The 72,089-nt window shown below is 33.2% G+C and overlaps 6 pseudogenes; 3 read left to right on the forward strand and 3 right to left on the reverse strand.

Annotated features, from left to right (window-relative positions):
• Positions 1-17,129: 17,129 nt before the first annotated feature.
• Positions 17,130-17,666, forward strand: LOC149155396 (2S seed storage-like protein pseudogene; annotated as a pseudogene).
• Positions 17,667-21,960: 4,294 nt separating this feature from the next.
• Positions 21,961-22,603, reverse strand: LOC149155397 (2S albumin seed storage protein PINP1 pseudogene; annotated as a pseudogene).
• A 14,210-nt stretch (positions 22,604-36,813) lies between these two features.
• LOC149155398 (2S seed storage-like protein pseudogene) lies at positions 36,814-37,350 on the forward strand (annotated as a pseudogene).
• Positions 37,351-41,670: 4,320 nt separating this feature from the next.
• On the reverse strand, positions 41,671-42,313 carry LOC149155399 (2S albumin seed storage protein PINP1 pseudogene; annotated as a pseudogene).
• A 14,229-nt stretch (positions 42,314-56,542) lies between these two features.
• On the forward strand, positions 56,543-57,064 carry LOC149155400 (2S seed storage-like protein pseudogene; annotated as a pseudogene).
• Positions 57,065-61,391: 4,327 nt separating this feature from the next.
• LOC149155401 (2S albumin seed storage protein PINP1 pseudogene) lies at positions 61,392-62,240 on the reverse strand (annotated as a pseudogene).
• Between the last annotated feature and the right edge of the window lie 9,849 nt (positions 62,241-72,089).

Raw genomic sequence — 72,089 nt, forward strand, 5'->3', positions numbered from 1 at the left:
TTTGTAAAATTGACATGGGAATTTTATTTTTATATATAATAATAATAATTTAATATTACACTTTTAGTTTTTTTTTAATTTAATAAATTAAAACTAATAAACATATTGAAAGTGGGCAAAAAAAAAGATTAAGGAGAAATACACAATCAATAAAAATTTCTTCCCTTAGACTTATTACTTTTACCTACCTCTTATTTTGAAATATATATTCAATCAAATATATTTAGAATATAGAAACATTGAAAAAAAAAAAAAAAATTAATTTTAAAAAATAATAACTAGTATAAAAATTTATATTAAAACATAAAAATTAAAAATGAAAAACATGACCAAAAAAATATCCAATATATAAAAAAAATCCAAAAAAAACAAAGATAAAAAAGGAAAAAAACAAAACAAAATAAAAAAATAAAAAAAAAAAACATATTTAAAAAAAAACATAATTTAGCAAAAATAAATAAATAAATAAACAATTACCAAGAAATAAAAGTAAAAATAAATAAGCAATATCATTGGAATAAAAAAAACATTAACAAAAACACAATTAAAAAAAAAGTTTAAGAAAAAAAAACACTTTAAAATAAATAATTAAAAAAAAACTTTAAAAAAAAATTAAGCCTATTAAAAAAAACATCAAAAAATAAATTGAAAAAATAAAAAATAAAAATAAAAATAAATAAAACTTATAAACTTAGGCCCAGGTCGAATCTTGGAATCGACATGGCCACCCAGGGTTCTGGGTAGCACGGGCGATTCTCATAATTGACCTAGTCGTGGAGACTCTGGCTTGGGCAGGGCGACATTGTGCAACGTCGCCCCACCCAACCCCGAGGCACGAGGGCCCTGGGTGACCATGGCCATAATTGGGCATTGCCACCCGCGGCCCCGATGCCTCATGTCTAGGCAGAGCGATGCTGCACAAAGTCAACCTGCCTAGGCCTGAGGCCCTGCAACCAAGGCATGCAAACATCGCCCTACCCAAGCTTGAGGCCCTGCGGTCCTTAACGGCCAAGGTTGTGCATGTATTAGTTGCCCTGGGCCATGGGCCCTTGGGCCTAGGCAAGACGGTGCTATGCAACGCCGCCCCATTGAGGCGCGAGGCTCTGTGACCCTAGGCAGCGAAGGTCAAGCACAACCATGGCCGCGAGGCCTTAACACCTGGGTGGGGCAACGTTGTGCAGCCCCACTCCACCAAGGCCTGAGGCCCCGCGGCCTTGGATGAGCAAGGCCGAGCAGAGCTATAGTCATTAATGGCCATCATTGCCTAGGGTCCCGGGGCTTTGGGCCATGGCAGGGTGTCATTGCACAACGTCACATGCCTAAGACAGAGGCCTCGCATCCCTGGTCAGCGAAGGCATGCAAACGCCACCCCACCAAGGCCTGAGCCCCTGCGATCCTTAGCAACCAAGGTCGTGCACCCATTGGATGCCCAGTGTCACGCCTCTACACCTGCGGTAGTCTTTCAACCGCTTATAGCGAGGTGCGGCACTACCAATCGTTTTCTTTTCACCAATACTTACGATTATAGACTACGACTAACATTCCATACTTAGTTTTATTTTCATTACCAAGTATTATTATGTTTCCTTTATACAAGTGAAAGCCCATAACATTCACATAAACAGCATTATGCGAGAGAAATGCATAACAGTATAAAGGGAGGGGCAACTCCCTGCAATATGAGTCTACCCGAATCAAAATATATAATCTTCTTTTACAAGTACAAGTTAAATCTTTGGAAACCCCAAATTTACACTAAGCCAATTTTCAACTTTGGCAAACTCGGTTTCCCAACTCGTCAACGCCTCCACACGGCCGCCGCATGACTCACCAACCCTTCGTTCACCTCGTCGCACGATCGTGTTGTTTGCCCAACTTGGGTGCGCCTCATCGTAACCAAGTCGCCACACACGGGCGCCTCCGCATGAGTCACACCTCCGTTCACAATCTCAACACTTCACCGTTTCCACCATTTCGTCGTGCACGGCGCGCCCTACCCGGGTCGCCCATCCGCGCGATTCTTCATTTCGGCGTGCACGCCGTGCCCTTGCCCAGCCGCCTGTCCGCACGCCCACCCGTTCACCCAAACTCGTTCACCCGAGTCACCACACAACTTCACCCATGTTGCCACACGACTTCACCCGGTTCACCCGAACAACTTCACCCGGGTCGCTCGAACGACCTCGCTCGAGTTCTGCCCAAATAAATTTTCTGAACAACTTTCTTGAACGACTTTCTCGAACAACTTCTCGAACGACTTTCTTGAACGAATTCTTGAACGACCTTCTCGAACAACTTTCTTGAACGAATTCTCAAACGACTTTTCCGAACGAGTTTTCCACCCGAGTTCCACCCATCGTGCGGGCTCATCCAAGCACTGAAGAACTCCTTGTTCGAACTCGTGCGGGTGGCGGGTTATATACAGGCGGGTGGCGGGTTATGTCACCCGAACGACCCACTCCAAACGCCCAAGCCGACTCGTTCAACATGTGTTGTCTTGCCCAAGAGGAGGGTCGGCCTGCCCAACTCGTGGGACCGCCCCCTCAACTCGCCCAACACCTTATAAACTCATTTCTTGGCTCATTTTGTTTCATATTTCACACGCCCTTCGCACGGTGGAGTCGCCCTGCCCGTCGCACGAACCGTAGGTCCTAACATCCTCCCCCACTGGAATTCATTGTCGTCCTCGACAATATCTCATCCTGGTAACCATCTGTCACCAAGATCACCATACCAAGGTATACACCTCATCCGCATGTCATACATCAGAAATCATCTCAATCCATGATCATCAACCGCTCTGTCACAATCTCCACATGCTACTCCCCATCATGGAAGGCTGGCCCCTCCATCTCAAGCTACATGCTTCCTATAACATCTCGTGTTAACCTCATCATGTGTCGTCCTCATGTGAACTACTGCCATGATACTCCAACATAATGCTAAAACATCTCTGTACATGTCGGCCCCCATGTCTGAACTAGTCAGGTGATCAGTCCAACTGCCACGCTCAAACCATGAGAATGCACATCCTCATGCCACCATCAGTCGTTTCTCAAAACATCCCGTCACATCCTCAACTCGATCAAGAATCCATCTCCATACAAGTGTAATCCATGCTCAGGTCCATGAAGTAGTCCTCATCTCATCTGCAACATGCTATCCATGATGATTGGTACCAATGTGCTGCTTGAAATGAGCCACATCTATTCCAACATCATCATCCATATGTGTGCCTCCTCAATATGAAGAGACCATCTCATCAAACTCCGACTCTCGATGTGCCACATCGAGGTCCATGATGCAACCTCCATCATCTCTACAATGTGCTATCCCTCAAGTCTGCCATAGAAACAAGTATACACATGTCTCATCTCTCCATGTGCTGCTCATGATAATAGATCAATCAGCTCCCATGTGTCAAAAGTGGTTAAGTCTCGGCTCAACCCATGCCCAAGTGTTGCCACCAAGGCATCATCATCGTTGTAACTCCATCACTCCAAAGTGTCTTGTATCAATCCTCCACATCAAGTCACTCTTTCAATCCATTCCCATACATGTACTTGAAAGTATGCACCCCATCCTACATCAAAGTCTCTGACCTCAGGTTCTCAATGCATCAGATCCTCCAAGTCCACCATATATGAAGTCTCCCTGGAAGTCACAACCTCATGTCATCATGAGCTCCATGAGTCATCTCCAACCAATCATCTCAGCAAACATACAAGTCTCGGCCCAAAGGTCTCTGCAAGATGCCTCAGCTCTCCATGTAGTAGGAATGCTCCATAGTCTACTCACAACTCCATCCAAGTGCATGGTCTTGTCGTACAAGAGTGCACAACCTCTCCATCGGCTCATAAGTAAAACACCTCCATGTCACAACAGCAAATCCACTTGCACAACATCCCTACCTTGGCACTCCTCATTGGATGCCCATAAGTGACATCTCTACAAGTGCTCCTGCATAATGTCCCTGCATAAGACTGCCATGATCCATGTTTCCAACCTGATGTCCATGACTAAGTTGCCCATGTAGTCTAACCAAGTAGACCCATCACAATAATCAGTCATCCTCATCCAAGTCTGCAATCTTTGGTCTAGTGAACTCGGTCACCCAACCATATCATCATCATCACGAGTCCCTTCCATCATAGCTCCCCCACTAAAGGTTCCACCAAGACTATCTCTTGGTCTCAGCCATGAGAAGTCCACCCAAGTATCATCATACCCAAGTGTGTGCCCTTCAATCTGTCCATGAGTCATGCTGGGCACTTAGCCAATTCTCCATGTGGCTAAAGCATGACCCAATCCTCCGCAATGATCATCATGTTCCTCCCTTGTCATGGGCCTTTGTACCTTCTACCATAAGGTCACAAACAACCCCAACAAGTCCTGCAACAATCAACAACCCTTGCTTCTCCATACAAGGTCTCATCATAGTCCTCCATGGTGAGATCCTCCCCAGCATCGGCAAACTGATTTTGCCCTTCCCTGCATATGGTACATCTACCAAATGCTCAAGTGAAACACAAGTATCAATAGTACTTACATCATCATCATGAGGCTCCTCCATGTGAGTATCCTCATTCATCCATGTCTGCAAACTCCACGATCCTGGTCAAACTTGATCAATCTCAAGTTCATCCTCCATCGTTGTCACATCTGCAACATCCTTAATCATCACGTCTTCCTCTTCCTTGTTGACACAATCTGGAATTTCATCTTGCTCCATTGTCCAACCAAGTTGAAGAAGTTTGTCTTCAACATTCCTTTCCAAGACTTCAAGCTTATCTCGAATCCGGGGATTCTCTTCTTTCATCCGCTTCAACCTGTATAAAGTAAGCAAGAGCTTCCCTTCGCATTCTTCCAAAATTGCCATGCCTTGTCGTTCAGCTTGGTCCAAGCACGATGCTTCACCTCTGCTAAACCTGTTTCACCATTCACCTGAATCACCCTGATATTCCACCTATTACCTGCAAAACTTGAACTCCCTTTCAAGTCTTTGGTCTTCGTAGAATTTGCTCCTTGATTCAGTTCACCAAGTTTCCTGCAAAACTTGGACCATCTTTGATACCACCTGTCACGACCCTACACCTGCAATAGTCTTTCAACCACTTATAGCGAGGTGCAGCACTACCAATCGTTTTCTTTTCACCAATACTTATGATTGTAGACTATGCCTAACATTCCATACTTAGTTTTATTTTCGTTACCAAGTATTATTATGTTTCCTTTATACAAGTGAAAGCCCATAACATTCACATAAACAACATTATACAAGAGAAATGCACAACAGTATAAAGGGAGGGGCAACTCGCTGCAATATGAGTCTGCCCAAATCAATATATATAATCTTATTTCACAAGTACAAGTTAAATCTTGGGAAACCCCAAATTTACACTTAGCCAATTTTCAACTTCGGCAAACTCGGTTGCCTAGCTCGTTGGCGTATCCACACGGTCACCGCACGACTCACCAACCCTTCGTTCACCTCGTCGCACAATCGTGTTGTTTGCCCAACTTGGGCACGCCTCGTCGTAACCAAGTCGCCACACACGGGCGCTCAACACTTCACCATTTCCACCGTTTCGTCGTGCATGACGCGCCCTACCCAGGTCGCCCGTCCGCACGATTCTTCATTTTGGCGTGCACGGCGTGCCCTTGTCCATCCGCACGCCCACCCATTCACCCAAACTCGTTCACCCAACTTGTTCACCCGAGCTCATTCACCCGAGTCGCCACACGACTTCACCCGGGTCGCCACACGACTTCACCTGATTCGCTCCAACGACTTCACTCGGGTCGCCTGAACGACCTCACCCGAGTTCTGCCCGAACGACTTTTCTAAATGACTTTCTCGAACGACTTCTCGAACGACCTTCTGGAACGAATTATCGAACGACTTTCTCGAATGAATTCTCGAACGAGGTTTCCACCCGAGTTCCGCCCGTCGTGCGGGCTCATCCACACACTGCAGAACTCCTTATTCGAACTCGTGTTGATCGAATGATGGTCGTTTGCCTCCAAACGCCCAAGCCGACTCGTTCAACATGTGTTGTCTCGCCCAAGAGGAGGGTCGGCCCGCCCAACTCGTGGGACCGCCCCCTCAACTTTCCCAACACCTTATAAACTTGTTTCTTGGCTCGTTTCATTTCATATTTCGCACGTCCTTCGCACGATGGAGTCACCCTGCCTATCGCATGGATCGCAGTTCCTAACACCGAGGGCCACGGGGCCTCAAGTCTTGTCATGGTAGCGTTGTGCAACCATGCCCTGCCAAGGCCCAAGGCCCCACAACCTTGGGTAGCCAAGGTCGAGCACCACCATGGCCACCTAAGGCTGCGGAGCCTTAGGCTTGGGTGGGGCGGTGTCGTGTAGCCCCGCTTCACAAAAGCCGGAGGCCCCATCACTAAGGCCGAGCATGACCATGGCCACCCAGGGCCTCCGAGCCTCGGGCCTGAGCAGCGCTGTAATGCCCAAGCCCATGGCCCTGTGACATCTAGGAATTGACCTAGGCCTATTTTTTAATGTTTTTATTTACATTTTTTTCATTATTTTTTTATAATTTAATTTAAATTCAATTTTTTTTTTAATTTAAACTTTTTAAAAAACAATTTTTTTTTTTTTTTAATTTATTTTTTAATTTTTTATTTTTAATAAGTGTAATTTAATGTTTAATTTTATTTTTTTTAACTTTCAAAAAACAAAAAACAAAAAAAATAATTTCAAAATTTATAATTTATAATTTTTACAAGGTCGATTTTCGGAATTGACTTTGGTCGCCCAAGCACTCCAAGGACTCTATTTTTTAAATTTTTTTCATGTTTTTAATAGTGTTTTTCATTTTATTTTTTCAAATTTTTTAATGTTTTACTTTATCTAACTTTTGTAAAAAAAATTGTTTTAATGTTTTTTATTTTAATAGTTTTTTTTTTAATATTTTTTATATTTGTTATGCTTTATTTTTTTTTATTTTTTTATGTTTTAAATTTTTACTTCTTAAGATTTTTTTTATTTTTACAATTGTTTTTCTTATTTTTAATTAAAATTGTATGAATCGATGTTTTTTTGGAAAAAACAAAAAAAACTTTAAATGTTATCATTTTTTGATATAAAATTCATAATAATTTCACAAAATTTGCTATTTTTCCAAAAAAATTACTCAAAATTTTCATAAAAAGCTTTTATTTAACATATCATTTTTAGTGAAAATGTATGGAATACGTGTTTTTTTAATTGTATCTATATGCAAAATGTGGATTTTTTGTAGTGTTTAAAATTATTATTTTTTAATGACAATTATTTTTTATGTGCTGAAGTAATTTTTTTTTGTAAGGTGAAAAGTTTCTATTAATCAAAAAGCATATACAGAGATGTAAAAATGTATGTGGACTCACCTCGACCAGGTTTGTTGACCAATGCGATAATCATACAACCTACAAAAATCAAAATTGGTAGCTGAGAATTCCACGGCCTAAGGGGCCTGACATATCAGAAAACTAGAAAATAAGAAAAACATCAGTGATCATAATTAGTCAACAAAAGTAATAGAAGTAGGATTATCCAATCCTATACTCGGAGGATGAGGAGGGCGATATAAGAAATTGACATGGTGCTCAAAGTGAGCAAGACAAGTTTCGAGTTTTTCAACATTCTCCATCAACAAATTTTGCCAGTGCCAGACAACCACCACGCTTTCATGAACATGGCACTGGAAGTATTGAAGTTGTTCAATTTTGGCCATGGCAACCTCATGTTCCTCCCTTCAGGCTCGATCAAGAGCTTCTAACTGTGTAATGACAAATTGCACCAGCTCCTAGACTGTCGTGGGGGTTCCTGTACTCTTGGAGGGAGTCTGACCTATTGAACCTGACCGTCCCTAACTGTTACAACCCTGAAAATCCATAGCATGACCGTGACCCTGTCCTCAACAACCTCTGCCTACACCACAACCACATTGAATTGACGTACTGTTGCAACTTCCCACCATGAAGTTGTCAATGAACTGTGATGCCCACAGGTTTTGTGACCCCCATGCCCCACACCCCTCGTTGGACCCGCACCTGACCTCGAACTTCCACGATGAACAATTACGGCTCCATCCCGGGAACCTACATGAGTAGGTGAACCTTCTGACTTTCCGAGTCGAGGAGGCATGACGAGCAGGGTCTAGTCTTCATGATGGAGACCAGAAGGAGGATGAAGTCCTAGAGAATTAAGAGCCTCAATGTGCAACCATCTTTCACCAAGGACCAAGCAGACCTCGTCACAGACCAAACAAGAAATATTATCCAATGCATAAATTCCCACCATAGGAAATTCACCAACGAACTAGATCAGAACAGATGAGAGAGACGAAAATGGAAGAGGCTAGAGGGTAAATAACAAACAACACATGAGAGAAAATTGAAAAGAAAGTTCCAAGATTCCAAACTGACGCCAAAGTCGCAGCGGGACGCCAGAGGGAGGTCTGGAGCTAGTGACCCCAAGAAGGAAGAACTAATGGGTAAGAACGCCTAGAGAACAACACCGCCCTTGAGCCAATTGTACAACACAAAAGAAAACAACACCACGAGTAGACCCAAAGCTACTAAAATAAATAGTGGACACCACACACAAACAACCCATGAAAATCCCACCAAAAGACCAAGGTGAGAAACCTAGAGAGTTCAAGGCAATTTAACTCGAAACCAACCAGAGACACATACAACACACCCTTCGATTTAGGAAAAATAGGGAAATTTTCTCAAATTGCAGGAATGAACAAGAGAATGTAGCATTAGGCCCAGAGGAGGATCATAAGATAGACGACTACCACCCTAACCCAGGTATCGAAAGAGATAAGAGTGGAGAGGGGTACGCAATAATAAGTGAGCCATAGAACAACCAAAGTGCTTTACAAACAATGCAATATAATTGAGGGTGATACAACCCCATTGAATCCTAGATCAAAGCAAATCGATTGCATGCAGAGTAGGGCGAATCGTTCACACAAGCGGTCACACGAGCAATTATTGTTGCATGCTGGAGGGGATGATGTCCTACCCTTCCCCACATTAACCAAGGCCCATTTATCATTCGTCATGTGACGGGTGGCTTCCATAGCCCAACACCCCCACACCCCCATTGGGAATTGTGTATTGAAGTATTAATTAAATATAAATAAATATATAAAAAATCCCAACCTCAAAATATTAATGTTATTATTTTTTTTTAACTTTGCAAAAAACTAAAAATACATCTTTGAAAAATCCTTAAAAAACAAACATCTTAGGATGAAAAACAAGTAGAGGAATAAGACAACTTGAAAAATGGTTAAATAATCAACATGTTAAATTTTTTTTTGCATACATAGGACATAAGAAAATTTAAAGTGTTGAAAATATGCCTTATAAAAAAATTGTTGATGCTTTTCAAAATCCACATGAAAATCACCGACATTTAAAAAAAAAATATCCACACTTAATACATTAGAAAATTTAAAGTGTAAAAAATAAGTCCTCTAAACAAAAAAGGTTGACGTTACATTAGCACTTTTCAAAGTGAGCATGAAAATCACAAACATTTAAAAAAAAATCATACTTGATAAAGAAAATTAAAGTGTCAAAAATAAGCTTCTAAAAAAATGGAATGATGCTACATCAACACATTTCAAAATTAGCATGAAAATTGCTAACATATAAAATAAATGTTTATACTTGATACATAAGAAAATTTAAAGTGTCAAAAATATACTCTTAAAAAAAAACGTATTCTGAATAACCATTTTTTAAAATTGAATGATTTTTTTGCTCCCTCAAAAAAAAGAATAAACGGTAAAATTCTCCTTTGATTGGTAACTATGTTTGTATACTAAAATTATGAATATATAGTCTTGTACAATTGATAAAAATGATTATTAAAATTTTAGGTTGCATAGTTGGACTTCTATCAATAAAATTTCTAATACTCACTTTACTAAATCAATACATTTATTCATCAGTGTGATAATTGTCATTAGATATAATGTGATAATTCTGTAATACCTGATATCCTCTGCTACACGAGTTTACTTGGAGTTAACGGAGAAATAAAATATTTTATATGGTGTAGAACTCATGTGAATATTACATATTTTGGATTGTGTAGAACTCGTGTTTTGATTGTTCTAGAATGTGTAGAACTAGAGCTTTGAATGTTCTTGAATATAATAAAATTCATTGTCTTTGGTATGAGTCAACTGCAGTTAAGTAGATGAGTTAGTCACAGTTGAGTACATGTTATTTTCCTTTATAAAGAAACCTGATCATGTATTGTGCAATCAGTTTTGGGCATTGGACTCGATCAATAAAATCTCGTGTGTTTATCAAATTTCTGTTACGGTTCCTTATTTCAGTTGGTATCACAACTTGTGCCGGGAACCTGTGTAAAGAGTGAATCAGATCTTGTGCATATAGTCGGAGGCTGTGTAAAGGGTGAAGAGTGTGCGTTGAGCCAGAGAAGTTTGTCGAGCATGTGAGAATATAGCTACAACGGTTGCTATTGTGCGCAGTCTGTGATCCGTGTGGAAGCTTGCCCCCACCGTTGTGCTTGAGTCTATTTTTTTCAGAGGAAACCACTGCGTTAAGTCACCATCGTTTTTTAGTGTGAGTGTGTCGTCGAGAAGTATGTTTGACCGAACAATTTAATAAAAATAAAAGTTCATGCTTTGCATGTTTATTCCAAAATATTTTATTTGGATTAAGTGGATAAACTGTACAACAAAATTTTGCGAGAGTATTTTTGAATTTGGTAAACCTCTGAATAAAAGAGCATATTTTATTTATTTAAAAAGGGAATATTTATTGACACTTTATGGAGGCATGATTGTGATTGGGTCATTTGTTTAACGCACTTTGGTAATACATCACATTTCTTCTCTCGGTATTTGTGTTTGGTCATAAAAGAAATAGGGTCATATAAGGTTTATTGTGTGGTTGAAATTTTATAGGGAGATGTTATTTATGATGGCTTCATTGATTAAAAAAGGGTTTTAGTGTTTTTGCTATTTAAGTGATTTGGTTGTATTTGAATTAAGTGGTCATAAAAGGTATTTTTTGATATAATTTTTTTCAATAAAGTTGGGTTAAGTTAATTTATTATGTTGAGAATTAAATTACGTTGAAGAGCATATTTATAAATATGTTTTTGGTGAGTGGGGATATTTGGAATTTTTTGTAAATGAAAAATTATTTGTTGATTTTTATGTAATGGAGTGCATAAAGTTAGATGGAGAAAATTATATAAATTGGAAATTTAAGTTGCAGAAGATATTGGAAGGAGCCTATGCTTGGTCAATTGTTACAGGAGATGAAACCAAATTGGTATCACCACCAACTTCAGTTCAATATTTGGAGTGAAGAGAGACCAAGGCCAAGGTACTATTGTGAATGTCTGTAAAAGACAATATTATTCCACATATCAGGGATTGTGCTACATCACAGGAAACCTGGGAAACGCTTAAAAAGTTGTATGAAACTCCCAATAGTAATAGAGTATTATTTTTAAAGAATAATCTTTTCTCAATTAAGATGGAGGTAAATGCAACTATTAATAATTTTCTTTCTAGAATGAAAAAAAATATGATAAGCTCGGTGCTATTTGTGAAAATATTTCAAGCAGTGATCTAGTGAGAATTACATTGAATGGGATGTTAGATGGTTATCATATGTTTATCACTGGAATTTCAGCTCGGGAAAAATCTCCTACTTTTGGTTAATTAATAGGTATTCTCTTGCAAGAAGAAGGGAGAAGGAAGAATATCAATGGCATATCTCAAATTTCAAATTTGGCATTGGTGACAAAAGGGAAGCAGCCATATAGAGGAAATCCATGGGACAAGAACAAATGAGGCAAGTAATATCCAAAACCACGTCAAGGCACAACACCACCAAGGATAAATACCTATATGAAGAGGAAGGATGTATGATTATACTATGATAAGTCTGGACACTTTGCTAAAGATTTCCATAAAAATAAATTTGATGAGTCTAAGCATAGAAATAATTTAGGAAACTTTGTTGATCAAGAAGCCTCAGTTAGTGATAACTTCAATAATCTCAAATTATTCATTTCAGAAGTTGTCATATCAATTTAAACTAGTGATGATAATGTATAGATTATTGAATCTAGTGCTTCAATTCATATGACATGGAAAAAATAATTGTTTGATACCTATCATGAAAATAATAATGGCAGTCACATCTATTTAGGCGATAATCGATCTCATCAAATCAAAGTTTATGGTGATGTATGTGTAACCTTACCAAATGGCCATGTAAGAGAAATACAAAATGTGATGTATGCTCCTAAAGTTAAGAAGAATCCAATCTCTATGTTTACTATTGCAGATCAGAATCTCAAATTTGAATTTCTTAAGTCACATTGTGTTGCCAAGGATATACAACATAACTACAACATAATAGAAAGAGGAGTGTGAATGGGAGGCTTATACAAGCTTGATGTGACCAACAAAATTCATCATGCATTCGCATACACTATAATGAACACAAAAACTCTTCGGTATCAAAGGTATGCCCACCTTAACTATCATGACTTGTTACTACTACACAAAAAAAGAATAGTAGACGGACTTCCATTTTTAAAGAATGCATATTCGACATGTGAAGGGTTTTCTTTACGGACGATGCATAGGGAAGATTTCCCTACTCATACAGATAGAAGAAAAAGGGATATTCTTGAACTTATGCATACAAATATGTGTGGGCTTATATAGACTAGATCATTAGGAGGAATATATTATTTCTTGATATTTGTTGATGATTGCACAAAATATATTTGGTTTTATTTCATGAGAAAGAAGAGTGATGTATTTGAATATTTAAAAGATTCTAAAAACTTGGTTGAGAAGAAAACCCACGAATACATCAAGATACTACGATCTGATCAAGGGGGAGAGTATACATTATAAGAATTTGTCAAATACTGCAAAGCCCATGGAATTGTAAAACAATACATAGTGCCACATACTCCACAACAAAATGGAGTAGTCGGAAGGAAGAACAGAGCCTTAGTAGAATGTGCAAGAAGCATGATGAAAGGTACAAATCTTACTAGTGATTTTAGGCAGAAGCTATTAGTACTACTATTTATTTAAAAAATAGAAGTCCAACAAAATGTTTGAATAATAAGACTCCATTTGAATCACTTTATGGTTATAAGCCAACAATAAGTCATTTAACAATATTTGGAAGTAAAGCATTTTCTCATTTTCCAAAAGAATATAGGAGAAAACTTGATGTGAAAGCTATCACGTGTATTTTAATTGGTTATTGTTTAGATCATAAAGCATAGAAGATGTTTGGTCCTTCTACTCATAAAGTTTTTGCAAGTAGAGATGTTTTTTTCATGAACATGCAGATGAAGGCCATAAGGAGGACAATTAAGATACATCGCATATTTCTCATGATTGTGATGATGTTACAGAAAATGTTGATGACAAACAGGAGAAGAAAAAAGTGGAAGAATCTAGTGATATGCACATCTCAAACAATGAGAGCAAACCTAGAGGAGGAAAAGAATCACCACAAAGAAAAAGAAAGGATGAAAGCAATGAACAACCAAGAAGATCCTCACGCATAAAGACTATTCCTTGATGACTAAAGTAATGAATTTACTAGAGCCTTTGAACTTTAAAGAAGCTAATGAACATGCAAAATGGAGAAATGAAATGAAGGAAGAATATGATTTTATTATAAAAAATGATACATGGAAATTGACGTAATTACCTAAAGATAAAGTTCCCATAGGATCAAAATGGTTGTTCAAAACTAAATTTAATGTTTTTTGGAACTATTGATAAATATAAAGCTAAACATGTAGCAAAGGGTTATTCACAAAAAGAAGTGATATATTATGAATAAACATTTTCACCTATAGCTAAAATGAACACCATTATAATGATGATTGAATTAGAAACTAAACATAATTGGAAGTTGAATCAGTTATGTCAAATCAACATTTCTGAATGGAGAATTGAAAGGAGAAGTCTATCTTGTTCAACCAGAAGGTTTTGTAAAACATCGAGAAGACCATCTTGTTTGTAGGTTAAAGAAATAATTATATGGACTCAAATAGGCACCCAGGTCAAGGTATGTGAAGATTGATCAATTCTTCTCTCAACAAGGTTTTATTCAAAGAAAATGAGATCCAAAGCTCTATATCCAGAGGGATGAAAAAGGTCATATTGTCTTGATTTCTCTATATGTTAAGGCTATTATCATAACAAGAAGTGCTACTATGGTAATTGAAAAGATAAAAAGCAGTCATAGGAATTTGAAATGAAGGATCTTGGAGAGATGAATTATTGTTTACACCTTGAAGTTTGGAGAGATAATGGTAGAACCTTTGTTACACAAAGCAAATAAACACATGAATTAATCAACAGATTCAATATTAATGGATGTAAAGCAATATATACACCATTGGAACAAAATTTTTAACTCAATAGTGATGATAAAATGAAGTGGATGGAACATTGTATAGACAATTGGTGGGAAATCTAAATTACTTAACTACAACGAGACTAGATCTTGTATATTCAGTCAGTTATTTAGTCAGTTTATGGCTAATCCACATGAAAGTCACTCGAAAGTAGCAAAGAGAGTCCTTCGATATTTGAAGGAGACTAAAAACTTTGGTATTGAATATACTAATGATTTGAATGTTGAGTTGACATGTTATTCAGATTCTGATTGGGCAGGAGATCCAGATGATAGGAATTCCACTTCGAGCTATGCATTCAGTATTGGATCCGGTATTATTTCATGGAGCATCAAGAAACAACTAATTATTTTTTTGTCTTCCACTGTATAAGGTCATATGCAATGGAACCTATGAAGCAATTTGGCTAAGAAGATTTCTTGAAGATATAATAGAAAAACATGAAGGACCAATAGTTATCAAGTGTAACAATCAAAGCTCTATCAAATTGGAAGACAACCCAATATATCATGAAATATCAAAGCATGTTTAGACGCAACATCGTTTTGTATGAGAAAATATACAATCAAAGGAAATTAATTTGATCTATTGTAATACAAATGATAATGTGGCAAACATCTTTACTAAGCCCTTAGGAAAATACAAGTTCTTGTTATGTAGAGACAAGTTAGGTGTGATAAGTAATTCATTTCTCCATTAAAGGGGAGACTTGAAGTTAATGGATACATAGAACGTTCTCGATGATGTAGAATTCGTGTGAATATTCCATATTGTGTAGCACTCATGTCTTGATTGTTCTATAGTGTGTGGAACTAGAGACTTAAATGTTTGAGAGTATAATAAACATATTTTGTTCACTATGAGTCAGTTGAAGTTAAGTAGATGAATTAGTTACATTTAAATACATGTTATTTTCTTTTATAAGCAAACTTGGTCATGTATTGTAAAATCAGTTTTGGGCATTGGCCTAGATAAAAAAAATATCTTGTGTATTTCATCATATTTATGTTCTGATTCTTTATTTAAATAATTTTACATTAAGTGTATTTAAAGTAAAATCCTTGAGACTTAGTCATATTAAAAAATTTATAACAAATGTGGTGATTCTCTACTACTTAATCTTACATCCTCTACTACAAGAGTTTTACATTGGGTGTACATGGAGGTAAATGTATTGTCTTAATGCTTAATCATATTCAAAATTATATAACTACAAAATTTGTATTGTATTGATGTATTATATTGATGTTATTTATTATTTTCTCTATACTAAAATTGATATTATTTATTATTTTCTGTATACTAAAATTATGAATGTAGTTTTGTACAACCGATAAGAATAGTTATTGAAATTTGAGGTGGCATGGGTTGAGCCTTTTGTCAATAAAATTTCGAATACTCACTTTACTAAGTCAATATATTTATTGATTAGCATGATAAGTAATCAATATTCTCTACTACTTGATCTTACATCATTTTCTACACTAGTTTTACATCATGTGTACATGGAGGTAAACGTAATATCTTAATCCTGAATGCTTAGTCATATTCACAATTAACTGCACAATTTGTACAGATCATTCTTACGAAAATTTTATTTATCCTTGAGTTATGGTCATCCAACATTACGGGCTTGTAATAGGAGAACTTACAGCCGCGTAAAGTAACTCATTCATATAATAGTTACGCTAATGGTTATCTTCTGATGTAGTGATTTTCTTTACATCAATCATACATCACGATATTTCATAAGTAGTAGGTCAGTACATTATTAAAAATTTCTTTACATCAAGATATTTCATAAATAGTTAGTAGGTTAGTACATTATTAGAAAATGTAAGGATTGGTTTCCTCAATGATTTCATTGAGATAAAACATGGAGTGTGAGCCAATGTAACAACTTATTTAGTTTAGTGTCGGGTAGAGTAGAGTTTGATTTTATTTATTTTTTAATAATTATGTTTTTACCATTTTTAATAATTATCTTTTTATAATATTAGTAGTGGTTTTAAAATAATGGGTTTTAATATCATAAAGAGTTTATAATTTTGATATAAGTTTATTTATATGGTTGTGTATTATTAGTCCCTACCTGGGACTAATAGCGATCGATCGATCGTTGACCATACATTAACCGGTCTTTTGACCAAAAAAATTTGTGCACTATCAAAGTTTAACCAAAGTTTATCTCTGCAAATATCGGTGTAAGAAATTTATAACCAAAGTTGTGAATTGGAGGTCTTATTGCACGCTTCACGTGCCCCGATGTTAAAATGATATCCGGTATAATAGCTTTATCCAAAGTTTCCAAGCATGAGGTTTTTCAAACTTTGGTTAAAAGTTTTTTTCCAATCCAGAATGTTTGCAACCATTTAATAAATGCGCATGAGGGTTTTCAAACTTTGGATACAGGTGAAATACGCGGCGATTGGAAACGGAGGCAGGCGTTCCATCTTTCTATGGCTTCAGTTGGGACGTGGAGTGTGAGATAAGGCATGCGCTACATGTGTTCGTCTCGACTCTCGATCTCTTCTTCGTGTTGTTTTGTTCTGCACTTCTATTAGGATCCACGCCTCCATAAATACAGTATTAGGATCCACTTCGTCTTCCCACCTTGTCACTGCCGCTCCATATAACTGTCTATCCTTCAAGGTAAAGAAGAAAGAAAAGTAATGGGCGTCTTCTCCCCTCCGATCACTACGAGACTGGCTCTTAAATGGGTGAGCTTAGGCGTAACCCTTCTCTTCCTCCTTCAATGGGGCGCCCCAACTGTTGATGCATGTGAAGGCATGATGTATGGAGAGGGCTTGCAACAACAACGGTCCTGTGATCCGGGGTGACTATCTCAGTGCTGCGACTATTCGCAAAGACGGAGTGAGCAGCCATCGGAGAGATGTTGCGAGGAATTGGAAAGAATGTCTCCACAATGCTGATGCCGAGCCATACAACAAGTTCTCCATCAATCTCAATCGTATGATTCAACCATGGAGGACCTCTTCATGGATTCTGAGGCTGCACATAATCAGCGCCGCCACCGCCGCGAATCGCGTGGAAGAGAAGAGGAGGAGGTGGAGGAGAGAGCCGCATACCTTCCAGAAACTTGCAACGTCCGCCAGCCTCCCCGCCGCTGCGACGTTCAGCGCCGTTCTCGTAAGTCTTTCTATCGATTGATGAACGCTATTTAATATTAAACTCTAGTAATTAATTCCTGTAGCTGTATGTAGGATGCTGCTGTCATTATTCTGTGGACTAACACATTCTTTCATTTATTCACGATGTCATTTGTTATTGATGTTGATCCAACATCTAGTCTGCCACCTTCGCTGCTGTAAATTATATATATTTCTTCTTAAAACGGGCTAATCCATACTGACTGATGAATCTAATCCATGTGCTAATGGTGTGTGGATAGGCTATTTCGCAACGAGCAGCAGCTTTTAAGTGCGCAATGACCAGAAAATATAGATACTCTGTCTACGTAACTAAATAAACAAGGGAGTAACTTAAGCCGCCATTAAATTGTAGTTTTCCTGTTTGGAAGAGTCATCTCATTTCATTTAATGCCCACCATTTATATGGTAGCCGGATGTGTTCCCTTTACTTAATAAAGGACTAATAAGCAACCAAATTCCAAATTCATTTTGTTTCCTTTCATGGTCACCATCAAAGCAGGTTCTCTCTTTTTTTTGACTACACGCTTAATGCACTCAAATACAATAATACAATATATGCTTTGAAGCAAAAAAGCGGAATTAGACTAATAGAATATCTAGTCTCCAACTTCACGTATCTCTCTTTCTTGATTATTCACTGCCAAGTAAAGTGTAAATCTTTTCATTAGAAAAATTGAAACCTGTTAAAATATCTTAATTACAATCATAAAATACAAACATAACGAAATGCCTATGTAACACGAGTTGCGAATGACTCTCGTTAAGACCTCGGAACAGCATCAAAAGGTGGATGCTGGGTTTTTGCGCAGTGTTTGCTTCTGGCTATACATAAAAAAAAAATGTACCGCGTGAACATAACCTATCGAGATTAGTGAGCATATAGGAAAGGAATAGACGAGACCTGGAATTTCAAATCCTTATTTCCAGTCAAAATCTTTGACTGATCGTTATAAATATTTTTTCTTTTCAATTTTCTTTACGATAGTTATAAATAAATTTAGATAATCTTTTTGTAATATAAATGTTCCCTTCCTTTTCTCTCTAATGCAAATTTGTGAAATATTCGTCGTCTTCTTTTCCTTCTGCCTACTGATGATGTTACAATGTATTAATTTCATAAAGGCTAACACAAATTTGTAAAATATTCGTTGTATTCTTTTCCTTAAGCCTGCTGATGTTACAATGTATTAATTTCATAAAGGCTAACATGATGATTGAATTATTCTCCATGCTTATTTATTTTTCTCCCGCATTGTCAACTTTCTCACTTTTCTTCATTGAGTCATCAATATCAATGATCCTCCCTTTAATTTTCTTCTCTTGAAAAAATATTAAAAACATCCTCCGCAAATATTTCAATTTTGAAATCTTTTTTCAATTTTTTTTTCTCTCTTTTCTTCATTGAGTCATCAATATCAATGATCCTCCCTTTAATTTTCTTCTTTTGAAAAATATTAAAAACATCCTCCGCAAATATTTCGATTTTGAAATCTTTTTTCAATTTTTTCTTTTCAATTATATCTAATTGGTTCTTCAAGTCTGTATTTGAAGTTCTCAATTTCCTATTTCAAGTTCTCAAATTTTCAATTTTCAGTTTTTAATCTGTATTCAATATTTATTTTTTCTTGAAATTTGGGTGTAATGTAACTATTCAAATTTTGTAATGTAACCATACAATTTTTACATTTCAAATTATTTTATGGTATTGGTATTTCAAGTCTGTATGCATAATTAAACTATACAATTTTTCAATTTTTGGTATTGGTATTTCAAGATCTCAGATTTTTATTTGAATCTGTATTTCAATATTTAATTTTTCATTGACACTAAACTTTCTGAAATACATGATATAGTTAAAAGTTTTGTTGTTCATTCTGAAATAAAAGTTAATGAATTCGTTGTTCATTCTAAAATACAAGAATTTGATATTCATAATGCAAAATTGATTTTTTAATTTTGTAACTTATTCCAAAAGTCTAAGTTTCGTTGTTCATTCTGAAATAAAAGTTAATGAATTCGTTGTTCATTCTAAAATACAAGAATTTGATATTCATAATGCAGAATTGATTTTTTAATTTTGTAACTTATTCCAAAAGTCTATTGAAAGCTCTTGAAAAAGAAAGGGCAGCATTGATTTCTTTCGTTGTCTTCATTTAAGCCTATAGCATAGACATAATATCTAATTCTTTTAACTTCTTTGCATCACAGTCTCCAGTGTTTCTGAATAAAGACCTCGCGGGAAAGAGTTGTAGTTTCTCTGCGCTTTCTTCCAAGGACAGAATCAATAGTTCCCAAATTCTCCAGAGAACAACTGAAGTTGTTTTATCCTAGAAAGCGTGACTGTTATGTGAATGAGCAAAGTTGGTTTAGATCTGAAACATGAGTGCTTAAAAGATTAAGTTTATGAAACGATCAATACCCCAAACATTCAACTTCTATAACATATTAAATTGATACAACAATATATGGAATAACTGGATTATTAAACTACATTTATTAAGATTTGTAATAGAATAACTGGATTATTAAACTACATTTATTAAGATTTGTAATATAAAGATTTAAAATATTCAGTCTACATAAATAAAAACTACTTATTAAAAAATAACAAAAAAATTATATATCACAAATATTATATAAAATTTCCAAAATAAAAAAATATATATCTAATTCGCCATAATTACACTTACATAAAAATAAAAGTTCATCACTCTTTCTATTTCATTTGAAGAGTACACCCATGTTCATTTTGAAATATTAAATTATATAATTTGTATTTAATAATTAAACTTGTCCAACACACTGGGCGTTGTTTTATTACACATTCAAGTGAATTATGCGATTGTTTTCTCTCTTCTGGAATAAGATGCCTTTGTGATAGCCTTCTATGAACGCATTAAATTAATATGAAAATTGTATTTCCTTTGAAATTCGATTAAGTGAATTATGCGATTGTGTGATGCAGACAGCAAGATCTTTCAACGCCATGCACACAGCAAGATCTTTCAGGTAAGGTAGCAAGTTTGTTCGACGAAGGCAGGTTTTTAGCGAAACAGAAAGTTTAGACATGTTGCACAAAAGGTTTGTATTGTGTTGTTGTGGCAGACCCCGGCAGGGACTACTGGCTGCATGCAGCACTTGTTTATTAATGTGATTGTGTATGTGTTTGATATAAGCTTATATTTAATAATAAATGTGGTTGTGCTAATATACAAATCAATTTAAATTTAAATTTATTGAAATATACCATACACATTATAAGAGTTGTTTAAACATGATTAGTTTTAGAGTTTTTGGTCAAAATCTAAAATTATTTTTTAATCAAATCTTATTTTTGGGGCATAGGCACTCATAATGTGGAGAATTAACAACTCAAACTTGGGATTTGAACAAATCTTTGCCAAACAAATTAGAAAGCTTATAATATACTCTTTAGATAATAATATTGGTTTAAATATAGATTAAAAATACTAACTCAGAGTCTTAGGAAGACCTTATTGATCAACCCGAAAATATGCACGAGAAAAAGTCTATAATATACTCTTTAGATAATAATATTGGTTTAAATATAAATTAAATATACGAACTTAGAGTCGTAGGGGAGTACCTTAATTATTGATCGAAATAATGTAAAATCTATCCTAACTAAGAAATCCAAGGAAAATCCAAGGAGAAAACAGACCATAGACCCCAAAGGTTTATTTGCTACAGGGAAAGACCCTTAAACTCCCAAGGAAGACAAGCTATCTTAAACTCCAAAGGAAGACAAGCTATAAACCCTAAAAAATTACTAGTAGCTATATTACTATATTTAAATTTAAAACTACTAATACAGTAAACTTATTATTGTATATTTGAGTATACTCGGTTGATTATAATATAAAAATAATGCTTATATTCTATCTATTAATACCTCAAAATAATGTCCAATTTATATTAATTAATACATTGTGCTGGCGTAACTATTTAATGCTTCTATCTCGCGTTGTAAATATGAGTATTGCAGGTCTGACGTCAATTAATGGACTGTATGATCCACGTAATCATGACATTGAGAAAATTGTTAGGTTAATCCCCATTCGATAATTAATTAATAAAAAAAATTTAAAAAAACAATCCATTTATCGACAACATTTCTTTAACTGCGTAATTTAGTTATAATGCATTTGTTCATTGATTCACTCGTTTATTACATGCTAGAGACAGCCGGCTATGTTGTAGAACCTATATAAGCTCCTACAAAACCCACTACATACGTAGCTGGAGTGCGAACAACATCTTTATTTACGTGGTAGCTGTTAGTCGCTCAGGAGCTACCGCCGATAATGGAATAACCTGCGCACACACCAATCAAAACAAAAATAAATCATTGTGTATAGCATGTAAGAACTTACAGAAAGAAATGCAGATAAAGTATGACAATTAATTATTGTTCGTCCATAATTGGTAACGCTCTTGGTTTGGAGTGACTTACGAGAGTGGCGTCGAATATCGCAGCGGCGGGGTGACTGGCGGACGTTGCATCTATCGGGAAGTTCTTCGGCTCTCTCCATCGCCTCTTCTTCTTCTTCTTGCCTTCCGCGCCCTTCGCCGCGACGTCCGCGTCGTTGATTAAATGGTGCGCCATCCTGAGAGTCGGATCCCTGATATTGATCTAGTGCTTGCTCTATGGCTCGGCATCGGCAGTGTGGAGACATTCTTTGCAATTCCTCGCAACATCTCTCCGACGGCTGTTCTCTCCGGCGCTGCAAGTAGTCCCGGCAAGCAGACAATCTCTGCGGGTCGCACGACCGTCCTTGCTGTTGCACCACCTCTCCATCCATGACGATGTCTTCATGCGCAGTGCCCCACTGAAGGAGAAGCAGAAGGGCGGCGAATAAAGTCACCCATTTCAGCGTCGACATTGCAGAGGAGAAACACCCAATTCCTCTTCTTTCTGTTCTTCTTTGTTAATTTCACTGATGGAATACAACTGAGAACGTATGAAGAGTTCGTGGGTATTAACTTTGTATTTATGGAAGGTGAGGGAAGGGAGGAGAGCGACCAGCGCAGCACGAAGAGGAGGAAGAGAGGAACAGATGCAGTGCATGCAGATTCTCAGTCTGCGCGTCCCACTGCAACGCCACCCGAAGAAGGAACGCCTGGCTGCCTCCATTTCCAATGGCCGCGCCTTTCAAAGACGAAAGGAATCTTGCAGGCGGAGTACAGGTCAGACTGCAGCGGACAGGTCACGGCAGTGCAGGGAAACGTCCCAGCGACGCGACTTACTTAAGAGTATCGCATTTTTCAGAAATCAGCCGAGTTACGAGAAATTGCATTGCCCTTGTCCTTGTGATTACTCTTCGTAACCCACGAAACAATACATACAACACCAGAATGTAACGCGTTAGCAGAACTCTTTGTATTCACAACTTGCTTTTTAACCGCAAATCATCATTGCTCAGAATCATGGGAGCAAGCTCGGCAACATATCATAGTCTCGACTAATCCACGATATACCATTCAAACACACTTGCGGTGCTCCAAAATTTGAACATTCATGCATCCACAAGATTGTAACAATGTACTTTTAATGACCTCTTCCAGTAAAAGCATTCATCTTCAACGTAAATTAAAATTCTGGTAAATGATAGGATTCATTTTAGTATTTTTATGTGTATACGTATGCGTCATAAAATTTAAATATTTAACTAAGTAATATTATTCATGAATAACAATATTTCTATCTATATATAAATAAATATTTCCATCTATAGTTAATTCAATTTATATGTATAAAGTTAATTTCAATTAATTAACTTCTAATAATATATCTCGTTAATAAAAACCAAAAAAAACTATAAATTTAGATTTAAATTTTTGTAGTTAGTTTTTGTTGACTTAAATTTGTGGTTTGTTTTTGTTGATCGATATTTTAGCTTTTTATGATGTCAAAATTATAGTGAGCTCGGGAGGCTTCTCTCCAAGCGTTTTGAGTATAGGAATAAATCTTAAATCAAACTAAATAATTAGTTTCATTAGATCCGATAGACCAAATTTTGGTCTCAATGGACGTTAACCATAATGATGATGATCATCATCATTTTGTCAACTAAATATAATTATTAATATAGATATTCCAAAATTTAACTCAACAAACTATAAATTTACTAATTATTATTTTATTGTAACTAAATACTATTACATATTTAACAAACTATAAATTTACTAATTATTATTTTATTGTAACTAACTATTACATATTTAACACTAAAACTTTAACTTTTGTTGTATTGATACACCTTTTGTAAATCAAAATATTATTGACATTTATAATATTAATGTTGCCCTTCATGTTCTCGCTTTGTCATTTATATTAATATTCTTGAAGTTTAAGTATTAATATATTCATGTATGGATATTAATGTATTTATGCTTTAAAATTCATTGATGGTTTATAATGTATTGAAATGTTATTATTATTGAAGTTTAAGTATTAATATATTCATGTATGGATATTAATGTATTTATGCTTTAAAATTCATTGATGGTTTATAATGTATTGAAATGTTATTATTAATGCGTTAATGGTTTATCATATTTATTATTATTATATATTTATTATTATTATAGTATTAATATTAATATTTCGTATTAATGTTTTTATGGTTTGTAGTGTGGTTCTTATATTGATCGTGATTATGTTTATTATTGTTGTTTTGTATAATTATTTATAATTATAATATTGATGTTAGGATTTTAGGACTTAAATTACTTATAATATTTATTATGATATAGATTTTCTTATTCTAAAAACTAATTATATGAAAACCATAATTAACTATGGTAAATTATTTGTTAATTATGGTTCAACATTGCATTGTAGCAAAGATTGTCTCAATATGAAAAGCAACCACGGTTAAGCATGGTTGACCATATTTGTTTATGGGTTTATAATATTTTTCTTGGGGTTTAAACAACTTGGGCTTATATTATTAATCTGTTGTGGTTAGTATTATTCCCTTGGGTTTACAATCATTTGAGTTTTTAGTATTTATTCGTTGGGTTTATTACTGCATTGGGTTTATAATATTAATCCCTTGTGTTTATTAATCCAACGGTTCATATTGCTAGGGTTTATAATATTAATCTTTGGGTGCAATATTAATTTTTTGTGTTTATTAATCTAAGGATTCATATTCCTAGGGTATAAAATTATTCATAGGCTTTATAATATTAATCTTTGGGTTTAATATGAATCCCTTGTGTTTGTAATCATGGTCAACCATGGTCCAACGTCACCTTATGACAAAGATTTTGTCAATATGAAAATCAACCATGGTGGAACGTCGCACTGCGACAAAGGTTGTCTCAATATGAAAATGGACCATGGTCAACCCTGCTTATTTTAGGGTTTATATACATTGGGTTTATAATATTATTCCCTTAGGTTTAATAATATTCACGTGGGTTTATAATACATTGGGGTTTATGACATTAATCCCTTGAGTTTTCTAATTCTTTGGGTTGGTAATATTAATCCCTTGGGCTTATAATATTAATAATCCCTTGGGTTTATTAGACCCTATTATAATGGGTTAAATATTAGTCCTAGGGTTTAATATTAGTTCGAGGGTTTAATATTAATCCCTTAGATTTTTTATGTTTATTGCTTCAGTTTATTGATTCATTGGGTTTATAATATTAACAATCTCTGGGATTTATTGATCCATTGGGTTTATAATATTAATAATCATGTGGGTTTATCAATACCTTGGGTTTAAAATATTAATTCCTAGGCTTTATTAATCCCTTTTCTTTTCAATATTGATCCCTTGGCTTGTTGATCCGTTAGGTTTATAATATTTATCCCTTGGGTTTACTAATTCCTTGGGTTTATAATATTAAACCCTTTCATATTAATAATTCCTTGGGTTTATAATATTAATAATTTCTTGGATTTATTAATCCCTTGAGTTTAAAATATTAATCCCTTGGGTTTTTAATATTGATCCCTTAGGTTTGTTCATCCCTTAGATTTATAATATTTATCCCTTGGATTTACTAATCCATTGGGTTTATAATATTAATAATCTAATGGGTTTATTAATCCCCTGGGTTTAAAATGTTAATTCCTACAGTTTATTAATCTGGTGTGTTTTTAATATCGGTTCATTAGGTTTGTTAACCCTTTATGTTTATAATATTTATCCCTTGGATTTACTACTTGATTAGGTTTATAATATTAAACTTTTGGGTTTATTAGTCGCTTCAGTTTATAATATTAATAGTCACATGCATTTATTAATTTCTTGCATTTAATTAATTCCTAAGGTTTATTAATCATTCTATTTTTAATATTGATACCTTTAGTTTATAATTTGGGTTTAATTAATTCCTAGGGTTTATTAATCCTTCTATTTTTTATATTGATGCCTTGAGTTTATAATTTTAGTCCCTTGCATTTACTAATTTCTTTGGTTTATTATATTAGACCCTTGGGTTTATAATTTTTATTCTTTGGTTTTATTAATCTTTTGGGTTTAAATATTAATTCCTATAGTTTATTAATCCTTTCGATTTATAGTATTAGTTTGTTGGATTTTTTTAATCCTTTGATTTTATAATATTAATAATCCATTTACTTGATTATATTATACTAATATTATTGGTAAGTAATATCATCATATTTTTTAAATTTAATATATAATCAATATATAATTTATTTTGGTTTATGTAAATATGTAAAAAATATTAACATTTATTTATAAATATATAATAATTATTTATCATATTCGTGAGAGATAAACATGTATAGTAAATAATAAAAAAATACTATAATTATATTATACATGAATTATATTATAATTTAAGTTATAACTATTTATATATTAACCTTTTATAATATTTTATTATTAAATTAATTAATTATATATATATATATATATATATTATATTGTATTGTAGTTTTGAATATAACTATTAAAATATTAACAAATTTTTATGTAATAATTAATATTATCTATATATATATGGGGTTATTATTATTTATATAGTTACTAATAACCATAAATAATTAGCTTTTTAAAAAATACATCTAACAATTATTAGTGTGGTTGGCCATTGATGTAAGTTTATTGGTGTATATCAACAACATTGGTAAATGTGGTTGTAGATGTACATGTTGTTGTAGATATAATTCATATACGATTATCCGTGTATATCAATTACATTGGTAAATGTGGTTGTGTTAGTTAATAAAAAACCAAAAAACTATACATTTAATAAGTTTACTAATTATTATTTTATTATGAATAAGCATTATTACATATTTAACAATAAAACAAAACAACTTATTATGATGTAGAAAAGGGTATCTCTTTTACCCTATAAAATTACATAGAAAAATGATATAAAATATTCAACATTAAAAATCACTTTGTGAACACTTTGTTTTGAATCCATTAATATAGAATTCCTAAGAACTTTACTTAAAATAGAAAAGACCATGTCATTCGTAATTCTCTTTTTCTTTCTTTTCATTTTGCATAAAACATTATTCTTCATAACTCAAAATCTATTTATCATCTCCTCATTCATTCCATTCAAAAATATTATAATTATTATTTTTTCATCATAAATTACCTTCATAAAAATATTTTTCTTTTTTTCTAATAGATTCGTCATCTTTCTAACTATCCTACATGTCACCATTGTATATAGCTTGAGTGGGCCTAATGGTTAAGAGCATGTGTTTCCTCCTAAGAGGTCACAGGTTCAAAACCAGAGAGGGGTAAAGTATGTATGCCTTCGATCAAGAGCTTCTAACTGTGTAATGACAAATTGCACCAGCTCCTAGACTATCATGGGGGTTCCTGTACTCCTAGAGGGAGTCTAACCTATTGAACCTGACCGTCCCTAACTGTTACAACCTCGAAAATCCATAGCATGACCATGACCCTGTCCTCAGCAACCTCTGCCTACGCCACGGCCACATTGAATTGACGTACTGCTGCGACTTCCCACCATGAAGTTGTTAATGAACTGTGATGCCTGCAGGTTTTGTGACCCCCATGCCCCACACCCCTCGTTGGACCCGCACCTGACCTCGAACTTCCACCATGAACAATTATGGCTCCATCCCGAGAACCTACATGAGTAGGTGAACCTTCTAACTTTCCGAGTCCAGGAGGCACGACGAGCGGGGTCTAGTCTTCATGATGGAGACCAGAAGGAGGATGAAGTCCTAGAGAATTAAGAGCCTCAATGTGCAACCATCTTCCACCAGGGACCAAGCAGACCTCGTCACAGACCAAACAAGAAAGATTATCCAATGCATAAATTCCCACCATAGGAAATTCACCACCAAACTAGATCAGAACAGATGAGAGAGACGAAAATGGAAGAGGCCAGAGGGTAAATAACAAACAACACATGAGAGAAAATTGAAAAGAAAGTTCCAAGATTCCAAACTGACACCAAAGTCGCAGCGGGACGCCAGAGGGAGGTCTGGAGCTAGTGACCCCAAGAAGGAAGAACTAATAGGTAAGAACACCTAGAGAACAACACCGCCTTTCAACCAATTCTACAACACAAAAGAAAACAACACCACAAGTAGACCCAAAGCTACTAAAATAAATAGTGGACACCACACACAAACAACCCATGAAAATCCCACCAAAAGACCAAGGTGAGAAACCTAGAGAGTTCAAGGCAATTTAACTCGAAACCAACCAGAGACACAGACAACACACCCTTCGGTTTAGGAAAAATAGGGAAATTTTCTCAAATTGCAGGAATGAACAAGAAAATGTAGCATTAGGCCCACAGGAGGATCATAAGATAGACGACTACCACCCTAACCCAGGTATCAAAAGAGATAAGAGTGGAGAGGGGTACGCAATAATAAGTGAGCCATAGAACAACCAAAGTCCTTCACGAACAATGCAATATAATTGAGGGTGATACAACCCCATTGAATCCTAGATCAAAGCAAATTGATTGCATGCAAAGTAGGGCGAATCGTTCACACGAGCGGTCACACGAGCAATTATTGTTGCATGCTGGAGGGGCTGATGTCCTACCCTTTCCCACATTAACCAAGGCCCATCTATCATTCGTCATGTGATAGGTGGCTTCCGTAGCCCAACACCCCCACAGCCCCATTGGGGATTGTGTATTGAAGTATTAATTAAATATAAATAAATATATAAAAAATCCCAACCTAAAAATATTAATGTTATTATTTTTTTTTTAACTTTGCAAAAAACTAAAAATACATGTTTGAAAAATCCTTAAAAAACAAACATCTTAGGATGAAAAACAAGTATAGGAATAAGACAACTTGAAAAATGGTTAAATAATCAACATTTTAAAAAAAATTGTGCATACATAGGACATAAGAAAATTTAAAGTGTTGAAAATATGCCTTATAAAAAAATTGTTGATGCTTTTCAAAATCCACATGAAAACCACCGACACTTTAAAAAAATATCCACACTTAATACATTAGAAAATTTAAAGTGTAAAAAATAAGCCCTCTAAACAAAAAAGGTTGATGTTGCATTAGCGCTTTTCAAAGTGAGCATGAAAATCACAAACATTTAAAAAAAAAATTATACTTGATATATAAAAAAAATTAAAGTGTCAAAAATAAGCCTCTAAAAAAATGGATTGATGCTACATCAACACATTTGAAAATCAGCATGAAAATTGCTAACATATAAAATAAATGTTCATACTTGATACATAAGAAAATTTAAAGTGTCAAAAATATACTCTAAAAAAAAAAAACGTATTCTGAATAACCATTTTTCAAAATTGAATGATTTTTTTGCTACCTCAAAAAAAAGAGTAAACGGTAGATAGAGTTCTCCTTTGATTGGTAACTATGTTTGTATACTAAAATTATAAATATATAGTCTTGTACAATTGATAAGAATAATTATTGAAATTTTAGGTTGCATAGTTGGGCTTCTATCAATAAAATTTCTAATACTCACTTTACTAAATCAATACATTTATTCATCAGTGTGATAATTGTCATTAGATATAATGTGATAATTCTGTAATACCTGATATCCTCTGCTACACGAGTTTACTTGGAGTTAACGGAGAAATAAAATATTTTATATGGTGTAGAACTCATGTGAATATTACATATTTTGGATTGTGTAGAACTCGTGTTTTGATTGTTCTAGAATGTGTAGAACTAGAGCTTTGAATGTTCTTGAATATAATAAAATTCATTGTGTTTGGTATGAGTCAACTGCAGTTAAGTAGATGAGTTAGTCACAGTTGAGTACATGTTATTTTCTTTTATAAAGAAACCTGATTATGTATTGTGCAATCAGTTTTGGGCATTGGACTAGATCAATAAAATCTCGTGTGTTTATCAAATTTCTGTTACGGTTCCTTATTTCAGTTGGTATCACAACTTGTGCCGGGAACCTGTGTAAAGAGTGAATCAGATCTTGTGCATATAGTCGGAGGCTGTGTAAAGGGTGAAGAGTGTGCGTTGAGGAAGAGAAGTTTGTCGACCATGTGAGAATATAGCTACAACGGTTGCTATTGTGCGGAGTCTGTGATCCGTGTGGAAGCTTGCCCCCACCGTTGTGCATGAGTCTATTTTTTTTCAGAGGAAACCACTGCGTTAAGTCACCATCGTTTTTTAGTGTGAGTGTGTCGTCGAGAAGTATGTTTGACCGAACAATTTAATAAAAATAAAAGTTCATGTTTTGCACGTTTATTCCAAAATATTTTATTTGGATTAAGTGGATAAACTGTACAACAAAATTTTGCGAGAGTATTTTTGAATTTGGTAAACCTCTGAATAAAAGAGCATATTTTATTTATTTAAAAAGGGATTATTTATTGACACTTTATGGAGGCATGATTGTGATTGGGTCATTTGTTTAAAGCACTTTGGGAATACATCACACTTCTTCTCTCGGTATTTGTGTTTGCTCATAAAAGAAATAGGGTGATATAAGGTTTATTGTGTGGTTGAAATTTTATAGGGAGATGTTATTTATGATGGCTTCATTGATTAAAAAAGGGTTTTAGTGTTTTTGCTATTTAAGTGATTTGGTTGTATTTGAATTAAGAGGTCATAAAAGGTATTTTTTTGATATTATTTTTTTCATTAAAGTTGGGTTAAGTTAATTTATTATGTTGAGAATTAAATTACGTTGAAGAGCATATTTATAAATATGTTTTTGGTGAGTGGGGATATTTGGAATTTTTTGTAAATGAAAAATTATTTGTTGATTTTTATGTAATGGAGTGCATAAAGTTAGATGGAGAAAATTATATAAATTGGAAATTTAAGCTGCAGAAGATATTGGAAGGAGCCTATGCTTGGTCAATTGTTACAGGAGATGAAACCAAATTGGTATCACCACCAACTTCAGTTCAATATTTGGAGTGAAGAGAGACCAAGGCCAAGGTACTATTGTGAATGTCTGTAAAAGACAATATTATTCCACATATCAGGGATTGTGCTACATCACAGGAAACCTGGGAAACGCTTAAAAAGTTGTATGAAACTCCCAATAGTAATAGAGTATTATTTTTAAAGAATAATCTTTTCTCAATTAAGATGGAGGTAAATGCAACTATTAATAATTTTCTTTCTAGAATGAAAAAAAATATGATAAGCTCGGTGCTATTGGTGAAAATATTTCAAGCAGTGATCTAGTGAGAATTACATTGAATGGGATGTTAGATGGTTATCATATGTTTATCGCTGGAATTTCAGCTCGGGAAAAATCTCCTACTTTTGGTTAATTAATAGGTATTCTCTTGCAAGAAGAAGGGAGAAGGAAGAATATCAATGGCATATCTCAAATTTCAAATTTGGCATTGGTGACAAAAGGGAAGCAGCCATATAGAGGAAATCCATGGGACAAGAACAAATGAGGCAAGTAATATCCAAAACCACGTCAAGGCACAACACCACCAAGGATAAATACCTATATGAAGAGGAAGGATGTATGATTATACTATGATAAGTCTGGACACTTTGCTAAAGATTTCCATAAAAATAAATTTGATGAGTCTAAGCATAGAAATAATTTAGGAAACTTTGTTGATCAAGAAGCCTCAGTTAGTGATAACTTCAATAATCTCAAATTATTCATTTCAGAAGTTGTCATATCAATTTAAACTAGTGATGATAATGTATAGATTATTGAATCTAGTGCTTCAATTCATATGACATGGAAAAAATAATTGTTTGATACCTATCATGAAAATAATAATGGCAGTCACATCTATTTAGGCGATAATCGATCTCATCAAATCAAAGTTTATGGTGATGTATGTGTAACCTTACCAAATGGCCATGTAAGAGAAATACAAAATGTGATGTATGCTCCTAAAGTTAAGAAGAATCCAATCTCTGTGTTTACTATTGCAGATCAGAATCTCAAATTTGAATTTCTTAAGTCACATTGTGTTGCCAAGGATATACAACATAACTACAACATAATAGAAAGAGGAGTGTGAATGGGAGGCTTATACAAGCTTGATGTGACCAACAAAATTCATCATGCATTCGCATACACTATAATGAACACAAAAACTCTTCGGCATCAAAGGTATGCCCACCTTAACTATCATGACTTGTTACTACTACACAAAAAAAGAATAGTAGACGGACTTCCATTTTTAAAGAATGCATATTCGACATGTGAAGGGTTTTCTTTACGGACGATGCATAGGGAAGAGTTCCCTACTCATACAGATAGAAGAAAAAGGGATATTCTTGAACTTATGCATACAAATATGTGTGGGCTTATATAGACTAGATCATTAGGAGGAATATATTATTTCTTGATATTTGTTGATGATTGCACAAAATATATTTGGTTTTATTTCATGAGAAAGAAGAGTGATGTATTTGAATATTTAAAAGATTCTAAAAACTTGGTTGAGAAGAAAACCCACGAATACATCAAGATACTACGATCTGATCAAGGGGGAGAGTATACATTATAAGAATTTGTCAAATACTGCAAAGCCCATGGAATTGTAAAACAATACATAGTGCCACATACTCCACAACAAAATGGAGTAGTCGGAAGGAAGAACAGAGCCTTAGTAGAATGTGCAAGAAGCATGATGAAAGGTACAAATCTTACTAGTGATTTTAGGCAGAAGCTGTTAGTACTACTATTTATTTAAAAAATAGAAGTCCAACAAAATGTTTGAATAATAAGACTCCATTTGAATCACTTTATGGTTATAAGCCAACAATAAGTCATTTAAGAATATTTGGAAGTAAAGCATTTTCTCATTTTCCAAAAGAATATAGGAGAAAACTTGATGTGAAAGCTATCACGTGTATTTTAATTGGTTATTATTTAGATCATAAAGCATAGAAGATGTTTGGTCCTTCTACTCATAAAGTTTTTGCAAGTAGAGATGTTTTTTTCATGAACATGCAGATGAAGGCCATAAGGAGGACAATTAAGATACATCGCATATTTCTCATGATTGTGATGATGTTACAGAAAATGTTGATGACAAACAGGAGAAGAAAAAAGTGGAAGAATCTAGTGATATGCACATCTCAAACAATGAGAGCAAACCTAGAGGAGGAAAAGAATCACCACAAAGAAAAAGAAAGGATGAAAGCAATGAACAACCAAGAAGATCCTCACGCATAAAGACTATTCCTTGATGACTAAAGTAATGAATTTACTAGAGCCTTTGAACTTTAAAGAAGCTAATGAACATGCAAAATGGAGAAATGAAATGAAGGAAGAATATGATTTTATTATAAAAAATGATACATGGAAATTGACGTAATTACCTAAAGATAAAGTTCCCATAGGATCAAAATGGTTGTTCAAAACTAAATTTAATGTTTTTTGGAACTATTGATAAATATAAAGCTAAACATGTAGCAAAGGGTTATTCACAAAAAGAAGTGATATATTATGAATAAACATTTTCACCTATAGCTAAAATGAACACCATTATAATGATGATTGAATTAGAAACTAAACATAATTGGAAGTTGAATCAGTTATGTCAAATCAACATTTCTGAATGGAGAATTGAAAGGAGAAGTCTATCTTGTTCAACCAGAAGGTTTTGTAAAACATCGAGAAGACCATCTTGTTTGTAGGTTAAAGAAATAATTATATGGACTCAAATAGGCACCCAGGTCAAGGTATGTGAAGATTGATCAATTCTTCTCTCAACAAGGTTTTATTCAAAGAAAATGAGATCCAAAGCTCTATATCCAGAGGGATGAAAAAGGTCATATTGTCTTGATTTCTCTATATGTTAAGGCTATTATCATAACAAGAAGTGCTACTATGGTAATTGAAAAGATAAAAAGCAGTCATAGGAATTTGAAATGAAGGATCTTGGAGAGATGAATTATTGTTTACACCTTGAAGTTTGGAGAGATAATGGTAGAACCTTTGTTACACAAAGCAAATAAACACATGAATTAATCAACAGATTCAATATTAATGGATGTAAAGCAATATATACACCATTGGAACAAAATTTTTAACTCAATAGTGATGATAAAATGAAGTGGATGGAACATTGTATAGACAATTGGTGGGAAATCTAAATTACTTAACTACAACGAGACTAGATCTTGTATATTCAGTCAGTTATTTAGTCAGTTTATGGCTAATCCACATGAAAGTCACTCGAAAGTAGCAAAGAGAGTCCTTCGATATTTGAAGGAGACTAAAAACTTTGGTATTGAATATACTAATGATTTGAATGTTGAGTTGACATGTTATTCAGATTCTGATTGGGCAGGAGATCCAGATGATAGGAATTCCACTTCGAGCTATGCATTCAGTATTGGATCCGGTATTATTTCATGGAGCATCAAGAAACAACTAATTATTTTTTTGTCTTCCACTGTATAAGGTCATATGCAATGGAACCTATGAAGCAATTTGGCTAAGAAGATTTCTTGAAGATATAATAGAAAAACATGAAGGACCAATAGTTATCAAGTGTAACAATCAAAGCTCTATCAAATTGGAAGACAACCCAATATATCATGAAATATCAAAGCATGTTTAGACGCAACATCGTTTTGTATGAGAAAATATACAATCAAAGGAAATTAATTTGATCTATTGTAATACAAATGATAATGTGGCAAACATCTTTACTAAGCCCTTAGGAAAATACAAGTTCTTGTTATGTAGAGACAAGTTAGGTGTGATAAGTAATTCATTTCTCCATTAAAGGGGAGACTTGAAGTTAATGGATACATAGAACGTTCTCGATGATGTAGAATTCGTGTGAATATTCCATATTGTGTAGCACTCATGTCTTGATTGTTCTATAGTGTGTGGAACTAGAGACTTAAATGTTTGAGAGTATAATAAACATATTTTGTTCACTATGAGTCAGTTGAAGTTAAGTAGATGAATTAGTTACATTTAAATACATGTTATTTTCTTTTATAAGCAAACTTGGTCATGTATTGTAAAATCAGTTTTGGGCATTGGCCTAGATAGAAAAAATATCTTGTGTATTTCATCATATTTATGTTCTGATTCTTTATTTAAATAATTTTACATTAAGTGTATTTAAAGTAAAATCCTTGAGACTTAGTCATATTAAAAAATTTATGACAAATGTGGTGATTCTCTACTACTTAATCTTACATCCTCTACTACAAGAGTTTTACATTGGGTGTACATGGAGGTAAATGTATTGTCTTAATGCTTAATCATATTCAAAATTATATAACTACAAAATTTGTATTGTATTGATGTATTATATTGATGTTATTTATTATTTTCTCTATACTAAAATTGATATTATTTATTATTTTCTGTATACTAAAATTATGAATGTAGTTTTGTACAACCGATAAGAATAGTTATTGAAATTTGAGGTGGCATGGGTTGAGCCTTTTGTCAATAAAATTTCGAATACTCACTTTACTAAGTCAATATATTTATTGATTAGCATGATAAGTAATCAATATTCTCTACTACTTGATCTTACATCATTTTCTACACTAGTTTTACATCATGTGTACATGGAGGTAAACGTACTATCTTAATCCTGAATGCTTAGTCATATTCACAATTAACTGCACAATTTGTACAGATCATTCTTACGAAAATTTTATTTATCCTTGAGTTATGGTCATCCAACATTACGGGCTCGTAATAGGAGAACTTACAGCCGCGTAAAGTAACTCATTCATATAATAGTTACGCTAATGGTTATCTTCTGATGTAGGGATTTTCTTTACATCAATCATACATCACGATATTTCATAAGTAGTAGGTCAGTACATTATTAAAAATTTCTTTACATCAAGATATTTCATAAATAGTTAGTAGGTTAGTACATTATTAGAAAATGTAAGGATTGGTTTCCTCAATGATTTCATTGAGATAAAACATGGAGTGTGAGCCAATGTAACAACTTATTTAGTTTAGTGTCCGGTAGAGTAGAGTTTGATTTTATTTATTTTTTAATAATTATGTTTTTACCATTTTTAATAATTATCTTTTTATAATATTAGTAGTGGTTTTAAAATAATGGGTTTTAATATCATAAAGAGTTTATAATTTTGATATAAGTTTATTTATATGGTTGTGTATTATTAGTCCCTACCTGGGACTAATAGCGATCGATCGATCGTTGACCATACATTAACCGGTTCTTTGACCAAAAAAATTTGTGCACTATCAAAGTTTAACCAAAGTTTATCTCTGCAAATATCGGTGTAAGAAATTTATAACCAAAGTTGTGAATTGGAGGTCTTATTGCACGCTTCACGTGCCCCGATGTTAAAATGATATCCGGTATAATAGCTTTATCCAAAGTTTCCAAGCATGAGGTTTTTCAAACTTTGGTTAAAAGTTTTTTTCCAATCCAGAATGTTTGCAACCATTTAATAAATGCGCATGAGGGTTTTCAAACTTTGGATACAGGTGAAATACGCGGCGATTGGAAACGGAGGCAGGCGTTCCATCTTTCTATGGCTTCAGTTGGGACGTGGAGTGTGAGATAAGGCATGTGCTACATGTGTTCGTCTCGACTCTCGATCTCTTCTTCGTGTTGTTTTGTTCTGCACTTCTATTAGGATCCACGCCTCCATAAATATAGTATTAGGATCCACTTCGTCTTACCACCTTGTCACTGCCGCTCCATATAATTGTCTATCCTTCAAGGTAAAGAAGAAAGAAAAGTAATGGGCGTCTTCTCCCCTCCGATCACTACGAGACTGGCTCTTAAATGGGTGAGCTTAGGCGTAACCCTTCTCTTCCTCCTTCAATGGGGCGCCCCAACTGTTGATGCATGTGAAGGCATGATGTATGGAGAGGGCTTGCAACAACAACGGTCCTGTGATCCGGGGTGACTATCTCAGTGCTGCGACTATTCGCAAAGACGGAGTGAGCAGCCATCGGAGAGATGTTGCGAGGAATTGGAAAGAATGTCTCCACAATGCTGATGCCGAGCCATACAACAAGTTCTCCATCAATATCAATCGTATGATTCAACCATGGAGGACCTCTTCATGGATTCTGAGGCTGCACATAATCAGCGCCGCCACCGCCGCGAATCGCGTGGAAGAGAAGAGGAGGAGGTGGAGGAGAGAGCCGCATACCTTCCAGAAACTTGCAACGTCCGCCAGCCTCCCCGCCGCTGCGACGTTCAGCGCCGTTCTCGTAAGTCTTTCTATCGATTGATGAACGCTATTTAATATTAAACTCTAGTAATTAATTCCTGTAGCTGTATGTAGGATGCTGCTGTCATTATTCTGTGGACTAACACATTCTTTCATTTATTCACGATGTCATTTGTTATTGATGTTGATCCAACATCTAGTCTGCCACCTTCGCTGCTGTAAATTATATATATTTCTTCTTAAAACGGGCTAATCCATACTGACTGATGAATCTAATCCATGTGCTAATGGTGTGTGGATAGGCTATTTCGCAACGAGCAGCAGCTTTTAAGTGCGCAATGACCAGAAAATATAGATACTCTGTCTACGTAACTAAATAAACAAGGGAGTAACTTAAGCCGCCATTAAATTGTAGTTTTCCTGTTTGGAAGAGTCATCTCATTTCATTTAATGCCCACCATTTATATGGTAGCCGGATGTGTTCCCTTTACTTAATAAAGGACTAATAAGCAACCAAATTCCAAATTCATTTTGTTTCCTTTCATGGTCACCATCAAAGCAGGTTCTCTCTTTTTTTTGACTACACGCTTAATGCACTCAAATACAATAATACAATATATGCTTTGAAGCAAAAAAGCGGAATTAGACTAATAGAATATCTAGTCTCCAACTTCACGTATCTCTCTTTCTTGATTATTCACTGCCAAGTAAAGTGTAAATCTTTTCATTAGAAAAATTGAAACCTGTTAAAATATCTTAATTACAATCATAAAATACAAACATAACGAAATGCCTATGTAACACGAGTTGCGAATGACTCTCGTTAAGACCTCGGAACAGCATCAAAAGGTGGATGCTGGGTTTTTGCGCAGTGTTTGCTTCTGGCTATACATAAAAAAAAAATGTACCGCGTGAACATAACCTATCGAGATTAGTGAGCATATAGGAAAGGAATAGACGAGACCTGGAATTTCAAATCCTTATTTCCAGTCAAAATCTTTGACTGATCGTTATAAATATTTTTTCTTTTCAATTTTCTTTACGATAGTTATAAATAAATTTAGATAATCTTTTTGTAATATAAATGTTCCCTTCCTTTTCTCTCTAATGCAAATTTGTTCCTTTTCTCTCTAATGCAAATTTGTAAAATATTCGTGGTCTTCTTTTCCTTCTGCCTACTGATGATGTTACAATGTATTAATTTCATAAAGGCTAACACAAATTTGTAAAATATTCGTTGTATTCTTTTCCTTAAGCCTGCTGATGTTACAATGTATTAATTTCATAAAGGCTAACATGATGATTGAATTATTCTCCATGCTTATTTATTTTTCTCCCGCATTGTCAACTTTCTCACTTTTCTTCATTGAGTCATCAATATCAATGATCCTCCCTTTAATTTTCTTCTCTTGAAAAAATATTAAAAACATCCTCCGCAAATATTTCAATTTTGAAATCTTTTTTCAATTTTTTTTTCTCTCTTTTCTTCATTGAGTCATCAATATCAATGATCCTCCCTTTAATTTTCTTCTTTTGAAAAATATTAAAAACATCCTCCGCAAATATTTCGATTTTGAAATCTTTTTTCAATTTTTTCTTTTCAATTATATCTAATTGGTTCTTCAAGTCTGTATTTGAAGTTCTCAATTTCCTATTTCAAGTTCTCAAATTTTCAATTTTCAGTTTTTAATCTGTATTCAATATTTATTTTTTCTTGAAATTTGGGTGTAATGTAACTATTCAAATTTTGTAATGTAACCATACAATTTTTACATTTCAAATTATTTTATGGTATTGGTATTTCAAGTCTGTATGCATAATTAAACTATACAATTTTTCAATTTTTGGTATTGGTATTTCAAGATCTCAGATTTTTATTTGAATCTGTATTTCAATATTTAATTTTTCATTGACACTAAACTTTCTGAAATACATGATATAGTTAAAAGTTTCGTTGTTCATTCTGAAATAAAAGTTAATGAATTCGTTGTTCATTCTAAAATACAAGAATTTGATATTCATAATGCAAAATTGATTTTTTAATTTTGTAACTTATTCCAAAAGTCTAAGTTTCGTTGTTCATTCTGAAATAAAAGTTAATGAATTCGTTGTTCATTCTAAAATACAAGAATTTGATATTCATAATGCAGAATTGATTTTTTAATTTTGTAACTTATTCCAAAAGTCTATTGAAAGCTCTTGAAAAAGAAAGGGCAGCATTGATTTCTTTCGTTGTCTTCATTTAAGCCTATAGCATAGACATAATATCTAATTCTTTTAACTTCTTTGCATCACAGTCTCCAGTGTTTCTGAATAAAGACCTCGCGGGAAAGAGTTGTAGTTTCTCTGCGCTCTCTTCCAAGGACAGAATCAATAGTTCCCAAATTCTCCAGAGAACAACTGAAGTTGTTTTATCCTAGAAAGCGTGACTGTTATGTGAATGAGCAAAGTTGGTTTAGATCTGAAACATGAGTGCTTAAAAGATTAAGTTTATGAAACGATCAATACCCCAAACATTCAACTTCTATAACATATTAAATTGATACAACAATATATGGAATAACTGGATTATTAAACTACATTTATTAAGATTTGTAATAGAATAACTGGATTATTAAACTACATTTATTAAGATTTGTAATATAAAGATTTAAAATATTCAGTCTACATAAATAAAAACTACTTATTAAAAAATAACAAAAAAATTATATATCGCAAATATTATATAAAATTTCCAAAATAAAAAAATATGTATCTAATTCGCCATAATTACACTTACATAAAAATAAAAGTTCATCACTCTTTCTATTTCATTTGAAGAGTACACCCATGTTCATTTTGAAATATTAAATTATATAATTTGTATTTAATAATTAAACTTGTCCAACACACTGGGCGTTGTTTTATTACACATTCAAGTGAATTATGCGATTGTTTTCTCTCTTCTGGAATAAGATGCCTTTGTGATAGCCTTCTATGAACGCATTAAATTAATATGAAAATTGTATTTCCTTTGAAATTCGATTAAGTGAATTATGCGATTGTGTGATGCAGACAGCAAGATCTTTCAACGCCATGCACACAGCAAGATCTTTCAGGTAAGGTAGCAAGTTTGTTCGACGAAGGCAAGTTTTTAGCGAAACAGAAAGTTTAGACATGTTGCACAAAAGGTTTGTATTGTGTTGTTGTGGCAGACCCCGGCAGGGACTACTGGCTGCATGCAGCACTTGTTTATTAATGTGATTGTGTATGTGTTTGATATAAGCTTATATTTAATAATAAATGTGGTTGTGCTAATATACAAATCAATTTAAATTTAAATTTATTGAAATATACCATACACATTATAAGAGTTGTTTAAACATGATTAGTTTTAGAGTTTTTGGTCAAAATCTAAAATTATTTTTTAATCAAATCTTATTTTTGGGGCATAGGCACTCATAATGTGGAGAATTAACAACTCAAACTTGGGATTTGAACAAATCTTTGCCAAACAAATTAGAAAGCTTATAATATACTCTTTAGATAATAATATTGGTTTAAATATAGATTAAAAATACTAACTCAGAGTCTTAGGAAGACCTTATTGATCAACCCGAAAATATGCACGAGAAAAAGTCTATAATATACTCTTTAGATAATAATATTGGTTTAAATATAAATTAAATATACGAACTTAGAGTCGTAGGGGAGTACCTTAATTATTGATCGAAATAATGTAAAATCTATCCTAACTAAGAAATCCAAGGAAAATCCAAGGAGAAAACAGACCATAGACCCCAAAGGTTTATTTGCTACAGGGAAAGACCCTTAAACTCCCAAGGAAGACAAGCTATCTTAAACTCCAAAGGAAGACAAGCTATAAACCCTAAAAAATTACTAGTAGCTATATTACTATATTTAAATTTAAAACTACTAATACAGTAAACTTATTATTGTATATTTGAGTATACTCGGTTGATTATAATATAAAAATAATGCTTATATTCTATCTATTAATACCTCAAAATAATGTCCAATTTATATTAATTAATACATTGTGCTGGCGTAACTATTTAATGCTTCTATCTCGCGTTGTAAATATGAGTATTGCAGGTCTGACGTCAATTAATGGACTGTATGATCCACGTAATCATGACATTGAGAAAATTGTTAGGTTAATCCCCATTCGATAATTAATTAATAAAAAAAATTTAAAAAAACAATCCATTTATCGACAACATTTCTTTAACTGCGTAATTTAGTTATAATGCATTTGTTCATTGATTCACTCGTTTATTACATGCTAGAGACAGCCGGCTATGTTGTAGAACCTATATAAGCTCCTACAAAACCCACTACATACGTAGCTGGAGTGCGAACAACATCTTTATTTACGTGGTAGCTGTTAGTCGCTCAGGAGCTACCGCCGATAATGGAATAACCTGCGCACACACCAATCAAAACAAAAATAAATCATTGTGTATAGCATGTAAGAACTTACAGAAAGAAATGCAGATAAAGTATGACAATTAATTATTGTTCGTCCATAATTGGTAACGCTCTTGGTTTGGAGTGACTTACGAGAGTGGCGTCGAATATCGCAGCGGCGGGGTGACTGGCGGACGTTGCATCTATCGGGAAGTTCTTCGGCTCTCTCCATCGCCTCTTCTTCTTCTTCTTGCCTTCCGCGCCCTTCGCCGCGACGTCCGCGTCGTTGATTAAATGGTGCGCCATCCTGAGAGTCGGATCCCTGATATTGATCTAGTGCTTGCTCTATGGCTCGGCATCGGCAGTGTGGAGACATTCTTTGCAATTCCTCGCAACATCTCTCCGACGGCTGTTCTCTCCGGCGCTGCAAGTAGTCCCGGCAAGCAGACAATCTCTGCGGGTCGCACGACCGTCCTTGCTGTTGCACCACCTCTCCATCCATGACGATGTCTTCATGCGCAGTGCCCCACTGAAGGAGAAGCAGAAGGGCGGCGAATAAAGTCACCCATTTCAGCGTCGACATTGCAGAGGAGAAACACCCAATTCCTCTTCTTTCTGTTCTTCTTTGTTAATTTCACTGATGGAATACAACTGAGAACGTATGAAGAGTTCGTGGGTATTAACTTTGTATTTATGGAAGGTGAGGGAAGGGAGGAGAGCGACCAGCGCAGCACGAAGAGGAGGAAGAGAGGAACAGATGCAGTGCATGCAGATTCTCAGTCTGCGCGTCCCACTGCAACGCCACCCGAAGAAGGAACGCCTGGCTGCCTCCATTTCCAATGGCCGCGCCTTTCAAAGACGAAAGGAATCTTGCAGGCGGAGTACAGGTCAGACTGCAGCGGACAGGTCACGGCAGTGCAGGGAAACGTCCCAGCGACGCGACTTACTTAAGAGTATCGCATTTTTCAGAAATCAGCCGAGTTACGAGAAATTGCATTGCCCTTGTCCTTGTGATTACTCTTCGTAACCCACGAAACAATACATACAACACCAGAATGTAACGCGTTAGCAGAACTCTTTGTATTCACAACTTGCTTTTTAACCGCAAATCATCATTGCTCAGAATCATGGGAGCAAGCTCGGCAACATATCATAGTCTCGACTAATCCACGATATACCATTCAAACACACTTGCGGTGCTCCAAAATTTGAACATTCATGCATCCACAAGATTGTAACAATGTACTTTTAATGACCTCTTCCAGTAAAAGCATTCATCTTCAACGTAAATTAAAATTCTGGTAAATGATAGGATTCATTTTAGTATTTTTATGTGTATACGTATGCGTCATAAAATTTAAATATTTAACTAAGTAATATTATTCATGAATAACAATATTTCTATCTATATATAAATAAATATTTCCATCTATAGTTAATTCAATTTATATGTATAAAGTTAATTTCAATTAATTAACTTCTAATAATATATCTCGTTAATAAAAACCAAAAAAAACTATAAATTTAGATTTAAATTTTTGTAGTTAGTTTTTGTTGACTTAAATTTGTGGTTTGTTTTTGTTGATCGATATTTTAGCTTTTTATGATGTCAAAATTATAGTGAGCTCGGGAGGCTTCTCTCCAAGCGTTTTGAGTATAGGAATAAATCTTAAATCAAACTAAATAATTAGTTTCATTAGATCCGATAGACCAAATTTTGGTCTCAATGGACGTTAACCATAATGATGATGATCATCATCATTTTGTCAACTAAATATAATTATTAATATAGATATTCCAAAATTTAACTCAACAAACTATAAATTTACTAATTATTATTTTATTGTAACTAAATACTATTACATATTTAACAAACTATAAATTTACTAATTATTATTTTATTGTAACTAACTATTACATATTTAACACTAAAACTTTAACTTTTGTTGTATTGATACACCTTTTGTAAATCAAAATATTATTGACATTTATAATATTAATGTTGCCCTTCATGTTCTCGCTTTGTCATTTATATTAATATTCTTGAAGTTTAAGTATTAATATATTCATGTATGGATATTAATGTATTTATGCTTTAAAATTCATTGATGGTTTATAATGTATTGAAATGTTATTATTATTGAAGTTTAAGTATTAATATATTCATGTATGGATATTAATGTATTTATGCTTTAAAATTCATTGATGGTTTATAATGTATTGAAATGTTATTATTAATGCGTTAATGGTTTATCATATTTATTATTATTATATATTTATTATTATTATAGTATTAATATTAATATTTCGTATTAATGTTTTTATGGTTTGTAGTGTGGTTCTTATATTGATCGTGATTATGTTTATTATTGTTGTTTTGTATAATTATTTATAATTATAATATTGATGTTAGGATTTTAGGACTTAAATTACTTATAATATTTATTATGATATAGATTTTCTTATTCTAAAAACTAATTATATGAAAACCATAATTAACTATGGTAAATTATTTGTTAATTATGGTTCAACATTGCATTGTAGCAAAGATTGTCTCAATATGAAAAGCAACCACGGTTAAGCATGGTTGACCATATTTGTTTATGGGTTTATAATATTTTTCTTGGGGTTTAAACAACTTGGGCTTATATTATTAATCTGTTGTGGTTAGTATTATTCCCTTGGGTTTACAATCATTTGAGTTTTTAGTATTTATTCGTTGGGTTTATTACTGCATTGGGTTTATAATATTAATCCCTTGTGTTTATTAATCCAACGGTTCATATTGCTAGGGTTTATAATATTAATCTTTGGGTGCAATATTAATTTTTTGTGTTTATTAATCTAAGGATTCATATTCCTAGGGTATAAAATTATTCATAGGCTTTATAATATTAATCTTTGGGTTTAATATGAATCCCTTGTGTTTGTAATCATGGTCAACCATGGTCCAACGTCACCTTATGACAAAGATTTTGTCAATATGAAAATCAACCATGGTGGAACGTCGCACTGCGACAAAGGTTGTCTCAATATGAAAATGGACCATGGTCAACCCTGCTTATTTTAGGGTTTATATACATTGGGTTTATAATATTATTCCCTTAGGTTTAATAATATTCACGTGGGTTTATAATACATTGGGGTTTATGACATTAATCCCTTGAGTTTTCTAATTCTTTGGGTTGGTAATATTAATCCCTTGGGCTTATAATATTAATAATCCCTTGGGTTTATTAGACCCTATTATAATGGGTTAAATATTAGTCCTAGGGTTTAATATTAGTTCGAGGGTTTAATATTAATCCCTTAGATTTTTTATGTTTATTGCTTCAGTTTATTGATTCATTGGGTTTATAATATTAACAATCTCTGGGATTTATTGATCCATTGGGTTTATAATATTAATAATCATGTGGGTTTATCAATACCTTGGGTTTAAAATATTAATTCCTAGGCTTTATTAATCCCTTTTCTTTTCAATATTGATCCCTTGGCTTGTTGATCCGTTAGGTTTATAATATTTATCCCTTGGGTTTACTAATTCCTTGGGTTTATAATATTAAACCCTTTCATATTAATAATTCCTTGGGTTTATAATATTAATAATTTCTTGGATTTATTAATCCCTTGAGTTTAAAATATTAATCCCTTGGGTTTTTAATATTGATCCCTTAGGTTTGTTCATCCCTTAGATTTATAATATTTATCCCTTGGATTTACTAATCCATTGGGTTTATAATATTAATAATCTAATGGGTTTATTAATCCCCTGGGTTTAAAATGTTAATTCCTACAGTTTATTAATCTGGTGTGTTTTTAATATCGGTTCATTAGGTTTGTTAACCCTTTATGTTTATAATATTTATCCCTTGGATTTACTACTTGATTAGGTTTATAATATTAAACTTTTGGGTTTATTAGTCGCTTCAGTTTATAATATTAATAGTCACATGCATTTATTAATTTCTTGCATTTAATTAATTCCTAAGGTTTATTAATCATTCTATTTTTAATATTGATACCTTTAGTTTATAATTTGGGTTTAATTAATTCCTAGGGTTTATTAATCCTTCTATTTTTTATATTGATGCCTTGAGTTTATAATTTTAGTCCCTTGCATTTACTAATTTCTTTGGTTTATTATATTAGACCCTTGGGTTTATAATTTTTATTCTTTGGTTTTATTAATCTTTTGGGTTTAAATATTAATTCCTATAGTTTATTAATCCTTTCGATTTATAGTATTAGTTTGTTGGATTTTTTTAATCCTTTGATTTTATAATATTAATAATCCATTTACTTGATTATATTATACTAATATTATTGGTAAGTAATATCATCATATTTTTTAAATTTAATATATAATCAATATATAATTTATTTTGGTTTATGTAAATATGTAAAAAATATTAACATTTATTTATAAATATATAATAATTATTTATCATATTCGTGAGAGATAAACATGTATAGTAAATAATAAAAAAATACTATAATTATATTATACATGAATTATATTATAATTTAAGTTATAACTATTTATATATTAACCTTTTATAATATTTTATTATTAAATTAATTATATATATATATATATATATATATATATATTATATTGTATTGTAGTTTTGAATATAACTATTAAAATATTAACAAATTTTTATGTAATAATTAATATTATCTATATATATATGGGGTTATTATTATTTATATAGTTACTAATAACCATAAATAATTAGCTTTTTAAAAAATACATCTAACAATTATTAGTGTGGTTGGCCATTGATGTAAGTTTATTGGTGTATATCAACAACATTGGTAAATGTGGTTGTAGATGTACATGTTGTTGTAGATATAATTCATATACGATTATCCGTGTATATCAATTACATTGGTAAATGTGGTTGTGTTAGTTAATAAAAAACCAAAAAACTATACATTTAATAAGTTTACTAATTATTATTTTATTATGAATAAGCATTATTACATATTTAACAATAAAACAAAACAACTTATTATGATGTAGAAAAGGGTATCTCTTTTACCCTATAAAATTACATAGAAAAATGATATAAAATATTCAACATTAAAAATCACTTTGTGAACACTTTGTTTTGAATCCATTAATATAGAATTCCTAAGAACTTTACTTAAAATAGAAAAGACCATGTCATTCGTAATTCTCTTTTTCTTTCTTTTCATTTTGCATAAAACATTATTCTTCATAACTCAAAATCTATTTATCATCTCCTCATTCATTCCATTCAAAAATATTATAATTATTATTTTTTCATCATAAATTACCTTCATAAAAATATTTTTCTTTTTTTCTAATAGATTCGTCATCTTTCTAACTATCCTACATGTCACCATTGTATATAGCTTGAGTGGGCCTAATGGTTAAGAGCATGTGTTTCCTCCTAAGAGGTCACAGGTTCAAAACCAGAGAGGGGTAAAGTATGTATGCCTTCGATCAAGAGCTTCTAACTGTGTAATGACAAATTGCACCAGCTCCTAGACTATCATGGGGGTTCCTGTACTCCTAGAGGGAGTCTAACCTATTGAACCTGACCGTCCCTAACTGTTACAACCTCGAAAATCCATAGCATGACCATGACCCTGTCCTCAGCAACCTCTGCCTACGCCACGGCCACATTGAATTGACGTACTGCTGCGACTTCCCACCATGAAGTTGTTAATGAACTGTGATGCCTGCAGGTTTTGTGACCCCCATGCCCCACACCCCTCGTTGGACCCGCACCTGACCTCGAACTTCCACCATGAACAATTATGGCTCCATCCCGAGAACCTACATGAGTAGGTGAACCTTCTAACTTTCCGAGTCCAGGAGGCACGACGAGCGGGGTCTAGTCTTCATGATGGAGACCAGAAGGAGGATGAAGTCCTAGAGAATTAAGAGCCTCAATGTGCAACCATCTTCCACCAGGGACCAAGCAGACCTCGTCACAGACCAAACAAGAAAGATTATCCAATGCATAAATTCCCACCATAGGAAATTCACCACCAAACTAGATCAGAACAGATGAGAGAGACGAAAATGGAAGAGGCCAGAGGGTAAATAACAAACAACACATGAGAGAAAATTGAAAAGAAAGTTCCAAGATTCCAAACTGACACCAAAGTCGCAGCGGGACGCCAGAGGGAGGTCTGGAGCTAGTGACCCCAAGAAGGAAGAACTAATAGGTAAGAACACCTAGAGAACAACACCGCCTTTCAACCAATTCTACAACACAAAAGAAAACAACACCACAAGTAGACCCAAAGCTACTAAAATAAATAGTGGACACCACACACAAACAACCCATGAAAATCCCACCAAAAGACCAAGGTGAGAAACCTAGAGAGTTCAAGGCAATTTAACTCGAAACCAACCAGAGACACAGACAACACACCCTTCGGTTTAGGAAAAATAGGGAAATTTTCTCAAATTGCAGGAATGAACAAGAAAATGTAGCATTAGGCCCACAGGAGGATCATAAGATAGACGACTACCACCCTAACCCAGGTATCAAAAGAGATAAGAGTGGAGAGGGGTACGCAATAATAAGTGAGCCATAGAACAACCAAAGTCCTTCACGAACAATGCAATATAATTGAGGGTGATACAACCCCATTGAATCCTAGATCAAAGCAAATTGATTGCATGCAAAGTAGGGCGAATCGTTCACACGAGCGGTCACACGAGCAATTATTGTTGCATGCTGGAGGGGCTGATGTCCTACCCTTTCCCACATTAACCAAGGCCCATCTATCATTCGTCATGTGATAGGTGGCTTCCGTAGCCCAACACCCCCACAGCCCCATTGGGGATTGTGTATTGAAGTATTAATTAAATATAAATAAATATATAAAAAATCCCAACCTAAAAATATTAATGTTATTATTTTTTTTTTAACTTTGCAAAAAACTAAAAATACATGTTTGAAAAATCCTTAAAAAACAAACATCTTAGGATGAAAAACAAGTATAGGAATAAGACAACTTGAAAAATGGTTAAATAATCAACATTTTAAAAAAAATTGTGCATACATAGGACATAAGAAAATTTAAAGTGTTGAAAATATGCCTTATAAAAAAATTGTTGATGCTTTTCAAAATCCACATGAAAACCACCGACACTTTAAAAAAATATCCACACTTAATACATTAGAAAATTTAAAGTGTAAAAAATAAGCCCTCTAAACAAAAAAGGTTGATGTTGCATTAGCGCTTTTCAAAGTGAGCATGAAAATCACAAACATTTAAAAAAAAAATTATACTTGATATATAAAAAAAATTAAAGTGTCAAAAATAAGCCTCTAAAAAAATGGATTGATGCTACATCAACACATTTGAAAATCAGCATGAAAATTGCTAACATATAAAATAAATGTTCATACTTGATACATAAGAAAATTTAAAGTGTCAAAAATATACTCTAAAAAAAAAAAACGTATTCTGAATAACCATTTTTCAAAATTGAATGATTTTTTTGCTACCTCAAAAAAAAGAGTAAACGGTAGATAGAGTTCTCCTTTGATTGGTAACTATGTTTGTATACTAAAATTATAAATATATAGTCTTGTACAATTGATAAGAATAATTATTGAAATTTTAGGTTGCATAGTTGGGCTTCTATCAATAAAATTTCTAATACTCACTTTACTAAATCAATACATTTATTCATCAGTGTGATAATTGTCATTAGATATAATGTGATAATTCTGTAATACCTGATATCCTCTGCTACACGAGTTTACTTGGAGTTAACGGAGAAATAAAATATTTTATATGGTGTAGAACTCATGTGAATATTACATATTTTGGATTGTGTAGAACTCGTGTTTTGATTGTTCTAGAATGTGTAGAACTAGAGCTTTGAATGTTCTTGAATATAATAAAATTCATTGTGTTTGGTATGAGTCAACTGCAGTTAAGTAGATGAGTTAGTCACAGTTGAGTACATGTTATTTTCTTTTATAAAGAAACCTGATTATGTATTGTGCAATCAGTTTTGGGCATTGGACTAGATCAATAAAATCTCGTGTGTTTATCAAATTTCTGTTACGGTTCCTTATTTCAGTTGGTATCACAACTTGTGCCGGGAACCTGTGTAAAGAGTGAATCAGATCTTGTGCATATAGTCGGAGGCTGTGTAAAGGGTGAAGAGTGTGCGTTGAGGAAGAGAAGTTTGTCGACCATGTGAGAATATAGCTACAACGGTTGCTATTGTGCGGAGTCTGTGATCCGTGTGGAAGCTTGCCCCCACCGTTGTGCATGAGTCTATTTTTTTTCAGAGGAAACCACTGCGTTAAGTCACCATCGTTTTTTAGTGTGAGTGTGTCGTCGAGAAGTATGTTTGACCGAACAATTTAATAAAAATAAAAGTTCATGTTTTGCACGTTTATTCCAAAATATTTTATTTGGATTAAGTGGATAAACTGTACAACAAAATTTTGCGAGAGTATTTTTGAATTTGGTAAACCTCTGAATAAAAGAGCATATTTTATTTATTTAAAAAGGGATTATTTATTGACACTTTATGGAGGCATGATTGTGATTGGGTCATTTGTTTAAAGCACTTTGGGAATACATCACACTTCTTCTCTCGGTATTTGTGTTTGCTCATAAAAGAAATAGGGTGATATAAGGTTTATTGTGTGGTTGAAATTTTATAGGGAGATGTTATTTATGATGGCTTCATTGATTAAAAAAGGGTTTTAGTGTTTTTGCTATTTAAGTGATTTGGTTGTATTTGAATTAAGAGGTCATAAAAGGTATTTTTTTGATATTATTTTTTTCATTAAAGTTGGGTTAAGTTAATTTATTATGTTGAGAATTAAATTACGTTGAAGAGCATATTTATAAATATGTTTTTGGTGAGTGGGGATATTTGGAATTTTTTGTAAATGAAAAATTATTTGTTGATTTTTATGTAATGGAGTGCATAAAGTTAGATGGAGAAAATTATATAAATTGGAAATTTAAGCTGCAGAAGATATTGGAAGGAGCCTATGCTTGGTCAATTGTTACAGGAGATGAAACCAAATTGGTATCACCACCAACTTCAGTTCAATATTTGGAGTGAAGAGAGACCAAGGCCAAGGTACTATTGTGAATGTCTGTAAAAGACAATATTATTCCACATATCAGGGATTGTGCTACATCACAGGAAACCTGGGAAACGCTTAAAAAGTTGTATGAAACTCCCAATAGTAATAGAGTATTATTTTTAAAGAATAATCTTTTCTCAATTAAGATGGAGGTAAATGCAACTATTAATAATTTTCTTTCTAGAATGAAAAAAAATATGATAAGCTCGGTGCTATTGGTGAAAATATTTCAAGCAGTGATCTAGTGAGAATTACATTGAATGGGATGTTAGATGGTTATCATATGTTTATCGCTGGAATTTCAGCTCGGGAAAAATCTCCTACTTTTGGTTAATTAATAGGTATTCTCTTGCAAGAAGAAGGGAGAAGGAAGAATATCAATGGCATATCTCAAATTTCAAATTTGGCATTGGTGACAAAAGGGAAGCAGCCATATAGAGGAAATCCATGGGACAAGAACAAATGAGGCAAGTAATATCCAAAACCACGTCAAGGCACAACACCACCAAGGATAAATACCTATATGAAGAGGAAGGATGTATGATTATACTATGATAAGTCTGGACACTTTGCTAAAGATTTCCATAAAAATAAATTTGATGAGTCTAAGCATAGAAATAATTTAGGAAACTTTGTTGATCAAGAAGCCTCAGTTAGTGATAACTTCAATAATCTCAAATTATTCATTTCAGAAGTTGTCATATCAATTTAAACTAGTGATGATAATGTATAGATTATTGAATCTAGTGCTTCAATTCATATGACATGGAAAAAATAATTGTTTGATACCTATCATGAAAATAATAATGGCAGTCACATCTATTTAGGCGATAATCGATCTCATCAAATCAAAGTTTATGGTGATGTATGTGTAACCTTACCAAATGGCCATGTAAGAGAAATACAAAATGTGATGTATGCTCCTAAAGTTAAGAAGAATCCAATCTCTGTGTTTACTATTGCAGATCAGAATCTCAAATTTGAATTTCTTAAGTCACATTGTGTTGCCAAGGATATACAACATAACTACAACATAATAGAAAGAGGAGTGTGAATGGGAGGCTTATACAAGCTTGATGTGACCAACAAAATTCATCATGCATTCGCATACACTATAATGAACACAAAAACTCTTCGGCATCAAAGGTATGCCCACCTTAACTATCATGACTTGTTACTACTACACAAAAAAAGAATAGTAGACGGACTTCCATTTTTAAAGAATGCATATTCGACATGTGAAGGGTTTTCTTTACGGACGATGCATAGGGAAGAGTTCCCTACTCATACAGATAGAAGAAAAAGGGATATTCTTGAACTTATGCATACAAATATGTGTGGGCTTATATAGACTAGATCATTAGGAGGAATATATTATTTCTTGATATTTGTTGATGATTGCACAAAATATATTTGGTTTTATTTCATGAGAAAGAAGAGTGATGTATTTGAATATTTAAAAGATTCTAAAAACTTGGTTGAGAAGAAAACCCACGAATACATCAAGATACTACGATCTGATCAAGGGGGAGAGTATACATTATAAGAATTTGTCAAATACTGCAAAGCCCATGGAATTGTAAAACAATACATAGTGCCACATACTCCACAACAAAATGGAGTAGTCGGAAGGAAGAACAGAGCCTTAGTAGAATGTGCAAGAAGCATGATGAAAGGTACAAATCTTACTAGTGATTTTAGGCAGAAGCTGTTAGTACTACTATTTATTTAAAAAATAGAAGTCCAACAAAATGTTTGAATAATAAGACTCCATTTGAATCACTTTATGGTTATAAGCCAACAATAAGTCATTTAAGAATATTTGGAAGTAAAGCATTTTCTCATTTTCCAAAAGAATATAGGAGAAAACTTGATGTGAAAGCTATCACGTGTATTTTAATTGGTTATTATTTAGATCATAAAGCATAGAAGATGTTTGGTCCTTCTACTCATAAAGTTTTTGCAAGTAGAGATGTTTTTTTCATGAACATGCAGATGAAGGCCATAAGGAGGACAATTAAGATACATCGCATATTTCTCATGATTGTGATGATGTTACAGAAAATGTTGATGACAAACAGGAGAAGAAAAAAGTGGAAGAATCTAGTGATATGCACATCTCAAACAATGAGAGCAAACCTAGAGGAGGAAAAGAATCACCACAAAGAAAAAGAAAGGATGAAAGCAATGAACAACCAAGAAGATCCTCACGCATAAAGACTATTCCTTGATGACTAAAGTAATGAATTTACTAGAGCCTTTGAACTTTAAAGAAGCTAATGAACATGCAAAATGGAGAAATGAAATGAAGGAAGAATATGATTTTATTATAAAAAATGATACATGGAAATTGACGTAATTACCTAAAGATAAAGTTCCCATAGGATCAAAATGGTTGTTCAAAACTAAATTTAATGTTTTTTGGAACTATTGATAAATATAAAGCTAAACATGTAGCAAAGGGTTATTCACAAAAAGAAGTGATATATTATGAATAAACATTTTCACCTATAGCTAAAATGAACACCATTATAATGATGATTGAATTAGAAACTAAACATAATTGGAAGTTGAATCAGTTATGTCAAATCAACATTTCTGAATGGAGAATTGAAAGGAGAAGTCTATCTTGTTCAACCAGAAGGTTTTGTAAAACATCGAGAAGACCATCTTGTTTGTAGGTTAAAGAAATAATTATATGGACTCAAATAGGCACCCAGGTCAAGGTATGTGAAGATTGATCAATTCTTCTCTCAACAAGGTTTTATTCAAAGAAAATGAGATCCAAAGCTCTATATCCAGAGGGATGAAAAAGGTCATATTGTCTTGATTTCTCTATATGTTAAGGCTATTATCATAACAAGAAGTGCTACTATGGTAATTGAAAAGATAAAAAGCAGTCATAGGAATTTGAAATGAAGGATCTTGGAGAGATGAATTATTGTTTACACCTTGAAGTTTGGAGAGATAATGGTAGAACCTTTGTTACACAAAGCAAATAAACACATGAATTAATCAACAGATTCAATATTAATGGATGTAAAGCAATATATACACCATTGGAACAAAATTTTTAACTCAATAGTGATGATAAAATGAAGTGGATGGAACATTGTATAGACAATTGGTGGGAAATCTAAATTACTTAACTACAACGAGACTAGATCTTGTATATTCAGTCAGTTATTTAGTCAGTTTATGGCTAATCCACATGAAAGTCACTCGAAAGTAGCAAAGAGAGTCCTTCGATATTTGAAGGAGACTAAAAACTTTGGTATTGAATATACTAATGATTTGAATGTTGAGTTGACATGTTATTCAGATTCTGATTGGGCAGGAGATCCAGATGATAGGAATTCCACTTCGAGCTATGCATTCAGTATTGGATCCGGTATTATTTCATGGAGCATCAAGAAACAACTAATTATTTTTTTGTCTTCCACTGTATAAGGTCATATGCAATGGAACCTATGAAGCAATTTGGCTAAGAAGATTTCTTGAAGATATAATAGAAAAACATGAAGGACCAATAGTTATCAAGTGTAACAATCAAAGCTCTATCAAATTGGAAGACAACCCAATATATCATGAAATATCAAAGCATGTTTAGACGCAACATCGTTTTGTATGAGAAAATATACAATCAAAGGAAATTAATTTGATCTATTGTAATACAAATGATAATGTGGCAAACATCTTTACTAAGCCCTTAGGAAAATACAAGTTCTTGTTATGTAGAGACAAGTTAGGTGTGATAAGTAATTCATTTCTCCATTAAAGGGGAGACTTGAAGTTAATGGATACATAGAACGTTCTCGATGATGTAGAATTCGTGTGAATATTCCATATTGTGTAGCACTCATGTCTTGATTGTTCTATAGTGTGTGGAACTAGAGACTTAAATGTTTGAGAGTATAATAAACATATTTTGTTCACTATGAGTCAGTTGAAGTTAAGTAGATGAATTAGTTACATTTAAATACATGTTATTTTCTTTTATAAGCAAACTTGGTCATGTATTGTAAAATCAGTTTTGGGCATTGGCCTAGATAGAAAAAATATCTTGTGTATTTCATCATATTTATGTTCTGATTCTTTATTTAAATAATTTTACATTAAGTGTATTTAAAGTAAAATCCTTGAGACTTAGTCATATTAAAAAATTTATGACAAATGTGGTGATTCTCTACTACTTAATCTTACATCCTCTACTACAAGAGTTTTACATTGGGTGTACATGGAGGTAAATGTATTGTCTTAATGCTTAATCATATTCAAAATTATATAACTACAAAATTTGTATTGTATTGATGTATTATATTGATGTTATTTATTATTTTCTCTATACTAAAATTGATATTATTTATTATTTTCTGTATACTAAAATTATGAATGTAGTTTTGTACAACCGATAAGAATAGTTATTGAAATTTGAGGTGGCATGGGTTGAGCCTTTTGTCAATAAAATTTCGAATACTCACTTTACTAAGTCAATATATTTATTGATTAGCATGATAAGTAATCAATATTCTCTACTACTTGATCTTACATCATTTTCTACACTAGTTTTACATCATGTGTACATGGAGGTAAACGTACTATCTTAATCCTGAATGCTTAGTCATATTCACAATTAACTGCACAATTTGTACAGATCATTCTTACGAAAATTTTATTTATCCTTGAGTTATGGTCATCCAACATTACGGGCTCGTAATAGGAGAACTTACAGCCGCGTAAAGTAACTCATTCATATAATAGTTACGCTAATGGTTATCTTCTGATGTAGGGATTTTCTTTACATCAATCATACATCACGATATTTCATAAGTAGTAGGTCAGTACATTATTAAAAATTTCTTTACATCAAGATATTTCATAAATAGTTAGTAGGTTAGTACATTATTAGAAAATGTAAGGATTGGTTTCCTCAATGATTTCATTGAGATAAAACATGGAGTGTGAGCCAATGTAACAACTTATTTAGTTTAGTGTCCGGTAGAGTAGAGTTTGATTTTATTTATTTTTTAATAATTATGTTTTTACCATTTTTAATAATTATCTTTTTATAATATTAGTAGTGGTTTTAAAATAATGGGTTTTAATATCATAAAGAGTTTATAATTTTGATATAAGTTTATTTATATGGTTGTGTATTATTAGTCCCTACCTGGGACTAATAGCGATCGATCGATCGTTGACCATACATTAACCGGTCCTTTGACCAAAAAAATTTGTGCACTATCAAAGTTTAACCAAAGTTTATCTCTGCAAATATCGGTGTAAGAAATTTATAACCAAAGTTGCGAATTGGAGGTCTTATTGCACGCTTCACGTGCCCCGATGTTAAAATGATATCCGGTATAATAGCTTTATCCAAAGTTTCCAAGCATGAGGTTTTTCAAACTTTGGTTAAAAGTTTTTTTCCAATCCAGAATGTTTGCAACCATTCAATAAATGCGCATGAGGGTTTTCAAACTTTGGATACAGGTGAAATACGCGGCGATTGGAAACGGAGGCAGGCGTTCCATCTTTCTATGGCTTCAGTTGGGACGTGGAGTGTGAGATAAGGCATGCGCTACATGTGTTCGTCTCGACTCTCGATCTCTTCTTCGTGTTGTTTTGTTCTGCACTTCTATTAGGATCCACGCCTCCATAAATACAGTATTAGGATCCACTTCGTCTTCCCACCTTGTCACTGCCGCTCCATATAACTGTCTATCCTTCAAGGTAAAGAAGAAAGAAAAGTAATGGGCGTCTTCTCCCCTCCGATCACTACGAGACTGGCTCTTAAATGGGTGAGCTTAGGCGTAACCCTTCTCTTCCTCCTTCAATGGGGCGCCCCAACTGTTGATGCACGTGAAGGCATGATGTATGGAGAGGGCTTGCAACAACAACGGTCCTGTGATCCGGGGTGACTGTCTCAGTGCTGTGACTATTTGCAAAGACGGAGAGAGCAGCCATCGGAGAGATGTTGCGAGGAATTGGAAAGAATGTCTCCACAATGCCGATGCCGAGCCATACAACAAGTTCTCCATCAATCTCAATCGTATGATTCAACCATGGAGGACCTCTTCATGGATTCTGAGGCTGCACATAATCAGCGCCGCCGCCGCCGCGAATCGCGTGGAAGAGAAGAGGAGGAGGCGGAGGAGAGAGCCGCATACCTTCCAGAAACTTGCAACGTCCGCCAGCCTCCCCGCCGCTGCGACGTTCAGCGCCGTTCTCGTAAGTCTTTCTATCGATTGATGAACGCTATTTAATATTAAACTCTAGTAATTAATTCCTGTAGCTGTATGTAGGATGCTGCTGTCATTATTCTGTGGACTAACACATTCTTTCATTTATTCACGATGTCATTTGTTATTGATGTTGATCCAACATCTAGTCTGCCACCTTCGCTGCTGTAAATTATATATATTTCTTCTTAAAACGGGCTAATCCATACTGACTGATGAATCTAATCCATGTGCTAATGGTGTGTGGATAGGCTATTTCGCAACGAGCAGCAGCTTTTAAGTGCGCAATGACCAGAAAATATAGATACTCTGTCTACGTAACTAAATAAACAAGGGAGTAACTTAAGCCGCCATGAAATTGTAGTTTTCCTGTTTGGAAGAGTCATCTCATTTCATTTAATGCCCACCATTTATATGGTAGCCGGATGTGTTCCCTTTACTTAATAAAGGACTAATAAGCAACCAAATTCCAAATTCATTTTGTTTCCTTTCATGGTCACCATCAAAGCAGGTTCTCTCTTTTTTTTGACTACACGCTTAATGCACTCAAATACAATAATACAATATATGCTTTGAAGCAAAAAAGCGGAATTAGACTAATAGAATATCTAGTCTCCAACTTCACGTATCTCTCTTTCTTGATTATTCACTGCCAAGTAAAGTGTAAATCTTTTCATTAGAAAAATTGAAACCTGTTAAAATATCTTAATTACAATCAGAAAATACAAACATAACGAAATGCCTATGTAACACGAGTTACGAATGACTCTCGTTAAGACCTCGGAACAGCATCAAAAGGTGGATGCTGGGTTTTTGGGCAGTGTTTGCTTCTGGCTATACATAAAAAAAAAATGTACCGCGTGAACATAACCTATCGAGATTAGTGAGCATATAGGAAAGGAATAGACGAGACCTGGAATTTCAAATCCTTATTGCCAGTCAAAATCTTTGACTGATCGTTATAAATATTTTTTCTTTTCAATTTTCTTTACGATAGTTATAAATAAATTTAGATAATCTTTTTGTAATATAAATGTTCCCTTCCTTTTCTCTCTAATGCAAATTTGTTCCTTTTCTCTCTAATGCAAATTTGTAAAATATTCGTGGTCTTCTTTTCCTTCTGCCTACTGATGATGTTACAATGTATTAATTTCATAAAGGCTAACACAAATTTGTAAAATATTCGTTGTATTCTTTTCCTTAAGCCTGCTGATGTTACAATGTATTAATTTCATAAAGGCTAACATGATGATTGAATTATTCTCCATGCTTATTTATTTTTCTCCCGCATTGTCAACTTTCTCACTTTTCTTCATTGAGTCATCAATATCAATGATCCTCCCTTTAATTTTCTTCTCTTGAAAAAATATTAAAAACATCCTCCGCAAATATTTCAATTTTGAAATCTTTTTTCAATTTTTTTTTCTCTCTTTTCTTCATTGAGTCATCAATATCAATGATCCTCCCTTTAATTTTCTTCTTTTGAAAAATATTAAAAACATCCTCCGCAAATATTTCGATTTTGAAATCTTTTTTCAATTTTTTCTTTTCAATTATATCTAATTGGTTCTTCAAGTCTGTATTTGAAGTTCTCAATTTCCTATTTCAAGTTCTCAAATTTTCAATTTTCAGTTTTTAATCTGTATTCAATATTTATTTTTTCTTGAAATTTGGGTGTAATGTAACTATTCAAATTTTGTAATGTAACCATACAATTTTTACATTTCAAATTATTTTATGGTATTGGTATTTCAAGTCTGTATGCATAATTAAACTATACAATTTTTCAATTTTTGGTATTGGTATTTCAAGATCTCAGATTTTTATTTGAATCTGTATTTCAATATTTAATTTTTCATTGACACTAAACTTTCTGAAATACATGATATAGTTAAAAGTTTCGTTGTTCATTCTGAAATAAAAGTTAATGAATTCGTTGTTCATTCTAAAATACAAGAATTTGATATTCATAATGCAGAATTGATTTTTTAATTTTGTAACTTATTCCAAAAGTCTATGTTTTAAGTTTCGTTGTTCATTCTGAAATAAAAGTTAATGAATTCGTTGTTCATTCTAAAATACAAGAATTTGATATTCATAATGCAGAATTGATTTTTTAATTTTGTAACTTATTCCAAAAGTCTATTGAAAGCTCTTGAAAAAGAAAGGGCAGCATTGATTTCTTTCGTTGTCTTCATTTAAGCCTATAGCATACACATAATATCTAATTCTTTTAACTTCTCTGCATCACAGTCTCCAGCGTTTCTGAATAAAGACCTCGCGGGAAAGAGCTGTAGTTTCTCTGCGCTCTCTTCCAAGGACAGAATCAATAGTTCCCAAATTCTCCAGAGAACAACTGAAGTTGTTTTATCCTAGAAAGCGTGACTGTTATGTGAATGAGCAAAGTTGGTTTAGATCTGAAACATGAGTGCTTAAAAGATTAAGTTTATGAAACGATCAATACCCCAAACATTCAACTTCTATAACATATTAAATTGATACAACAATATATGGAATAACTGGATTATTAAACTACATTTATTAAGATTTGTAATAGAATAACTGGATTATTAAACTACATTTATTAAGATTTGTAATATAAAGATTTAAAATATTCAGTCTACATAAATAAAAACTACTTATTAAAAAATAACAAAAAAATTATATATCACAAATATTATATAAAATTTCCAAAATAAAAAAATATATATTTAATTCGCCATAATTACACTTACATAAAAATAAAAGTTCATCACTCTTTCTATTTCATTTGAAGAGTACACCCATGTTCATTTTGAAATATTAAATTATATAATTTGTATTTAATAATTAAACTTGTCCAACACACTGGGCGTTGTTTTATTACACATTCAAGTGAATTATGCGATTGTTTTCTCTCTTCTGGAATAAGATGCCTTTGTGATAGCCTTCTATGAACGCATTAAATTAATATGAAAATTGTATTTCCTTTGAAATTCGATTAAGTGAATTATGCGATTGTGTGATGCAGACAGCAAGATCTTTCAACGCCATGCACACAGCAAGATCTTTCAGGTAAGGTAGCAAGTTTGTTCGACGAAGGCAAGTTTTTAGCGAAACAGAAAGTTTAGACATGTTGCACAAAAGGTTTGTATTGTGTTGTTGTGGCAGACCCCGGCAGGGACTACTGGCTGCATGCAGCACTTGTTTATTAATGTGATTGTGTATGTGTTTGATATAAGCTTATATTTAATAATAAATGTGGTTGTGCTAATATACAAATCAATTTAAATTTAAATTTATTGAAATATACCATACACATTATAAGAGTTGTTTAAACATGATTAGTTTTAGAGTTTTTGGTCAAAATCTAAAATTATTTTTTAATCAAATCTTATTTTTGGGGCATAGGCACTCATAATGTGGAGAATTAACAACTCAAACTTGGGATTTGAACAAATCTTTGCCAAACAAATTAGAAAGCTTATAATATACTCTTTAGATAATAATATTGGTTTAAATATAGATTAAAAATACTAACTCAGAGTCTTAGGAAGACCTTATTGATCAACCCGAAAATATGCACGAGAAAAAGTCTATAATATACTCTTTAGATAATAATATTGGTTTAAATATAAATTAAATATACGAACTTAGAGTCGTAGGGGAGTACCTTAATTATTGATCGAAATAATGTAAAATCTATCCTAACTAAGAAATCCAAGGAAAATCCAAGGAGAAAACAGACCATAGACCCCAAAGGTTTATTTGCTACAGGGAAAGACCCTTAAACTCCCAAGGAAGACAAGCTATCTTAAACTCCAAAGGAAGACAAGCTATAAACCCTAAAAAATTACTAGTAGCTATATTACTATATTTAAATTTAAAACTACTAATACAGTAAACTTATTATTGTATATTTGAGTATACTCGGTTGATTATAATATAAAAATAATGCTTATATTCTATCTATTAATACCTCAAAATAATGTCCAATTTATATTAATTAATACATTGTGCTGGCGTAACTATTTAATGCTTCTATCTCGCGTTGTAAATATGAGTATTGCAGGTCTGACGTCAATTAATGGACTGTATGATCCACGTAATCATGACATTGAGAAAATTGTTAGGTTAATCCCCATTCGATAATTAATTAATAAAAAAAATTTAAAAAAACAATCCATTTATCGACAACATTTCTTTAACTGCGTAATTTAGTTATAATGCATTTGTTCATTGATTCACTCGTTTATTACATGCTAGAGACAGCCGGCTATGTTGTAGAACCTATATAAGCTCCTACAAAACCCACTACATACGTAGCTGGAGTGCGAACAACATCTTTATTTACGTGGTAGCTGTTAGTCGCTCAGGAGCTACCGCCGATAATGGAATAACCTGCGCACACACCAATCAAAACAAAAATAAATCATTGTGTATAGCATGTAAGAACTTACAGAAAGAAATGCAGATAAAGTATGACAATTAATTATTGTTCGTCCATAATTGGTAACGCTCTTGGTTTGGAGTGACTTACGAGAGTGGCGTCGAATATCGCAGCGGCGGGGTGACTGGCGGACGTTGCATCTATCGGGAAGTTCTTCGGCTCTCTCCATCGCCTCTTCTTCTTCTTCTTGCCTTCCGCGCCCTTCGCCGCGACGTCCGCGTCGTTGATTAAATGGTGCGCCATCCTGAGAGTCGGATCCCTGATATTGATCTAGTGCTTGCTCTATGGCTCGGCATCGGCAGTGTGGAGACATTCTTTGCAATTCCTCGCAACATCTCTCCGACGGCTGTTCTCTCCGGCGCTGCAAGTAGTCCCGGCAAGCAGACAATCTCTGCGGGTCGCACGACCGTCCTTGCTGTTGCACCACCTCTCCATCCATGACGATGTCTTCATGCGCAGTGCCCCACTGAAGGAGAAGCAGAAGGGCGGCGAATAAAGTCACCCATTTCAGCGTCGACATTGCAGAGGAGAAACACCCAATTCCTCTTCTTTCTGTTCTTCTTTGTTAATTTCACTGATGGAATACAACTGAGAACGTATGAAGAGTTCGTGGGTATTAACTTTGTATTTATGGAAGGTGAGGGAAGGGAGGAGAGCGACCAGCGCAGCACGAAGAGGAGGAAGAGAGGAACAGATGCAGTGCATGCAGATTCTCAGTCTGCGCGTCCCACTGCAACGCCACCCGAAGAAGGAACGCCTGGCTGCCTCCATTTCCAATGGCCGCGCCTTTCAAAGACGAAAGGAATCTTGCAGGCGGAGTACAGGTCAGACTGCAGCGGACAGGTCACGGCAGTGCAGGGAAACGTCCCAGCGACGCGACTTACTTAAGAGTATCGCATTTTTCAGAAATCAGCCGAGTTACGAGAAATTGCATTGCCCTTGTCCTTGTGATTACTCTTCGTAACCCACGACACAATACATACAACACCAGAATGTAACGCGTTAGCAGAACTCTTTGTATTCACAACTTGCTTTTTAACCGCAAATCATCATTGCTCAGAATCATGGGAGCAAGCTCGGCAACATATCATAGTCTCGACTAATCCACGATATACCATTCAAACACACTTGCGGTGCTCCAAAATTTGAACATTCATGCATCCACAAGATTGTAACAATGTACTTTTAATGACCTCTTCCAGTAAAAGCATTCATCTTCAACGTAAATTAAAATTCTGGTAAATGATAGGATTCATTTTAGTATTTTTATGTGTATACGTATGCGTCATAAAATTTAAATATTTAACTAAGTAATATTATTCATGAATAACAATATTTCTATCTATATATAAATAAATATTTCCATCTATAGTTAATTCAATTTATATGTATAAAGTTAATTTCAATTAATTAACTTCTAATAATATATCTCGTTAATAAAAACCAAAAAAAACTATAAATTTAGATTTAAATTTTTGTAGTTAGTTTTTGTTGACTTAAATTTGTGGTTTGTTTTTGTTGATCGATATTTTAGCTTTTTATGATGTCAAAATTATAGTGAGCTCGGGAGGCTTCTCTCCAAGCGTTTTGAGTATAGGAATAAATCTTAAATCAAACTAAATAATTAGTTTCATTAGATCCGATAGACCAAATTTTGGTCTCAGTGGACGTTAACCATAATGATGATGATCATCATCATTTTGTCAACTAAATATAATTATTAATATAGATATTCCAAAATTTAACTCAACAAACTATAAATTTACTAATTATTATTTTATTGTAACTAAATACTATTACATATTTAACAAACTATAAATTTACTAATTATTATTTTATTGTAACTAACTATTACATATTTAACACTAAAACTTTAACTTTTGTTGTATTGATACACCTTTTGTAAATCAAAATATTATTGACATTTATAATATTAATGTTGCCCTTCATGTTCTCGCTTTGTCATTTATATTAATATTCTTGAAGTTTAAGTATTAATATATTCATGTATGGATATTAATGTATTTATGCTTTAAAATTCATTGATGATTTATAATGTATTGAAATGTTATTATTATTGAAGTTTAAGTATTAATATATTCATGTATGGATATTAATGTATTTATGCTTTAAAATTCATTGATGGTTTATAATGTATTGAAATGTTATTATTAATGTGTTAATGGTTTATCATATTTATTATTATTATAGTATCAATATTAATATTTCGTATTAATGTTTTTATGGTTTGTAGTGTGGTTCTTATATTGATCGTGATTATGTTTATTATTGTTGTTTTGTATAATTATTTATAATTATAATATTGATGTTAGGATTTTAGGACTTAAATTACTTATAATATTTATTATGATATAGATTTTCTTATTCTAAAAACTAATTATATGAAAACCATAATTAACTATGGTAAATTATTTGTTAATTATGGTTCAACATTGCATTGTAGCAAAGATTGTCTCAATATGAAAAGCAACCACGGTTAAGCATGGTTGACCATATTTGTTTATGGGTTTATAATATTTTTCTTGGGGTTTAAACAACTTGGGCTTATATTATTAATCTGTTGTGGTTAGTATTATTCCCTTGGGTTTACAATCATTTGAGTTTTTAGTATTTATTCGTTGGGTTTATTACTGCATTGGGTTTATAATATTAATCCCTTGTGTTTATTAATCCAACGGTTCATATTGCTAGGGTTTATAATATTAATCTTTGGGTGCAATATTAATTTTTTGTGTTTATTAATCTAAGGATTCATATTCCTAGGGTATAAAATTATTCATAGGCTTTATAATATTAATCTTTGGGTTTAATATGAATCCCTTGTGTTTGTAATCATGGTCAACCATGGTCCAACGTCACCTTATGACAAAGATTTTGTCAATATGAAAATCAACCATGGTGGAACGTCGCACTGCGACAAAGGTTGTCTCAATATGAAAATGGACCATGGTCAACCCTGCTTATTTTAGGGTTTATATACATTGGGTTTATAATATTATTCCCTTAGGTTTAATAATATTCACGTGGGTTTATAATACATTGGGGTTTATGACATTAATCCCTTGAGTTTTCTAATTCTTTGGGTTGGTAATATTAATCCCTTGGGCTTATAATATTAATAATCCCTTGGGTTTATTAGACCCTATTATAATGGGTTAAATATTAGTCCTAGGGTTTAATATTAGTTCGAGGGTTTAATATTAATCCCTTAGATTTTTTATGTTTATTGCTTTAGTTTATTGATTCATTGGGTTTATAATATTAACAATCTCTGGGATTTATTGATCCATTGGGTTTATAATATTAATAATCATGTGGGTTTATCAATACCTTGGGTTTAAAATATTAATTCCTAGGCTTTATTAATCCCTTTTCTTTTCAATATTGATCCCTTGGCTTGTTGATTCGTTAGGTTTATAATATTTATCCCTTGGGTTTACTAATTCCTTGGGTTTATAATATTAATAATTTCTTGGATTTATTAATCCCTTGAGTTTAAAATATTAATCCCTTGGGTTTTTAATATTGATCCCTTAAGTTTGTTCATCCCTTAGATTTATAATATTTATCCCTTGGATTTACTAATCCGTTGGGTTTATAATATTAATAATCTAATGGGTTTATTAATCCCCTGGGTTTAAAATGTTAATTCCTACAGTTTATTAATCTGGTGTGTTTTTAATATCGGTTCATTAGGTTTGTTAACCCTTTATGTTTATAATATTTATCCCTTGGATTTACTACTTGATTAGGTTTATAATATTAAACTTTTGGGTTTATTAGTCGCTTCAGTTTATAATATTAATAGTCACATGCATTTATTAATTTCTTGCATTTAATTAATTCCTAAGGTTTATTAATCATTCTATTTTTAATATTGATACCTTTAGTTTATAATTTGGGTTTAATTAATTCCTAGGGTTTGTTAATCCTTCTATTTTTAATATTGATGCCTTGAGTTTATAATTTTAGTTCCTTGCATTTACTAATTTCTTTGGTTTATTATATTAGACCCTTGGGTTTATAATTTTTATTCTTTGGTTTTATTAATCTTTTTGGTTTAAATATTAATTCCTATAGTTTATTAATCCTTTCGATTTATAGTATTAGTTTGTTGGATTTTTTTAATCCTTTGATTTTATAATATTAATAATCCATTTACTTGATTATATTATACTAATATTATTGGTAAGTAATATCATCATATTTTTTAAATTTAATATATAATCAATATATAATTTATTTTGGTTTATGTAAACATGTAAAAAATATTAACATTTATTTATAAATATATAATAATTATTTATCATATTCGTGAGAGATAAACATGTATAGTAAATAATAAAAAAATACTATAATTATATTATACATGAATTATATTATAATTTAAGTTATAACTATTTATATATTAACCTTTTATAATATTTTATTATTAAATTAATTAATTATATATATATATATATATATATATATATATATATATATATATATTTTGTATTATATTGTATTGTAGTTTTGAATATAACTATTAAAATATTAACAAATTTTTATGTAATAATTAATATTATCTATATATATATATGGGGTTATTATTATCTATATAGTTACTAATAACCATAAATAATTAGCTTTTTAAAAAATACATCTAACAATTATTAGTGTGGTTGGCCGTTGATGTAAGTTTATTGGTGTATATCAACAACATTGGTAAATGTGGTTGTAGATGTACATGTTGTTGTAGATATAATTCATATACGATTATCCGTGTATATCAATTACAATGGTAAATGTGGTTGTGTTAGTTAATAAAAAACCAAAAAACTATACATTTAATAAGTTTACTAATTATTATTTTATTATGAATAAGCATTATTACATATTTAACAATAAAACAAAACAACTTATTATGATGTAGAAAAGGGTATCTCTTTTACCCTATAAAATTACATAGAAAAATGATATAAAATATTCAACATTAAAAATCACTTTGTGAACACTTTGTTTTGAATCCATTAATATAGAATTCCTAAGAACTTTACTTAAAATAGAAAAGACCATGTCATTCGTAATTCTCTTTTTCTTTCTTTTCATTTTGCATAAAACATTATTCTTCATAACTCAAAATCTATTTATCATCTCCTCATTCATTCCATTCAAAAATATTATAATTATTATTTTTTCATCATAAATTACCTTCATAAAAATATTTTTCTTTTTTTCTAATAGATTCGTCATCTTTCTAACTATCCTACATGTCACCATTGTATATAGCTTGAGTGGGCCTAATGGTTAAGAGCATGTGTTTCCTCCTAAGAGGTCACAGGTTCAAAACCAGAGAGGGGTAAAGTATGTATGCCTTCGTAGACTTAGCAGTCAAATCCCTGCACGGAGGTGGGTCCCTTGTCCCACAAACAAGGGGTCTCATACACCAATTTGGTGTCTAACTTGGTTGTGACCTTAAAAATGGATATTATTATTATTATTATAAAAGCCTTTGGTTGAATTTTATTTCATATATATATATATATATATATATATATATATATATAGAGAGAGAGAGAGAGAGAGAGAGAGAGAGAGAGAGATAAGCAAGGTCATGAGACATGTATTCCAAGTTGAAGGTTGGGAAATATCCTAGTGGGTGTCACTTTTAGCTTATTATGGCTAAGGAAATTGGAAAAGGCATTGGCAAAGCCAAAGAGGCATTAATTGACATTTATTTATGAAAATAATGGAAAATAGGAGAAAAATAAGGTGAAAGGTCACATATTTGCATGACAAGGAAATTGAAAGAGAAATGAAGGAAAATGAAGAAATTAGAGGTCTCAATGATAAAAATACTTCTAAGGATCAATTCATAGCTTTTGCCAATGTTAGTTTTTATCAGTTCAATCTTGGATTCTCTCATTCACTCACACTTTGTCATACTCTTGTATGCTTAGAGTATTCTTGTAGCATGCTTGAGCACTCTAGTTTACATTGGATTTCGAGAAAGAAGGAAAGGGAAAGCATGAAAGCACAATGGAACATGTGTATCAGAAGCTATCATTAGATTTCTTTGCAGGTATTGAGTTGCATGTTTGATTTCCTTGCTAGTTTTGGCATGCATGGCAGATGAATGTGGTTTTTTGGTTATGTGTTGTCATTGGCATGTAAGATTCTCTGGATTGAGAGTGGTTTGATTCTTTCCATTTCCTAGATAGCAATGGTGTTGTGAGTTTTCCACTTATTTGTTTCTTATTGGTTCTCACGTTCCTCATGGTTGTGGGTTGAGTTACTAGATCTTGGAGCCTTGGTTGGACAAATCCTCTGGAAACCCTGCAACAAATTGGGTTGAGTTACTAGTCTTGAAGCCTTTGTTGGAAAAATGCTTTGGATCCCTTGGTGGGTTGAGCTACTAGTCTTGGAGCCTTAGTTGGAAAAACACTCTGGAGCCCTACGGTAGTTGTGCATTAAGTTATTAGTCCTAGAGTCTCATCAGAACAAATTCTCTAGAGCCTTATGATAGTTGTGGGTTGAGCTACTGGTCCTGGAGATGGGTTGGAACAAATTCTCTAGAACCCTGAATAACTTGGGTAGAGACCGATCTAGTGATGGTTAATGATGTCTGACCATGAGGTGGAATCATTGGTTGAGGATTGAGGTTTTGCTTGGTTTATTCCATGAGATTCCACATTCATGCTTGGAATGTGGCATAGGGTTGATTGGATGAAAGAGATATTTGGTTAAACCCAATCTATGTTCGGGTCGTACTTGGAAGTACCTAACTTGGTTGACATTTTCATATGTTAATAAGATGTATTTTCTATTCTGATCTATGAGCATATGTATGCATTATGATGGTGATATTATGGCTAAGTTTCCATGGATTCTATGTTGGTTATTTATTGGTCTATATATTGGTTAATGGTTGGTTTTATGATTATATTGTCTATGGCTCTTGACATGTTTCATGAATATATGAATGGTTGATGAATGCATGGACTAACAAGTGTTATTGCAGCTAGTTAGAGAGGGGATTAGAACTTCTTAATGATTCTTAGATAAGTATCAGACCACTATGTTTAATTATGCATTCATTACCTATATATTACATGTTTTCTATATGTTTGACGAAATTCTTGTCATGGTTAGGCTTGGTTATGTTAATTCCTTGATAACATTTTGTGTTAGATGCTTTTTCTTTATGTCATTTATTGTTTTGGAAAATCTCAACAAGTTCTAGGTAGTGATCTGGAATCTAGCTCTAAAAAGGTGGCATTGATTTCATGGTTGCAAGCTCAGAACTAAGAATTTATGGCTGCAGTCACTACCTCGTAGCCTTATGCATGCGACTGGAGGCCTAGAGTTTCATGGATGAAGGCTTATACATGCGACTGGGAGTATAGGTTAATGAAAAGTAGTCTAGCTCAAGTTTAGGGCACTTGGAGTGGTTGTTGAGCTCCTGAGGGTCATGTAGCTCTTAAGTAAGATCAATAAGTTCTGGTTGTCGGCCCCACTTTCTTAATTATATCTAGGAGGTTATGTCATATCATAGTAACTCTTAGTAACATGTTTACCCCGACACACTGGTGAAATTCAGTAAATGTGGGAGGAAGGTGTTACAAAATGGTACCAGAGCTCCCAGGTTCAACACATGGACTAGATGGGCGGAATTTGTTGGTTATGTATGCATGTTAGTTGTATATGTGATATTTATGCATGAATTTTGATATTCATCGTTGTAGTTTGTGTCATCATGATGTTGATATGTTGGCAGAGATAGAGCAGGAAAAACATATTATTAGAGCGAGGTTGCAAAACTGGACCTCGGGGTAAGAGTAGATCACCGTATAGGTTTGTATGTTTGGAATATATGTATGATGGTTAATAATTGGTGTATGAATTATGGTCACATACATACTTTTAATTCTATCACTATTGTGGTTACAACACATGGTAGATGCTAATTGATCAGTGTGGTCTTATGCACATGTGTTAGATAGTCATGAATGGTAGCAACTTATTTTTATATGCATTGTGTTCGTACACATCATGATTATGGTCATTGAATTTAATATCTTGATGTTATATGTATGTGCTAATATCAATTGGCATGTGTAGGTGGAAATGGTTATGATATTTAGGTATGAGTTGATATACTTGTGACATTGTGTCATACTAATCGGGACTAACTCATGGAGATGCCATAGCCTCCCCTGAGATACATTGATGTATGTGCTTGATTATGTTGTCTATTTGGTTTATCTAACAAGGTATTTTTATAGGTTATTTCAATGTTTGATTAATTGCATGATATGAGTATGTGTCTATAATATTCCATGAATAAATGATATTGTTTTAGGATTTTTGTACTAACACAATATGTGTTGAGCCAACTAATATGTACTTAAGTTCAAGACAGTGCTAGTTGTAGTATTATGACTAATGACTGTGAGAATTATTACATGGATGTTAGTCTTAGTAAAGGTTGATTTCAAATTAATAGATATGATGTCTTGAATTTTGGAACATGTGATTGACATGTGTGAACAATTATAGGGAAGCATGTCTGGTATTAGTGTGACAAGGTAACAGTTGATTTGTTTATATAGCTAACAACTAGGTGATGTGATAACACATAATAAGATTCAATTGTAGAAAGGAAAAGTTAAAATAAAGGAATTGGGTGAGAATTCCTTTCGCTATGTTTGGAAACCACAATTCTGAATGAATGAGTGATTTGCATGAATATAGGAAGTCTTCTTAACCTTGATTTTGTCTAACATTATGTGGACATGTGTTATGTTCCTAAGAAATGTATTTGCAAGGTATAAGAATTAGTCTTTAGTGATATTTGGATTCATCAAGGAATTGGAGTCCCATGAGATATGATATATGTACGTGTTTAGTAACAGGCCAGTGTGGATCAGGTGCTGAGAATTATGCTCAAAATTCATAGTGTCATAATCTTGTCAAACTCAACTTCAGATTCAAGATCTCATAATTCTGAATCCAATGGTGTGAAGGGAACTCAAGTTAGAGTTTGTACGCAGAAGTTAGAGCAAGTCAAAGTTCAAATTTGACTTGCCTACATGGCAGGATTAGGATGATGTGGCAAGGTCTTCAACGAATAAGGAGGCATAAAGTGGTAGCCCACCATTAGCTCTCACATATCACATATCACAACGGTAAGTGGTTTGGGTTAAGAATCAACCCCCACGCAAAGCCCATTGTGATTTGCAATATCACATATTGCAATCGCAGGAAAGGATCAACGAATAGATATTGGCCCCGGCACTGAAAAGGTTGGGATTTTCGATGCGATGCAATTGTACATCACAATTGTAGTGAAAACAAGAATTGTACTCGACAAGGGTTGGGTTGTGATGCGATATCGACCTTGATTGTGGTGCGGTAAACCACAATTGCATATCACAATCGCACAAGATGATAGAGTCCCGCAGTTTATCACCGCCAGGCATCGTCAATTGCAATTTGTGATATGGCCGACAAGATATGGCCCATGGTGCGGAGAAATTCTTGCCCGATTAGCGCAGTTTGGGGCTAATTTGTAGTTTTATGCTAGTTTTAGAGCATTTTGTGGAACAAATAGAGGAAGAATGAGGAGAAGTCATAAATCCTTTAGTTCTTATCCAAATTTGATGAAAAATAGTCAATTCTACCAGTTTTGTGTATTATGAACTCGTTGAGATAGGTTTCAGAGGCATCTGAGCATTGTAAATACACTTTTGATGTAATTTGAGCATAATAGAGAGGCATAAGCCATTGGAAGCTGGAGCATGTAGATGTAGCACAGGAGGGGTGAACTCCTTTATCATTTTCTTGTTGTGTGTTATATTTTTATTTTCTTTGCTCTTATATTGTTGTTGTTTAGCACATGTATTTTATGTTAAACGTTTTATAACATTTACATAAGAAACTCTCATGGGAATCTGGTAATTATGAAGAAGTTTTGAATCCTTAAGAACTTGAAAAAGAAAATGATAAGAATCTTGGGTTTATTTTTGAATGGGGAATTACCACAACATTACTAATCTACTCCAATTCAGATCAAGTTGGTATCAGAGTACTATTTTTTCTTACTAGATTTTCTTTGTGAATGAAGGGCTTAATTGTTTGCAAGTTTATGTCATGCTTATAGGGTTAAACCTCAAAAAAGATGAAGGAAAGATGGTCGAAAGCCCTGAAGTAGGGTCAATTGGAAGAAGAGAAAGGTTGCCAAAGTCTTCTACACCAATTCATCCTCAAGTTGTAGAAGTTGCAGCTGAGATTCCAACACCAGTACAACCTCAAGTTGTAGTTGAGTCTTCAAAGACTATGTCTCATGAAAGAGAACCTTTCATGACAGAAGATGAGAAGACCTTCAGAAAGGCTTTCTTTGATATGACAGAGATGGTTAAGGTCCTCTATGAAGAGAGGAACAATAGAGTGCAAGGAGAAAGTTCCAAGCCTCCCAATGGAGAAGGATCTTCAGGAGGAGGTAATGGAAAAGAAGATAAGGAAAAGGAGGTAATGGGAATGGAGGAAAACCTCCACCATCTCCATCATCTTCTTCGTTGAAAGCATATTCAAACTCTTCCACGAATACCACCGTTA

Source organism: Pinus tabuliformis, chromosome 9 (genome assembly GCF_031772625.1).
Source record: "Pinus tabuliformis cultivar Carrire ecotype Pingquan chromosome 9, CPIR1, whole genome shotgun sequence".
Taxonomy (NCBI): domain Eukaryota; kingdom Viridiplantae; phylum Streptophyta; class Pinopsida; order Pinales; family Pinaceae; genus Pinus; species Pinus tabuliformis.